The sequence below is a fragment of the Gobius niger genome (assembly GCF_951799975.1).
Source record: "Gobius niger genome assembly, chromosome: 5".
NCBI classification, from domain to species: Eukaryota; Metazoa; Chordata; class Actinopteri; order Gobiiformes; family Gobiidae; genus Gobius; species Gobius niger.
Window position 1 is genome coordinate 31,600,349 of NC_136856.1, and position 72,089 is coordinate 31,672,437.

Sequence of the window (72,089 nt, forward strand, 5' to 3'; positions counted from 1 at the left end):
GTAAAAGTGCATTTACTACAAATATTTTACTCACATAAAAGTAAAAGCCACATTTGTCAAGGTGTGAAAATAGAGCACATTTTCTCCAGTGTCAAAAATAGCAACAAAAATTAGACCAAAAAAGGGACAACAGCGCAACAAAAAAAAGGTCTCAGAAGAGCAACAGAAAAGTGACAAAAAGTGGTCCAAATGTGGGGGTTAAAAGTTTAGAAAAGTAGCAAAACACATGAACAACGTTTTAGTGTAGAAAGTATTATATTACAAGTAAAAAACCCACTGTGGAAATAAGAGAACATTGAAACCAGGCATGTTTGGTGGGCTGCCCTTCCCTGCCCTCTGCTGGGCTTATATGGAAACCCAACAACATGACTCAAAACAAAAGTGTGTGAGAGAGGGAGAGAAAGAGAGAGGGAGAGAGAGCTGCACATGTGAGGAAGTGTCGCTCAAACCACCAGATCAACGACAGAGCGAGGATGCAGCCGCCACCCAGGAAGGTACCACACATTTTACACGAAACAAATTCAACATGAGATCCTCTACTGATACGCTTCCGTTTGTTACTGTTTCCGTGAAGGACTTTAAAAGTGCATTGAGGAACTTCTTTTGTGACCTTTGTGTGACCCGGCTTGTTAGCATGGCGCCTTCATTTTTCGTTACAGAGACCTCTAGGGCGCTCAGTTGTTTTAGGGTTTCTGGTAGATTGTTTCTGTTGATTGACCCATCTCCATGGTTACGCATACATTTCATTGAACTAAAAAAAATCAAAAATCTACCTGAAACCCTATAAACGATTCCTCTCGTCCGAAATGCGTGCTTGGTCAGTGGTGGGTCTTTCTTTTTGCGTGACTGAGCGCATGCGTAAATGCCAGACAGGTACGCATCAACTCGTCTAAGCTCAGCCAAAAACATATCTCAGTATGGAAATACGGTGGCCTGCTCCTTTAACCTCTTAACTCCCACCTGAACCGAGCACATTTTCTCCAGCTTTGCCCCAGTCCAAAAGCTTCTGGAAAAAAAGGTGTGGAAATAGCAACAAAACTGAGACAAGGATGAAAATGTGAAAAAATGTACAAAAAATGTTTAAAAAAAATGGACAAAAATTTGACAAAAAAGTGAGAAAAATTTGGCGAAAAATTGGACGAAAAAGTGACAAAAAATTGACAAAAAAGTGATAAGAATTTGCCATAAAAATGCGAATAATTTGTTGAAATAGTGACAAAAAAGTCACGAAAATTTGACAAAAATGAGGTGACTGCCCAACAAAAAAAGTGATGAAAAAAAATCTGATGATGTGAGGAAAAAGATCAATTTAGTTGTGTAGGTCTTAGCTTTCAAATGAGGCGTTACACTGGCCTACAGGATTTGGGTAAAGCTGAACTGGAGAAAATGCTCTCGGTTCAGGCGGGAGTTAAGGGGTTAAGCTGTATTTTCAACACTAAACATTGTCTTTTAACTCATGAGGAGTCGTTTAAATTGAGCCCTTTTTGAATGATCCGTAACACCCTTTAGGTAGGGGGCACGGGAGTTTGCAGATTTTCGGCTCTTTTTGGTGAATCGGATCATTTGGATCGGCTCACCAAAGAGAGCCGGCCCTTTTGGCTCCCAAATGGCTCTTTATTTTTTTTCACATGCCGGTTACATTTCAGACAATTTTAGCAGAGGTTTTGAGTCCTTGCTTGTTGAATGAGCCTTCTGGCTGCTCCCAGCACAAAACAACAACTAAAATCAAGAAGGAAATGAAAATGCAGATTAATAGATGTTTTCATTGCTATTATATGGCGTATAGGGGTCTGTGTTATTGTCTTCAAGAATCAAAGTTGAATTTTTGAAGTGGTGAGACCTTTGTTTATTATAGAAGCCTAACACCCACACTTTAAAAGCTGGTGTTAGTTTCATGAAAGGCTCTCGCTGTTCACTTATAGAGCCGACTCTTTGTACCGACTCGTTCGCGACCGACCCATCACGAGTTTGCATGTTCTCCCTGTGTCTGCGTAGGTTTTCCCCCAGATACGCCGGTTTACTCTTCCACTAAAAACATGTACACTAAGCCAGAATGAATGAGAGTGTGAGTGAGTAGTTGCCTCACTTCCGTCAGTCTATGTAGTACTGCTGAGTATGGAGTGAATGAGTAATGACTACAGTGTAGCGCTTTAAGAAACTTGGTACGGTCGAGCTTTTCAAGGCTTGAAAAGCGTAATACAAGTGTAAGCTGTCATGATTATTATTACGTGGAGAACCACTGAAGGGTTCCAGGGGTCTGCCAGCCAAACAGTTTGGGAACCGTTGCTCTAAAGGCTTACATGGAGGTGCTGCAGAGGTAATCATCCTTGTAGAAGTCAGTGGGTGTATTTAGCTACTGTGGACGTTAAACACTTTAATGGAAACAAGGTCATGGCTGTACTACAGAGATGGTCATTCTGCTCTACGATGCTTTTCAACTTTGATTCCTCTGTCTTGCAAATATTTCGACTGTTGTGACCGATGTTTGCCCCAACTTCAGACTCTCTGTCTCGTGTTTGCGCATACGCAGCTCAACTTTGATCAAGCACGTATTTCAGAAGAGTGGAATTGATTCCGGAGAGTTATTGAGGCCGCCGTGATGGAAAGAAAAGGTGCCCTGCTAACTCATGCTGCTGGGTCAATCAAAATATCAAGGTTTTGTTTGTCTGGGGTAAAAAAAAGTTCCAAAATAATTAATATGAAAGAAAATAGCCCTGAGAACGTAGGCCGACAGACAAATGTGTGAGAAGTGTCTGATGATGGACATGTGGATGTGTGCGCAGGTGAAGGAGAGCCAGCAGGTCAAGCAGCTGTTCTCAGATCAGATCAGCAGACTGCAGAGCAAACAGCACCAGGACTCAGAGCTGCTGGAGGAGATCAGGTACTGCCCTTACTACTGCCCAAGTATGTACGCTGTGTTCTCCCCATGTATGGGGACAACAGGTTAAAATGGGTTCATTAACATTCAATATTCCCATCATTCAGATCAGCTATTGGAGATAGGTGGTTGCTTTTCTTCCTGAGGGCCTTAAAGTGATGTAAGTTTGCAAAGTGAGGAGAGAGTGAAATTTGACAGTAAACAATCAAATTCCTCTCCTCTTTAATCAGAAAACCCTTCTTAGTTTGTAAAATGAGGAGAGCAGGAACAGAATTTTCTAAATTCTCCTCCTGATTGTACCTGACAAGGTATTACTATACTTTACTCGTGGTACTTTTTTCGTGGTCACACCGCCTTTGCTCTGCCCAATCCCGTCAGACCTTGGATGCTAAGCAGGGAAGGGCCTGGTCGGTACTTGGATGGGAGACCGTTTGGTAACACCAGGAAGCCTAGCGAATGTAGTGAGTGAGTGAGTGAGTGGTGGTCGGAGGGGCCGATGGCGCAGACTGGTTGCCTCGCTTCCGTCAGTCTACCCCAGGGCAGCTGTGGCTACAATAGTAGCTTACCACCACCGAGTATGGAGTGAACGAATAGTGCAATGTAAAGCGTCTTTGAGTGTCCAGAAAAGCGCTATATAAAACCAATGCATTATTATTATTATTATTTACATCAAAATGCAAGACCATGTGGTCAATTTTACACATTTCATAACATTTGCAAAACATTTAGACTTCCAGACTATCACTTTATTACAGGTAGGCCTGTTACATAAACACATACACGCACATAAAAGCCGATGTCGATATGCACTGGCGATATTTTGGGCAATTAAAAAAAAAAAGTCTCATCTATAATCATGCGTATGATGCTTTTGAAAGGTACATTGTGTCAGTGTTGAACTGTGACAGCAGGGGGCGCTTTAGTAGAGGGCTGATTTATTCAGGACATCCATGTTTAGTAGGCACTTCAGAAGGAGGTTCTTTGAAAGACAAACATCAGCAGATTCCAAAACAAAAAACAGTCCCCGTGCCTGAGCTTGTGTTTCTAAATGCAGACTATAGCGTAGCCTTTAGTGTTCAGCAGGAGCGCTCCAAGACCTGGCGCATTAAGCGGGCTGTACACGGGCTGGATAGGGGGTGGGGGTGGGGGGGGTTGCAATTATAAAACAAAATCCAAGCATTCAAGGTGTATCAACTTCTTCAGTTATCAGCGACAATTGCTCATCATCATTTTATCATTAATTATATAAAACCCAAACACCTTTTAATCTTTTGTTAAAACTAGTCTTAACTCTGAAACCAAGAATGGCGCGAAAATTGCCACCTTAGAACAGCGTGTTGCCTGAAGTTCATTTGTTGGGCAGGAATTGGGACAGGCACGTGTTTCTAACGCTCACAAACAGAGTCCAAAGCATTTGTTTGACTAATTAACGTTGCAACAAACAGTGTTAACCTAAACCGTAGCACGGAGAGGAGGAGCTGCACCTCAAAAGGTTGTTAGTGATTTTCTTACCGGTCTCTCTCCCTTCCTCACACACACTCTCATTCATCCGAGCCCCAGAGAACACCCTATTGTGCATATTTTTTGTGATTGCGTGTACAAATGTGTCAGTAAGAGTGTCGTTTCTCCCGCAGGTCCTTCAGTAAGCAGCGCGCCGCCATAGAGAGAGACTACGCACAGGTACAGGTTATTCCGGGCTCTTACTGGAAGCGTTTCCCATTGATTTGTGCAGACGCTGGGCTAAAGTGGGCCGGGGCCGTGGGAAGGCTCTGTCCCACCGTGTGTTTTTTTGACCCAAAGTGCAGAATGTGAGAGCGGGGTGTGAGGAGACAGAATGGTCCTTTGCTCTTTTTTGTGTGTGTGGTTATTTTGAGAGCAGTAATGCGCTTACGGGATGGGGAGCGATCAGATACTCGAGCGCATACACTTTTGATAGTACTTGTGTCACGCCATACTTTCAAACGTGTTGGTGGTTAACCTCTTAACTCCCACCTGAACGGATCACATTTTCTCCAGTTTGGCTTTACCCTAATCAAAAAGCTTCTTGGGAAAAAAAGCACCAAAACAACCACAGAAAAATGAGAAGAAAACAAGGATGTAAACGCAACAAAAAAGTGGCAAAAATTCAACAAAAATGTGACAAAAATTCAACTTTTTTTTTTTTTTAATTAAACAAAAATCTGACAAACACTCAACAATTTTTTTTACAAAAACTCAACAAAAATGTGACAAAAAACAACAACAAGATAACAATGGATACACAGCAAACAGCACAGCAACAACGCAAGGAAAAAGATCAGTTTTGTGGGTCTTAGCTTTCAAATGAGGTGTTACACAGACCTACATAATGACCAAAGAGGACAGAATGCATTTGGTTCAGGCGGGTGGTAAGAGGTTAATATTATTTGGAAGTTTGAAGTCTGTGACAAAAAAAATAACGGGAAAAGAAAGTATGCTTGTCTAAGCTATAGGAGCTAATGGGCGGTGCCAAAGTAAAGTAAGCCCCGCCCCTGCAGACAAGCGTAAACACAGCCTACTGCTAGTCGACTGCGAGTCCACAACAGTAAAACAGCTTTTATGAAACTTGAGCTATGTTAGAAAAAAAAATACATATCTTGTTTCATTTTTTTTTTTTTTTTTGTGTAAAGATTAATTTCTTTTAAATTCATTTTTGTCTTGTGTTTTGCCTGTCCGATTGTAAAGTAAAACAAATCAGGCTTTTACGCTCAGTTTCTCAAAGAGCAACGGGCCTCATTGACCGTTCGCAACACGTTCTTACGCACAAACTTGTTCTTAAAGCAGTACTAAGTAACGTGTTTACCTTAATAAATCCTCTCCGTAGTCCCTGTGGGGGTAATACAAGTGTTTATGGGATAATTGGAGGGTCTTTCATCTCCCCCTGGTGTCTCTGGCCAGAAAACCGTGTTTGCAACTTGACTGCCACCGGTCCGGAGAAAGCAATACACACTAATGGAATTACGAAGAAGAAGCTAACATGCTAACGGGCAAAGCTAACTGCGGGCTAACGTCACTTTAAACAGTATTTACAGCCAAGTTTGAGTGAAGAAAATATTTCCATTGTATAATTGGATGTACAATATCCCTCTGTCCCTTCGCCTTTTCTGTCAGCGTAGTATTTACTCTCCAAGACAATTAATAAGTTAAAAAATCGTAACTTGCTACTACACCTGCAGTTGCGCTTATGGCCTCTAGGGGGAAGAATTACTTAGTACTGCTTTAAGGCCTTCTTAGGAATGTTTTCATTCACAAAGCTTGTTCTTAGCTAAAAACGTTCCTCTGTAAGAACAAATCCTAAGAACACTCAGGAGGACCGCACAAAAAATCTCTAGTTCTGTCAACAATACTGCTCCTGATGGAACCCAACATTCTGAGTCATATATATTTGAACATATTAAATCATGTTTAAATTAATTCCAGAATGTAAATATAATTATACAGAAATAAGTTGGTAATATCATTTGTACCAATTATACCAACGTATTATTATTGTTGGTTATTATTTTTGGATTTGTGTGTCTGTCATTCATATATATGGGTGCTTTTTTTTGTCATTATATGTGGAATGATAGGCGGTGACATATGTTTATTAACCTTCACACGCCCGCACTTCCAAGTTAGGATTCACCAAACTCAGAACGCGCGTGCAAAGTATTTTCCTGCTTAAGAACGTGCCGTGAATCTGCCGCAGTTTCCTGACACTGCCTTCGTAAGAGCGGATTTTAAATAGTTTCTTAAGAAGATGAATGAGGCATTGAGGCCCATTGAGTCATGACTCTGGCCCCTCTATCCCCCTCTGGTGGCTCTGCGTGTGATGACGCGGCTCCAGGCGCTGCAGAGGTTGGCTGGGCAGCACCAGAAGAGAGATTGGCAAAGGGGAAACTCTGACAACATCACCTCTGGGTAAGTCCTGTTACATACCTTTTTTTTCTTTCCTATTTTGACACTCGAAAACTGTGTGGAGAAATGACTGACTGAGCAAGGCCCAAAGACTTGCCCAAAAAGAGCTTACATGCTCCAAGTTGAGATAAATAATAAGTATAGCTTTCACATTCCGTTGATCTAAGATTGTGGTCAATTGATTTTAATGTCGCATGCAGCTACATCATGACAAAAACACAACAGCTCAGGGTTAGTCCTAATGTCGACCTGGTTTCTTTGTTTAGTCTTAGTTTGGACCTGGTTTAGTCCCAGATTGTCTTTTATTCATCCAAGTTTTGTTTAGTTCCAGTTTAAACCTTGTTTTTGGACTTGGTTTAGCCGCTGATAGGAATATCACACTTTCACCCTAAAGATTAGGCCTAATTCAACTGATGAGTCAAAAGTCTAAATAAATCTTGTTTGAAAGACCACCAGCCGCCACTGATGCACTTCGTACAGATTCAATTAAATTATGGATAAGTAATATTAAGGCATATCATGTCGGTCCCCCTCTGGCTGCTTTGAGCATGACCATATATGGGTGATTTAGCTTTCTTTTATATTACAAAAGAATGAAATGAAATAAATAAATAAAAAGAGTTCATGCTCATTGCCCGGTCCAATAGCATGAATGTGGCTGGTTCCTGCTGGAAGAGTGTCTTGCTCTGTTGTCCTTTCCCTCTTGCTCGTTTATTCCCATGGCCCTGGCTCTTTGTCGCAGCGGTGTGTTCGGAGTATGGCGGTCCATGGTCGACGCCACGGCTCAGACGGCCTCGGCGCGGCTCTCTGCCTCGGAGGAGTACCGCAAACTCACCCTGCAGGCCTCCAGGAGCCTGCGCACCGCCAGAGACGTCCACGCCAAGAAGGTCAGACCTGCAGGAGTGTGTGCCCCTCTGTGCACGTCTGCAGACTCCACCTTCTTCACTGAGCTTTAACCACTGGGGCTGCACTAGCTCTTATTAGGACTTGATTGGGAACAGGAGCTGGGATTGCGGAAGTAGGAGAGAGTCATTTCCAAACTGGTTTCAGCCATAAGAGCTGGCAACCCTAAGAGTGGCGCTTAATCTGCTTTCTGTTTGGATAATCATGTTGAGAACTATTAGGGGTGGGAACTTCACGATTCAACAATTTCATGCAAATTGTACCCCTTGTTCTTAGATAAATAAGTGACTCACTGAAAATGGCCAGTTGATCTGTGAGTGGCATCTCTTCATTTACTTATACATATCATTATGAACAACTGCAGATGTAAATGATTTCTATACATTTTGCAGATTAAGCCAATGTTTTACTTTTCTCAGTGTATGTATTGATAAGCACTAGTAATTTGTTTAAGGTTAGGGCTAAGGTTTGGTTTATAGTAGGCAATGAATAGGTTGTGTTCACGTGACATCACAACATTCTAAAGAGCCTTACACTTACGTGGAGGGCAGCTGAAAATGTCATTGTGGTAACTATGGTAACTGTCAAAATACAGATTGCTAGTCTTTGTTTAATGCTAATTTGTCCATAATTCCTGGGCCAATTCACATGAACCAAAAACTATCACAAAGTGATAGTGATAATGTCATCCATATCCATTCCAGCACATACAGTGCCTCTCGAAAGTATTCATACACCTTGAACTTTTGCACATTTTGTCATGTTTACAACCCTAAACATGAAGATTTTATTTTGACTTTTTTACTGAACGTTCACACACAAGCAACAGACAACTGTGAAGTGAAAGCAAAATGATACATGATTCTGTTATTTTTCAAAAAATAGAAAAGTGAAAAGTGGGGCTTGCATAAGTATTCATACAGCATTTTCTGAGTGCATTAAATTGCCTTTATAACATTCCTAATGACGGCAGAATGTTCACACCTTGGCCTAACGGTTAAACAGAGGCCACCTGTGTGTAATCTACTCTCAGTATAATTTCAGCTGTTCTTTTAGGCCCTCAGAGCTGTGGTCGGAGTGTGTTGGTCACTGAACAGCATAATGAAGGTCAAGGAGCACCAGAGAGGTCAGGGATAAAGTTGTGGAGAAGTTTAAAGCAGCATTAAGTTATACAAAGATTTCCCAAGATTTAAACATCTCCCGGAGCAACTGTTCAATCCATTGTTCGGAAATGGAAAGAGTAAAGCACCACTGCAGACTTACCAAGACACGGCTGTTCACCTAAACTAACAAACTGAACAAGGAGAGCACTGGTGAGAAATACAACCAAGTGCCCCAAGATAACTCTGGAGCAGCTGTGAAGTCCTGCCGCTGAGCTGGGGGAATCTGTACATGGGACAACTATAAGTCATACTCTACACAAATCTGGCCTTCATGGACGAGTGGAAGAAGAAAGCCATAATTGAAAGGAGGCCATAAGAAATCCCGTTTTAAGTTTGCTAGAAGTCATTTGGAGGACACAGCTCCATGTGGAAGAAGGAGCTTTGGTCAAATGAGACAAAAATTGAACTTTTTGGCCCAAATGCAAAACGTTATGTATGGAGCAAATCTGACACTGCTCATCGTCCTGTGTGCACCATCCCCAGTGTCAAATATACGGGGGGGAGCATCATGCTGTGGGGCTGCTTTTCCTCAGCGGGGACTGGGGAGATTGTAAGAATAGTTGGGAAGATGGATGGAGCCAAATACAGAGACATTTTGGAGGAAAACCTGCTGGAGTCACAAGAGAACTGAGGCTGGAGCGGAGATTCACCTTCCAGCAGGACAATGACCCTAAATACAAAGATAAATCTACAATGGAATGGTTCAATAAAAACATATTAATGTGTTAGAATGGCCCAGTCAAAGTCCTGACCTAAATCCTATTGAAAATCTGTAGAAAGATCTGAAAACTGCTGTTCACAAACGCTCTCCTTCTAATGTGACAGAGCTTGAGTTGTTTTTTAAAGATGAATGGGCTAAAATGTCAGTCTCTACATGTGCAAATCTTGTAGAGTCAAACCCAAAAGACTTGTGCTGTTATTGCAGCAAAAGGGGGTCCACAAAGTATTCATGCTGTATGAATACTTATGCACGCCCCACTTCACTTTTCTATTTTTAAAAAAATTACAGAATCATGTATCATTTTACTTTCACTTCACAGTTGTCTGTTACTTGTGTGTGAACGTTCAGTGAAAAAATAAAAATAAAATCTTTATGTTTAGGGTTGTAAACATGACAAAATGTGCAAAAGTTCAAGGTGTATGAATACTAACGAGAGGCACTGTATGAACTACAGTATGGTCTAATTATTTCCCCATAAAGACGTCCAAAAGTGGTGACAATATTCAAAAACAAGTCTGATGTGAGAGTTTCCGCCATAACCTATTTTAAGCATGATGCATTAAATGCAAAATGGTTGAAAATATTCTATCGACACAGACATTTATATTATATTTGTCTGGCGTTATAAGTGATTTGCCTCAGGTGCTTTGTGCTTGGACTGTTTTTAATGCAGGCTTGCTGTTGCCGTAGAAATGTGCTAGCCTTGGACTAGCCACGTAATTATTCAAATATAAGGACTGCATGAATTACAAAAAAAAAGATCTCCAGAAATCAACAACACTCTGGATAACTGGGAAATGAGGCCCTATGTCAAAAATCCTGAAATGTCCCTTTAAACTTCAAAAACATGAGAAGAAGTGACTAAAAACACGTGACTCATCATTTATATTGACTGCCAAAGGAACAGGGCTTTGTCCGTGTGGGAGAAGAAACATGCAGTGCAATATGGTTGAACGTGATTGAATACAATGATGGTGTGCAGGTTGTGGAGCAGCTGCAGAAGGTCCAGGCCGAGCTGCTGGACTCGGTGAGGGAGCTGCAGCGCGTGAAGAAGCGGTACCTCCAGCTCAACCTGATCGCCCACACCGCCAGGGAGAAGACGGCCGACGCACATGCCCGGTAACCAGACGCACACATTACCGGGACGAATCATGCAGGGAAAAATACTTACGTTTTACTTATACTTCACAGCATTTTAGAGCAGGTTTCTGTACTTTCTTCTCCACTACCCGCTTGAACTGGTTTATAAGATCAGCTTTTCCAAATGCGCTTGTGATGGGTGAAGACAAAGCTGCATTTTATACTTATATGCATGTAGGGTTTTCATCAGATTATTGCCAGAAAGAAACTACCCAATGGAACAAATAGTTATGTGGATATAATGAAGAGCTCTGATGCATTTTTTTATGCAGCGGGTGAATATTGAGATTTTTGGCAAGATTTCTCCCTTAAAGGAACAGGCCACTACTTTTCCATACTGAGATTTGTTCTTACCTGAGCTTAGACGAGCTGATGCTTATCTGTCTGGTCTTTGTGCGACCAAAGATGTTGTTGGCATTTAGCCTCTCCCAGTACATTCCTATAGTACTCTCTCTCTCTCTACGCTCATCCACGGGCACAAAGACCAGGCAGGTACACATCAACTCGTCTAAGCAGTAAGAAAAAACGGTGGCCTGTTTCTTTAACATTTAATTTGTGCTGTCAACGAATGAAATATTTAATCATGATTAATCTCATGAATATGGAGGACTGTGGCTGCCAAAACAATAAATATGTCTATAAATAAATATATAAATAAATTTAAAAAAAGATCAAATGTGCAAAAAAAATGCATGCATTTATTATAATATATATTATATATAATTTATGTATAATTTTAATATATATTGTTTAATATTTATTTATATGTTTATTTATTTATGTATTTATTATTTATTTATTTTTGTATTTTTTTTTCTGAATTTATTTATTTTGTTCTCATTTATTTATTTATTTATTTCTGTATTTATTTCTGTATTTCTCTTAATGTATGCAAATCATGGGGTGGGTCTTGAGGCCGCTGCTGTGAGGTCATTGGTTAATCTTTCTTGCACACAGACTGATTTCAGACGCCTTATCCAGCATAGACACTGCCAAACATGAGCTCTGCTTCAGTCTATTGACAGTGGCACAGATTGTATAGATACAGAAATAAATAAATGAATACAAAATAAATAAATTAGAGGTGGGCATAGATTAATTTTTTTAATCTAGATTAATCTAGATTAATTCTGAAATTAATCTAGATTAATCTAGGTTAATTTTGAAATTAATCTAGATTAATCTAGATTAAAATGGCTCGCTTGAATTCTGCCGAAGCCATTCAGAATATGTGTGCTACCCAAATAATGACTAAAAGTAAGTCTTTGAGAACGAGTTTCTCAAGTCAGGTGGTGCGTTAGACCAGGGGCTCATCTCCTGTTTCCAAAATGCATCACAAACTGCATGAGAACGTTCTACTATGATAATTGGTGATGAAAATAATTCATGTTCAAGAAGATGCACTTGTGTTTACTAACTGTTTATTCAGTTAAACATTAATTTTGAACTGTAGGCCGACATTAGAGGTCCTGATGAACTGTGTACAGTCAGTAGCTTTGTGCCTATCAATTTTCTGGTGACAAACTAAATCTCCTCTTCTGCAACTATGTCCTGCTACAGAAAAAAGATCCGGGACTTTAATGGTGCTCTTATCGGTGCTTTAAAAGAAAAAAGAAAAACGTTAGATAGAGGCTACTGTATATAGGCAATGTAGCCTAGGCCAATATTTTTCATTAAACTTTTTTATTACACATTTACTCTGCACTTGGACCTAATGTATTCCCAATTTGTGCAAACACTTAATATATGGGAGGTAAAATACAAGTATAGACCAAAATATAAAGTTCAATATTTTTCAAAATAATCTAGTAAGTAAACTGTGTGCGCGTTTGCGGAACATAGACTCCACTCGAATCGGGTATTTGTGACAGTGCGAGGCTCTGTTCAGTATGAAGGCGTTACGTTTCGCTTTTAACAGCGGGTCAGCAGCAGCAGCAGCTCGGGGGGGGCACACCTGTCTCACCGCGCGCACGGCTGCAGAAGGAGGCGCGGAGCGGGGCAGGTCCGACACCGCGCTCTCGTGCGGGGCTTTTAGTGCTTATTGTAGCGCGGGTGATGCGACCCCGTTAGCCCGACTGTTCTCACAGAAACAGTAAATAAACTCACTGTGGATCAGTCGTAGAACCTGCTGCTCTTCGCCTCTTTATCCGATTCTCACTCGTCTGGTCATAGCGTCCATTTGGCAAAACTTAATCCATAACAAAAGTAGCTACAGCATCCGCGTGGCAGTTGTTTTGGTTTCAGACGAATCACGTAACAGCGAGGCTGCGCGTGAGATGCATTCATGGACCGTAAGAAGTGCGGGAAAGGCGAGTTTTTCACGAATGCGCGGAAAAAACGGACAAATAATTTGCAGTCTGATACACTTTGCTTGCGCCAGAGGCCTCAAGCCGGAATACTTTAAGCCCTGCATAAAATATCACGGTGAAAGTCATCATAGCAGAGTATAGACCCAGCTCCCAACCCAGCTTTGAGAATAGATTAACGGCGATATTTTTTTTATCGCGCGATAAGAGTCTCGCGTTAACGCAGAATTTCTCTTTTCACCGTGGAAAAGTGGATAGACTTGCTTTGTGCTTTCTGTTGTACCAGCCCAGCACACACGACACCACTTCATTGCCGGATTTTGCTATAATTCTTGCGCTGAGTCTTCTCTAGTCTTGACCAGTCGAAGGCAGTCGCAGATAATGTGTGTGGGGGGCACGACTGGAAAGATGCGACTAAACCTCAGACGCAGGAAATGTTTGAACGTTAAGCCCGATTTTGGACGCACCGGAGAAGCGTGGCTGATTTTACCGTCCCAAAAGTGAACACACCGAGAGCAGCTTCCAGTGACAGAGCGGAAAAAGGACAGAAAAACACCGCCGGGCATTGAGCACATTTTGACGCCTTATTTTCACATGAAAACATAAAATGACATAAAAACATTTCTCCCTCACATTTATGTCAGTAATCTATCTTATCCTCCCTCTGGGTCTCGCCTTGTTGATAGTAGGTACCCACATGTATTACGGAAGCCGACAAAACCAGCAAAAGTAAATGTTTGGACTTTGTGTTTTCCTCCAGAGCGAGAAAGAGCGAACACGGCCTGTTCCATTTCAAATCGCAGAAGATGCTCGCGAAGGTAAGGTTGGTCTGCATCGGTAGGTTGTTCTTGAATACAGACGGATAGCTGACTGAAACGACCTGTGTGCAGCTGAGTGTGCGGCTGACGGAGTGCGAGGACCGCCTGGCCGAAGTGAGGAACGAGTATCTGCTGACGTTAGCGGCGCTCGGAGCTCACCAGCAGCACTACTACAGCCACGACCTGCCCGCCGTCATGGAGGTAACGCCGGACTCTTGACAAATCAGCTGAAACTATTGATGGAGACGGCAATCCGGCGTCGCTCCTTAATGACGTCCGCTATGTTAGAGTCAGTTATAAACGGCTTCACAGACCTGTAATAGAGCTTTTCCTCCCTGTGTGGTCTGGAGTGTCGACTATGGCGAGGTACGTTTCATGGCATTTCAATCATTTCTGAAGTTTCTCCACAATAAACAGATTATTAGATGATGTTTAGTGGCTGGTAGACATGTTCCCGACCTACAATATGCAGAACAAACTAAATATGTTTTAACATTTGGATCAGAAGCCGCTCTTACACCTTGATTTGAATTAACTATATCATGAATGACTTCTAACCAGGCTTTGACATCATCTAAATGAGGTCGATGGGTTAACAACAGCTGGAAACATCTGGATTGTTCATAATTTGCTAAAATATACTATAGGAAAATAAATTGACCAAAATACAAAATTCTCCAAGTTTCCCAGAGTAGCCGCTCGCTAACTGTTTGTACGTCATTTGTCCTTTCTGTTTTTAGTCGCATAAAGTGTTAAATGTAAAAGGAACCAAGCCTCAAAGTGGAGTCTCTTGGCATCAAAGGGGCTCTGCTCTTCTTTTACCTTGTTTTGTTTAGTCACGTGGTTCAGGACGTTGTGCCGTCTTCATCAAAGCTGCTCCCTAGAGAATAAAGCTAAAAACGAATTAAAGGAGCTATACCTGACATTTTTTCTCTTTGTAGGGTCAAATTCTTTTGGCCTCATAATAGTTTGTTGTAAAAGTAGTGAAGTTTGTGCTGTATTATGATTTGTTGATTTTGTCTGGTCACCTTGGTTTACCTTTTTTGTCACATAGTGACTCCGAAGTACGGCCATGACGGTAAAAATACCCTTTTTGTCACATTTTGACTAAAAAGGTTCAAAATTAGGTAAAGTCCTTTAAATGTTAGGTATTTCCATGACATAAACGGAAATTCATGCACTACTTACTTGTCATCTTACTTGTCATCCTCACAATCAAGAATGTTTTTAATGAAAATGTTGTATTTGCGCAAATATTGCAGTCCAGTGTTTTTTCGTAAAGTGAAATGGTTATTTGTACAGATTCTCACTGGGTTTGGACTGGTCCAAACTAATTTTAGTTCAGGAAATGTATGGAATTATGCAAGATATAGCTTAACAACTTCCCATTGGGCGCCGAGTCAAAATTGAAGCTCCTTTACAAACTTGATTGGGGAGTTTTGTAGCAAGATGAACCCCAAACAGAAATGTCTTTGGTCATGTGACTAATCACTAACCTGTGATATCGCACTCATCACATCCAAACACTTGATTCTTTCAGTTTTTGAAATTTTACTCAGTGAGACTTGTGAGTAACAAATATTTTTCACAGCCACTATTGTAATCAGAGAGCTACATTCAGTTTAGCTTCAATAGGTTGTTGACATGACGTCACAACATTGTAAACCATCCACCCATCCATTTTCTAATGCTTTATCCGGGGCTGGGTCGCGGGGGCAGCAGTCTCAGCAGAGACGCCCAAACTTCCTGATCCACACACACCTCCTCCAGCTGTTCTGGGGGGACCCCGAGGCGACACCAGGCCAGCTCGGAGACATAGTCCCAACAGCGTGCCTGGTGGGACTAGCAGGCAACCGAAACAGATGCCCCAGCCCACTTAGCTAGGGCATCTGTTTCGGAAACCGCCTATAGATTAATATGGAGTTGGTGCAACTAAGAATTCTATTGTGGTAACTATAGGTAACCGTCACAATGGATCAATGTGGCTCTGAGCCACAAATGTAAAATCTCCAAAGGTCCGTACATTCATTAATAATTTATAAGTAGGCTTTGACCTTAATGTGGTCGGTGGTTGACAACAGCTGAAAACATCTGGATCGTTCATCATTTTCGATGATTTATTGAAAAATTCTTTAAGCTGGCTAATGCTAACGGACTCTGAAAAGTGACTAGCCGACTTCCTAACTGTCCGCATACTTTAATCAATCAAACTTTATTTATAAAGTGCTTTTCATACCGAAAGGTATCACAAAGTGCTTTACAAATTACATTTAAAACAACACGCCTGGCACAACAAGTTTCTCTCTCAGGGCCGATGATCAACATTTCAGTTTTGTCCTGGTTAAGCTGGAGAAAGTTTTCTGCCATCCAGAATTTGATATCTAAAATGCAGTTAAAAAGTGCATCTATTGGCCTGGTGTCATCTGGAGACATGAAGATGTATAACTGTGCATCATCAGCATAACTGTGAAAGTTGACTCCGTGTCTCCTGATGATGTCACACCAAGAGGGAGCATAAACAGGCTAAAAAGCACTGGGCCTAAAATTGAACTCAGGGGCACTCCACATGTGATTCCATGGACCTTAGAGGAGCAGGTATCCACACTTACCATGAAAGTCCTGTCTGTGAGGATCGGACGCTGCTTCTCCTTTTTATTTCTGTGTCTGTGATGGCTGAACCTGAAACAAAAAACTGTCACAAAGCCCAGCAACTTCCAGTCACTTTTGATCAGGGAAAGCGTTTCTGTGTGAACGTTTCTTTCCAAAACTGTGTCTTTCCTACTGAGGGGTGTTGGCCACTGATTCAACTGAAATTATATGACATTATGATCTAGAAAGTCATGAACGCTTCTCTCTAAACAAGCCTTTAAAGAAATCTACTGGAAACGGAGAGACGTGATCATGCTTAGTTTGTCTGTGCAGCAGATGGACGGGAGCCTGTACGAGGAGCTGAGGGGACACTTCACTAGACTGTGCGGGACAGAGCTGGACACATGTGCCTACACTCACACCCTGCACAGCCGCGTCTGGGACACTGTCCACAAGGTTGGTATCCCTGATGAGGGCCACCTCACACCGCCCGTCTCTTGTTTACTCTTTACACTAGACATCATGGATATGAACCGTTGGTGTTGTGTCCACAGGTGACCAGAGAGAGGCACGTGCAGCAGTTCCTCCAGGATTCCACAGCCTTCAGTCCGATCCCCGAGTTCAGCTTCCAGCCCGCGCCCACCGACCAGGTGCACCCACGTCACTGCGCGGGGAAACTTTGCGGGGAAAATTTGAAAATCATTTATTTGAGCTGAAACAACCAACAGCATCAAAACGTGGATCTAAAAGAAGATTTTTTTTTGGTATCTGCTTTCAATACTTTCAATTTCTCGATACGAGTCGTGCCTAAACTTTTTTTTCCGATACCAGACTGGTACATTATTTGACCTCTTGACCCCCACCTGAACTGAGTACATTATCTCCAGTTTGACTTTACCCAAATCTAAAAGCTTCTTGAAAAAAAGTGTCAAAATAGCAACAAAAAATCCCCCAAAAATGTGACAAAAACTCTAAAGTGGCAAAAATGAGATGAAAGAGAACGCAAAAAAAAGTGACGACAGCACGGCAACAACACAAGGCAAAAGATCCGTTTAGATCAGTTTTGTAGGTCTGAGCTTTCAAATGAGGCATAAGGAGACACTGCCCAGTAGGCTGTCAGCTCCAGTCGAGAAGCTTTTAGATTTGGGTAACTGGAGAAAACGGTACCCAATAGTCGATAGACAATAAAACGTTCTGTGGCGTTTGCAGATTCGCGAGTTGCAGGACCTGGATGCCGCCCCTGATCCCAGCTGTCTGCAGCGGGAGGTGAACAAGTGGGCCTCCAAAGCAGCCAAAGACTACAAGGTCATCACTCATGGAGAGAGGGTGAGGGTTGTTTTTCTTTTCCAGTTTGAGCTGCCAAATACTGCAGTTAGTTTTCTTCGTAGCATCGCTAATGGCGGCACTGTTAGCATCATTAGCTGCAACAAACGGAGACCTGCACGAGCGCTAGACGTGAGTTGCTGTGATGATGTGCTCAGGCGGTGGAGGTGCTGGAGGGCCGTCTCAAGCTCCTGTCTGGAGAAACGTCTCTGAGCGTGGAGCAGAAGATCGCTGAGGTGCAGGACACTGTCAGGAAGGCAAAGGTAGACTCACGAAACACCATTGTGAGGCTCTGTGCACGCACTGTTTTTAGCTAGCTTCCTGTTGGCAAGTGCTAGCGTAGCGGCTTCTTCCTGTCTAGGTTTTAGCAGGTATTAAAAATAAAATAAGATGAAAAAGGACAAAAAACAGATGAACTCAAACGTCAAGCCGAGAGAAATTTGTTTCGATTGAGCTATTGTCTTTAAAAATCTTTTGTTAGGGTCAAATCAGCATTAGCCTTTAGCTTCAAGGTTAAAACAGCTACATTTATATAAGCTTACACAGAAGTAAAGGTTTTAACATGTTGTAAGTAGTTCCATAAAAAGATTAGTTCCAGGCAGTCACCCTTTGCAAAAACAAAAAATACTTGTGGCTTTAATTATTATTTTAATGAAGTTTATGAAATGACTGCCATGTTTTACCTACAATCTCAGTCCATAGTATCGCAATATTGTTTTCAAAAGAACACTTTTCATGTTTGTTTTAAAAGATATAATTAAATATCATGCATTTCAGTCCATGACCAAAAATTGGTTTGACAGCCCTTAGTCCTTTCACTAGAGAGCAACTTAGCCCCCTGACCCCACAATGTCCCTCCCTCTCAAATGTCTCTCTCTCTCCTTTCCATCACGATACTTCTGAGTCTCTGTCTCGTTGGTGTCCACAGCTGAGCCGGGTGAAGGCGGAGGCGCGTCTCCAGCTGCTGTCCCGGAGCGTGGCCGAGACAGAGGCGCGTGTGGGGGAAGCTCTGCACCGGGCGCAGGAAGAGGTGGAGAGGGACCGCAGGCTGAGCGAGCACAGGAGGTCCATCCAGCAGGACCAAGTACGAGCCATGAGGACGCCTCACAAATACTGTTCACAGTTCAAATGTGCAGCACACTTTCTGCACTCATTTTAACACTGTGTGTGATCTAATGAGCCCACACTCCTCTGGGTTACTGTGAAATGGCACAAAATACAGTGAGCTCTTTGTTGCCAGTAAAAAGTCAGAGGCCTCATTGCACTTCAGTCTGTCACAGAGCGACAGGTGAAGAAGGAAGTCATGGAGATTCTGCTTTAGACTGAACTTCAAACTTCTTATTGGTTATAAACATTAAATACGTGTTTATTTGTATCAAGTACTCGAGATAAAGAAAAAACTCCATATTTAAACAAATCAACTGATCTAGGGTCTCGTTTGTCACATTTTCTCTGAGCCATGGTGGACCATGACAGATATTGACAGGACTGTGGTAGATCTACTTTTACTTTGGAGACAATAGTTACTGTAGTTAAACTGGTGTTGTAGAAATGAACCTCATGAGCTTCTTCTGTAACATGGATCTGTCCACATCAGTCCTGCTGCACCACCACACAGAGAAACTGGGACAAACTTGACTCTACAGCAGATACAATTTGGAGTTTGTTTTGTTTTGATATAGCAAAAGTCATTTGAGTTTTAGTTTTATACTTGTTAACAACAAATACTTGATCCAGCAGACGTCTGAAGTTCTGTCTAAAGCAGAATCTCCATGACTTCCTTCTTCACCTGTCGCTCTGTGACAAACTGAAGTGCAATGAGGCCTCAGCCTTTTTTACTGGAAACAAAGAGCACATTGTATTTAGTGTCATGTTTCTGCTACTCTGGTGTCTGACCTGACGTGTAACTCTGAAGAGAGTTTATTCACAGTAACTCAGAGGAACACACAGGGTGTTAGGTAGTTTAAACAGGGTAAGAAATAAAACTCTGTGAAAACTAAGTGAAATTGAAGGCTTAAATTGGTCCAAAGTAGCCAGCCAATCTTACAATGTCGTTGACCCTGTCACAGCGGTTTATTTGTAGTGTGTCACTGAAATGCTAAAGACATTTCCTCTTAAATATCACTGTATTGTTTTAGCTTCAACAGGAGATGGCGCTGTTTCTTGATTAGTTCTGTCTGATTTCTCTGGGCTCATGTAAGCTGCCATGTTGATTGTGATACAGAAGAACCATACATTTCCCTGATTGGTTACTTTTTAATAGAAAGTGAAATATTAGGCCTTCATTTTACAGTATAGGTCAAACCTAGACCAGGCTGAAGTCACAAGAACAAAAAGCCCATACTGATATTTTTATTTGTGGTGTGTTATGGAGGAGGACGAGTTTGAGCTGTCAGACCTGGACGAGTATGAAGAGGAAGAGGACATCTTTGCAGACGGACTGTCCCCCGCCTCTCTCTGCGTCTACCCCGCGGCCTGCAGAGTCCTCTACAGCTACCAGGCAAGACACTGTTGACGACACAAACCTCGAATGACTCTCCCTGAGCTTGTGCTTGCTCCCAAAAATCCCAGCGCCTGTCGCCAATCAACTACCGTTAACTGTGCAATACTCACAAAGTATATTTTATTTGTATCAGCAAACGATATGAAGTGTTTGGGTGCGCAGGCCTGTCAGTCGGACGAACTGTCGGTGACGGAGGGGGAGGAGCTTCAGGTGGTGGAGGACGGAGACATGGAGGACTGGCTAAAGGTATGGGAAAGCAGAGGTGTGTCTTTGACTTTGACACTACAGGTTTATAGGAAAAGTAAAAAAAAAAAAAAAATGTATTGCAGATTGTATATTAATATTGTCTTCACTATTGGACGCATTAATGAGTGGCTCCTATGATGCTTCAGAATCAATTTTATTCCAGCTTTTTTAAGAGTTTCTGGTATCCATGGATAAGGTTAAATATTGTTAAGGCAAAGACTGGAAAGTGTAAAGTTCGTAGGTGGAGATACAATTGCTGGGTTGCAGGTTCTAGAATGTGATGATGTCATCGGACCCAGCGGGGGGCAGGAGCCAGTTTTTCCTATTAATAACATTACACTTTCACAAGTCGTAGCTAAAAAGAAAATATATGAATTTAAAAAATGATCTTTAATATCAGTCACTGGGTCCAAGATCTCTCTGTACAAGACCAAAAATTTCCTCAAAAACAAAATAATTTTTCCTCTATATAATAGTATAGGCCTTTAGAACGCTGTGATGTCACCTGCAACCCAGCAATATGAGAAAAATATAAAACCCGTCACATGTTGTGAAGATTCGTTTCATGGTGAAAGTGTAAATATTAAGAGATCGAACTGGCTCCAAAAACCTGAGAATTGCCTGCAGTGTCTCCCCTTACATCATCATAAAAAAGTCATCATGATTTTCTTATTAAAACAAACTAACGTCGCTTTTAACAATATGGTTCGCGCTTATCGACACAAATCACAAACGGCCGCCTTTTTGACCCGACATGAGTAGCAATTTCATTCTGTCTTAAAGTTCTTAAACATTTCTTGCACCTTATCTTGTCATCATAGAAACCTAAAAAATGCATCAAAATCTACAAAACTTCCATAGGAGTCCAGGAAATACTATATCAAAGCCAAAATTGTTGGTGAATCTTACAATTTTCTGTCATTTTGATTATTTTGTGACCCTCTCAGGTGTGTAACGCCTGTGGTCAGGTGGGCTACGTGCCGGAGCGATACGTGCAGTTCCTGTGTCTACCAGCAGAAGACGCCATCCCCCTGGACGCCTCCTTCAGCTCCATGTCCTCTATCGGCCACAGGGAGGACAGGCAGGGTCGAGGTACACAATAAGTCCATCATTTGAGTCTAAAATTCATTCAAAAACCCGTATTCGGCCAACTTGATATCATAAGATGCATATTTCACTGTACTTCTCAGGTTTGGCCAGAGCTCTGTACTCCTACCAAGCCCAGAGCGCAGAGGAGCTGTCCTTCCAGGAGGGGGCGCTCATCCACCTTATCCGCTGTAAACATAGAGAGGTAGTGCATGAGCTCGGTCTGCCTCACTGCTGCGATACATGATGATGTGCTTCTTTCACGCAGTTTAATTTGGTGGTTTCTTCTTCTAATGCAGAGGCACTCTGATCGGTCTCTCCTAGATTTTGTTGTGTGATAGAATACGCTCAGTCAAACTGCGCTGATCAAAAGTGTAAACTTAGCTGCATATTTTGGTCAATTCAAGGCCAGATGCTGAAGGTCAATAGGGAAACAAATATGTATGCATAAAATGACAAAGATAGCCAATATTTCCAGCATTGAAATCTAAATACAGTAATTGATTGAACCAAGTTAAAGTTTATACCATATTTTCCGGACTAAAAGTAAAAAATTGAAGAAAAAACAACCGGCTGAAACGGCGTATGTTGTGCTAACATAACACATTGATGGCTAGCTCCATGAAGCATAAACAACGGACTAAACAGGTGTCTTGGTATGTTAACGTTACATAAACAGTTGAGATAACTATAGCATGAAGAACATACCAAACTCTCCATCTCGCTCCAAATCACTAAATCCATTGAAATCTTCATCCTCGGTGTCACTTCTGAACAATCGTCTTGGCAACGAGCTGGACACAGAGGCGCATCTGCACCGTTGACAATCCTGTCCCGGCAGCATGTTTTTCAAGCGCTCATTTGCGAAGTCTTTCCTCTAGCTGTGGCCATCAAGCTTTTAGCCCGTGATTAGCTTTGTTTGTTTTCTTCACTGTGGTAAGAGTAACCTCCGCTTTTGGCCAGTCCCTCGCAAGTTTCTCATTCACTCCAAACTGTCTTTCTGCTGGTCGATTAGCCTGCAGTGCCCTCTAGTGGCATGAAATTATATATGTGAAGAAATAAACAAAAAGAATGTCACATATTAGTTGCTCCGGAGTACAAGACGCACCCCCAGCCAAACTATGAAAAAAAAATGCAACTTATAGTCCGGAAAATACGGTAGTTGGATCTTATTATTTTGTGAGAAAATCTGTAAACGTTCAAATTTTGCCTTTTTTCAACATTCAATAAATCAGGCTGGGACTTAGATATTAAAAAAAAATCCTACTGGAACAACAACAAAACAAATAAATAAGTAAGTGCTTTATTTGTCATTGTGTGAATTGTGTTCAGGTGTTAGTCCTGAGCCGCTGCAGCTGAGCCGCGCCACCACTGTGGGCAAACCAGCATGTTTGTGGAGGTAGAAGAAACCAGTGCACCGCTTCATGGGTTTTTCAGAGCATGGTGTCCTGCACTGGTCAGCTCCTCCACCTCCTCCTTCCGCTTCCTCCTGCGCAGCTCCCTCCGCCCCACGACAGTTTTTCACCATCTTTTGGGAAGAGCTTAGCAGATGAATATAATCCGTCGTATTTCCAGTGAACGGACATTAGCCAGAACACTAGTAGTGACATGTGTGGCTTAGCTGTGAGTCTCCTCTTCGTTTGTCTGTTTTGTTTCCTGTAAACAATCAGCTGCATCTCACAAAAAAGGCAGAGCTGTATAAAAGTATTCAGTAGGGATGGGACGAAAAAACGATTTGAATCGATACACCGATTTGCGCACGAGAGATGCGAGTGCATCGGCAGAGAAGCCACAGATCGATGCAGTTCAGAGCATAAACATTTATGCATCGGATTTTACGCGCTCATATCGGTTTAATCTAGATACGTTACAGATGTAAAGCCCCTTGGGCCACTGCGCGCCTCATCTGCGTGTGTGCACATGATACTGATACTGATCATATTAATCTGATCATAGATTAATAAAAATTGTCCCCCCAAAATTGTTGAAAAAACTAAAGAACAAACAATCTTAAGGTGGATAAACCCATAGAATATATAGGATACAAAACCAAAAAAGTTTGAATATGCAGTCTACATTAAAAAAAAAAAATGTAGTTAACTTTAGAGTTGTCTAATATCAATTAATGGCCTCAATAATTGTGAATGTGTGTCAAATCTTAATGTATTTGAGCTGGTTCTGTTGAATCATTGCATCATGCAAAGCGTGGATCACGAAACATCGAGATGCATCGTGATAATTGGCCTAAATCGAATCGTATCGGGCTGGTGGTGGTTACAGATGTGTGGATCCAGATGCATCGTGGTCTTGGTGATGATTCGAATCGCATCGCAGCTCTGGTTTGACCAAGTAATGAATCGGATCGTGGCAGGTGTATCGAGATGCGAATCGGATCGGACAGTGGCCTAAGATTCACATCCCTATAGTATCCAGTAAAACAACGTGGAGCACAGAACCTACAAATCGTTAGCCACATAGCATAATTGCCTAACTCATTTTTGTTTTGATTTTGGAAAACATGTAAAAAGACGTTTTATAGAAAACACATTGTTTTTCTCTTATTGCCATTTTAACAATACAAAATGACTTAGGCAGTTATGCTATGTGGCTAACGAAATGCAGTTCACAGAAAAAGATGAAAAAAAAACAACGCAGCTGTACCAAGAGAGGCGGAAGTTGCTGCTTGTTTACGCGCCGCAATTATTTGGTTATTCAGCTGATGTGTCTTCGCTCAGGTGGATGACGGCTTCTGGGAGGGAGAGCTGGACGGGCAGGTGGGAGTGTTCCCGTCTCTGGTGGTGGAGATCATTCAGGATGAAGCAGAGGACCAGGAGGAGGAGGAGGAGGAGGTGGGTGTCATATCATGAAGCAGCCAATCAGAGGCGCCGTGTTGCAGATCAATGTTATTTTTGTTGGAATGAACAATTGGTCACAGTTTTAGTTTATTATTTTTACTGGCTAAAACTAGTCTGAAACTGTATTTAAAGGAGCATGATGACTATAGGTTAAAATGTCCAGAATCTAAATATTTTTGTTGACTAAAAAAATAGAAAGAAAAGGGGAAAAAAATGAAACAAAAATTGTCAATTAGAGTAGTTTTATCATACGGTACTTTTTACTTCTACTTGAGTAAAATTATAATAAAGTAGCTGTACTCTTACTAAAAATAATTGTTACTTTTTCCACTGTGAGTAAATATTTAAGCGGAAGTTGCTTCATTTTAATTTATAAGATCATTATAAATCGTCTGGTTCACCTTGTCTTTGAAATTATTTGTTCTATATTTTCATGCCATTTTCTGGGAATTGTCTTTGAAAATATAAACACAATTTCCATATTATTATGTTTTGTTTCACGCAATTCAAGGCGTCATTGATCATTAATCAGACTGTTTCTCAGTTACTCACAGTACTCAAGTAACATTGTCAACAAGTACTTTTTTTTTTTAACTTTCACTGGAGTAATTGTTTGGGCCACTACTTTTTGCTTGAGTAAAATGATTTCAAAGTAACATTACTCTGTCTTGAGTAAATATTTTGGCTACTCTACCCACCTCTGCTGTTACCATGTATGAACCTTAACTAGACCAAAGGCAGGGAACAAACTACTAATAACATTAGTAACAAAGACACTGCCCCTGATGTTTTCTTTAACTATTTCGTGATTTGTGCAAGACATTGATGATCCTTAGAGAGGAAGGACCGCGACCATGAAAAAGTCTTATGCTGCATCCGAAACGAGCAGATTGGTAAGAGCTCTTACGCCAAACCGGATGTGCGTCAGCGTCTGCCATGACAAGAAGCTTCCGAATTGGGCCGTCAGTTAGGAAGTAGTTAGGAAAAGGAGCCTCGATGCTAACTATCATAGCCACTTCATAGGGATCTCTGGTGCTAAGTAGCCGGTGATTAGGAGCTATGTGCCATCCCACAAGCCAGTGGTTCCCAACGTTTTTTGTCTTTCGTTCCCCTTTGGCCTTTCAGTGGTCGACCATGTACCCCCTACCTCATGGGTGTTATAGTTGATTTTGAAAGTCATTACTTAAAAGTGGTATTTGTAAGAAAAAGGACAATGTTGCAGTCAAAATAAACCAACAATTCTCCCAAAGCAACACATTTTACTGAAAAATATAGCCTTTCCTATAAAAATGATGCTACATTTTCCCCTTTTTTTCAATCTGAAACAGTTCCAAGTACCCCCTGCTAGGTCCTCGAGTACCCCCAGGGGTCCCCGTACCCCTGGTTGGGAATCACTGCCATAAGCCACTGCGCCAAACCCCCCCACCGCCGAGTGATTCATGCGCAACCACTGTTGATTGACAGGAGCACATTTAATAATAAAAATAATAATAATAAAAAAATAAGATTCTGCACAAGCCAAACTTTATAAAAGTGACAAAATCCATGTTGTCGTCCCCACAGCTCAGTCACATGTCAGTGTTAAAGAGTAAACTCAGTAAACAGATTAAATGTTTTTGTTTTCATTTAGTAGAAACTTAAGCCACATGGATCATTTGCTACTGTAGCTTTATGAAACAGCTGTTGAAATAAAATAACACTAAAGGGAAATGTATGGATCATTTGAATTTTTTTTTTCTCCTAAATGTTTTTGTTTGGACACTATGCTGTTGTTGGACACTATACAAACTTAAACTTAAACTTTAAAGAAGAAGAAAAACAGCTGCTGGTGATGTCACTTCCCTTTCCCGTGTTTAAGGACGGACGGATTGTTCAAAATGCTGCTGAAGCTCTACCTGAGATCTATCAGTCGACCCCATGAAAGGTTAAGGAGTTCGTTGCTGCTGTTAGTGCTCAGAGGCTACAGTTTGATGGTTTCAGACGCAGCCTCTGTGTCTGTCCATTAACATATCGTTTTGTCTCGTCTCAGCCTCTTCCCACCCCTACAATGCCCTCCTTTTCACCCCCCATCCCGGACGCACTGAGCCCGCAGCCTTGTGAGGCCCCTGGTGGAGTGGAAGACGCACCGCAGGAGCCAGCCTCAGACACGCATCATGAGCAGACGAACGGTGAGTGTGTAGTGTTTTAGCCTGCAGTTGTACTGTAACTAGCAGCTTTTGTTCCCCCGCGCTTAGAAGACAGAGGCCGCAGTCCACTGAGTGTGTCCACGCCCCGATTCAGACCGGTGAGTTGGACACAAGGCTGATCAAATCCTGTATAGGTCGCGTTCACGTGGCATGATCACAACATTCGAACTTAAATGGTGGTAACTATGGTGTGGGTTACTATCGAAATGCAGATATTTGCGTCTTCTACCTCTGTCATTAAGGAGTGCACAAGTGGTGACAATATATACTGTATAAAAAGACGTGCGTGATGATGGGCCAATAGAGGACTCTCAGTCATAATGTGGGGGAAAGAGTTTGGACATTTTTGTTTTGGATATTCCCATAGAGTTGTATTTGCCCCTGCCTTACACCTGATACTATATGATATAAACGAATTCTAGAATAATTATGAAGAATTAGGTAAACAAAACAAGAAATACATTTTTTTTTTCACGCCTCAAAATGAAGATTTGTCACGCATGAGTTACTATTTGTTTTTTTACTCAAGTAAGAGACTGAAAAAAACTACTACTAAGAACAATTAATTCAAAAAGTTGCTCAAGTACATGGACTTGAGTGAATGTAGCGGAGCACTACCACCTCTGGATGTTATTCATTGCATGATGATGATGTCATAATGTCACAAGGAGAGCAGGGACCAATACAACTCTATGGCGGAGAAACAGTTCTCATTTTTGGAAAGAAATCTCCATAAAGACAATGATAGTGACAGGATTCATAAACCTTAATAAATCCTTTTCGTAGTCCCTCTGGGGGTAATACAAGTGTTAATGGGACGATTGGGGGGTCTTTCATCTGCTGCCGGACCAGAGTCACCAATACACACTAATGGAATCACGAAGAAGAAGCTAGCATGCTAACGGGCAACGCTAACTGTAGGCTAGCGCCACTTAAACAGTATTTACAGCCAAGTTTGAGTGAAAAAAATATATTTCTATCGTGTAATTGGATGTACAAAATCCCTCTCTCCCTTTGTCTTTTCTGTCAGTGTAGTATTTACTCTCACGAACAATTAATGAGGTAAAAAAAAATCACAACTTGGTACATCACCTACAATTGCGCTTATGGCCTCTACGGGCAAGAGTTACTTAGTGCTCACTGCTTTAAATATCGTCTCCAATACCAACACCTTTATGAGAGAATAATTTGACCTTTCTAGTTTATATGTGCTGGGAAAGAATACGCTGAATATTGTGATAATTTTTGTTTCATGTTGATTGTCCAAGTAATCATGGAGACATTAGCCAAAAACCAAGACCCAAAAACAAGATCAGCATTTTGATAATTTTCAACTTATCATAGATACGATCATGGAAACCTTACCTGCCTTAGTTTGAAACTCTCTTCATAATGTTGTGATGTTGCATGAACGCAACCTCTTTACAAGGTTCTATTTCTTATTCTATTGGAAATCCTGTTCTTTTTTCCCCCCAACAGTGTCGAGCTGCACCTCCGCCCCCCACGAACAACACGTCACTCTGACGCTCTGTGGACGTCCTGTTGAAAACGCAGCATGTTCATGATGTGATGATGTGTTTTCAAAGGCTCTCCATGGTAACGCAGGACAGTCAGCGCCATACTGGAGCGGACTTAAATTTGTCCGAAACTGATTGAAAGTTTCAAACATTTACCGCTATCTTCAGCGTTTCGTCTTGCATAACATTGTTAGGATGATTTTTAGTTCGTCAATCGTAATTAAAGTTACGCATTTAACAACAGACAGATCTCCATTTGAGTAGCTTAACCTCTTAACTCCCACCTGAACCGAGAGGATCTTTTTCCTCACGTCATTAGATTTTTTTTTCCATAATTTTTTTGTTGGGTATTCAACTCATTTTTGTAACTTTTTTGTCATTTTTCTGTAATTTTTTTGTCACTTTTTTGTCACTTTTTCATCAAATTTTTGTCACATTTTTGTCATTTTTTAAATCACATTTTTGGCTATTATTTGTCCATTTTTTTTGCATTTTTTTGGCAATTTTTTGTCAGTTTCATGTGACATTTTTGCCACTTTTTCATAAATTTTTTGTCACTTTTTTGTCAATGTTTTCTCACTTTTTTGTCACATTTCCATCATTGTTTTTGTCTCAGTTTTGTACAGCTTTTTTCTAGAAGCTTTTGGACTGGGGGTAAAGCCAAACTGGAGAAAATGTGCTCGGTTCAGGTGGGAGTTAAGGGGTTAATATTACAAATATTCTGAGGAACAGAGAAACACAAACTACACAGTACAGAAGATGACTCAAGAACCTTCACTGAAGATGGACAACTCCTGTACAACTGAGAGCCTACACAGCTGCTCTGACTGCATTGTGCTGCTGTCAGTGATTTCAGCCTGTCTACTAAGGAGAGATAAAGGTCACACAATGATGTTCTCCCTTTGGACAGAGTGGTTCAACGACAAACACAGCAACAACGTTTTAATTAAATGTAAATCTAAAACAAAAGACACCGAGAGTCCTTGTATTACGATGTATTGGACATGAGAATACAGTAAACTAGAGTCTAAGAGCCCTTTCTAAAACCACGTCCTTCTTTCTTAATACGGTGATCAAACTTGTAAGTGCTTTCCACAGCCAATAAAGGCAGGTCATTACAGGTCATCACCCTCTTTGTTTGGACTGGGGACAGTTGTGGATCCCAAGCTTTTGTGTCTTGCATACCCCTTCAGTCCTTCATTTCTACTTTCTAAATTCTAATGAGCAATGTAATGTTTCCAAGCACCCCCTGCTAAATGTCCCCGTACCCCAGGTTGGGAAACACTGGTTTACATGAGCTCATACATTTACACCTTTGAATTAAATGTGTATCTGAACAGTTTTGCTGCGTTTTCATTCATGTCTTGTTGCCATTTTGAGGTCTTTTACAAGAGGCTTTTAGATTTGGGTAAGGTCGAACTGTAGAGAGGCGGGTTCCCGGTATTAAATAACAAAATAATTGATGTTGTAAGTCATTGTGGACAGATGCCTTTAATATCCATGTGTCGTGTCATTGACTGGCCAGTAGAGGACGCCAGTCTTTAACTTATAGTTGAGAACAAAAGCAGCAGTACCTTCATCATTTACACGCATGTACAGCAGGTCAATAACCTTTTTCAGCCGAGGGCTGCTTCAAGAGCAGAGGTGTTCAATAGACTCCAGTTAAAAACAAATCCTACAGCCTCAACTTACAGGATATTGACACCACATTATGCATCAATAGCTTCATTTTAAACTCATACGGAGTCACAAGAACGGAAATAATTGTATTTTAAGAATCAGTCAAGGAAATGAAAGTGTTTTACACCATAGTCTCATAGGCTACTGGATATGCTCCAAAGGACACCACGATGGTGAGCCCTGCAACGGCATATGCTGTATATCAACAATACCGTTAGAAAAGTGGAAAAGCTGAACTCTTTCATAGCAGTGTGTGGCTCTTAAAAGAGCCGTTGTGTTTCCGTTGAGAAAGCGCCGCTTTACTTGGCCTTCTCGGTCTTCTTGGGCAGCAGCACGGCCTGGATGTTGGGCAGCACTCCTCCCTGAGCGATGGTCACTCCTCCCAGCAGTTTGTTGAGCTCCTCGTCGTTGCGGACGGCCAGCTGCAGGTGGCGGGGGATGATACGGCTTTTCTTGTTGTCGCGGGCGGCGTTACCGGCCAGCTCCAGGATCTCAGCGGTCAGGTACTCCAGCACGGCGGCCAGATACACGGGAGCTCCGGCGCCCACACGCTGGGCGTAGTTGCCTTTGCGGAGCAGCCTGTGCACACGGCCGACGGGGAACTGCAGCCCGGCCCTGGTGGAGCGGGTCTTGGCCTTAGCGCGGACCTTTCCTCCGGTCTTTCCTCTGCCGCTCATGGTTGTAGATGTTTCTCTGAGGATCAACTCGAAGAAAGAAATGCTGCGGACGGAGACTCTCCGCCTTTTATCTGTGAATGGGCGCGAGCGTTAGGGTGCCGCGCCAATCAGCTTCGAGAGCGACAGCCCGCCCTTTTTCTTTTGTCATTTCAATCTGTGAGTCCGAGTGATGGGACTTATGGCTCTGTGAAGGAGCTGTTCACTTTAAAGAGCTTTTTAAAGGATGGACGTTAAATGGACGTTGTTTTAACGAAAATGTCAGTATTTCTCACAATATAACATCGATATTTCCCTCTATGGAGTTTGTCATCACAAAAAACAATCACACGAACTGATGAAGCTTCTATTGCTCTCATTCGTGTAACTTTCTCTGCCCATCTCTCCCTCGCACAAGACAGAGGAGGAAACGTAAGTGAAAGAGGTCTCGCTTTAACGCGATCTCCTCTGTAACCCTTGTTTATTCTCCTTGTGGGGAGGCGGCGGTGACCGGGGTGGACTGAGGAGGAGGCGGTGATGTTTGTTTTGTTTTCACGGACCCCGCGCGCCTTTTTATAATAATAAAAGTAATAAATCAGCAAACCCACAAGCGCATGTTGTCATTTATAAGGACAACTCTGGACAGACACAATTGGCACCTTTTGAAATGGTAAAAGACCGATTTGACTTTCACTGCATATATTGTTTATCACCATAGACTCAGAGGCATGAAGTATTTGCAGCACCAGGTTATTGGCTGTATGATTCTAACAGTGTTGACCCAGTGACCGCCTGACCAGCCTCACACTCGCGACATGTTCGGTTCATTCTTTGAAGTTTGTTCTCAGTTTAGTGGGTGGCTCTTAAAAGAGCCTTTAGGTTGAGGGGCAGGAGTTCACTTGGAGCTGGTGTACTTGGTGACGGCCTTGGTGCCCTCGGACACGGCGTGCTTGGCCAGTTCTCCGGGCAGCAGGAGGCGCACGGCCGTCTGGATCTCCCTGGAGCTGATGGTGGAGCGCTTGTTGTAGTGCGCCAGGCGCGAGGCCTCGGAGGCGATGCGCTCGAAGATGTCGTTCACAAAGGAGTTCATGATGCTCATGGCCTTGGAGGAGATGCCGGTGTCGGGGTGCACCTGCTTCAGCACCTTGTACACGTAGATGGCGTAGCTCTCCTTCCTGGTCTTTCTCCTCTTCTTTCCGCCTTTGCCGGCGGTTTTGGTCACGGCTTTCTTGGAGCCCTTCTTGGGGGCGGACTTCCCTGCTTCAGGCATGTCGATCAGCAGAAGTTCAGACTTGAATACAGAGCAGGGGCTTGGAGTCTTATTTATACCCTCTCTATGCAGATGCCGGCGGGCCAGTCCTCCTCTCTGATTGGCTGCGCTCAGACTGAGCCAAGAAGAGCTGTGGGCACGAGACGACTGTACATGGGTTTCTATGGTAACTAAAGGCAAAAGTCTCGTTGCTGTCTCACATTAGTGACGGTCGATACCACTTTTATTTTTTTATCTTTTGTCATTTCTTTTTTTTCATTTCAATATCGATGCTGGTCATTTTATATGGGTGAATGCATTTCAATCATTATACATTTCTAAAACTGGCTATTTTTATGTTTTATTAACCTCTTAAACTCCGTCTTAACCCAGCAAATGTTCTCCAGTTATTATCCAGGTGTCCAGGCATTGCACAAATCTAAAACCTTCTTAAAAAAAGCGGCAAAATAGTAATGAAAACCAGACGTAAACAAAGATTTAAAAAAAAAGCATTAAAAGCCCCCCCCAAAAAATCAGTTTTGTAGGTCTTAGCTTTCAAGTATCTACAGCTATAGGCTGTAGACTCCGGTCGAGAAGCTTTTAGATTTGAGTAAAGCAGAACTGGAAAATATCTGCTTGGTTAAGGTGGGGGTTAAGAGGTTAATGTAATAATATTTTCTTGTGCCTATTTTTGCTTATTTTCATTCCAGAAAGTTTGCCGCACATGTACATAACATTGAATAACATTCTAGAAATAAAGTAAAATTAAGCCAACATTTGAATCTAAAGACAATTGTATTACGTTTCTAAATTCAGGTTCTCTTCAGCCCAGATCAAAAGAGTTCCTTTTGGTACAATCTGGTCAAACTTGGAGCGACGCTCTGGCCTACTGCAGGACACATCATGTAGATCTGGCCGTCATTGAAGATGCGTCTGACCTCACCACAGTCTCGGACCTGGTCGGCGGACACCCGGTGTGGATCGGCCTGAGCAGAGAGCCCTTTAGATTCCTGGTGTTCCCAAATGGTCTTCCAGCCAAGTAGGCAAGGCAAGGCAACTGTATTTATACTGCACAAGGCAACTCAGTGCGCCTAGCAACCGGTATCAACCAGGTCCTACCTGCTTCGCTTAGATCTGACAGGATCGGGCAGAGCAAAGGCGGTATCGTTGACAGATGTAGTGTTACGGCCCTAGGCCTCCAGTCTCCCTCCCTTTTGTTAGTATTAGGTGTGTTTAAGATGAGCGAGGCGCTGCAGGCAGCTGCAGGCGAGCGGTGCATGCCGGTCAGATTTGTGTCCAAGATGGCCCCGCCTCGCTCTGACGCCACCTGTGCGACGGTGCCCGTATTCTCGTGAGACCGAGGCGGCTGGAACGCCTTGGGCAGGCGAGCGAAGTTGCCAAGTTGCCAAGTGATACAAGAAATGTATCAATCAATCAGTAAAAGTTTATTTATATAGTACTTTACAACAACACCAGGACGACCAAAGTGCTTCACAGAAATGCTGAGTGCTTACAATAAATGGTGGGGCTGAAAGACTAAATTTGCGAATTTATAGAGTTGTTATGGAAAATGTGCTTGTGTTACTTTGTTTATGTCCAACCCAAATACACAAAATGTCACTGTCGCTTTTGTTTTGAATCGCGCTTCAAACCCGCGAATCATTTCCTGAATCAGTCACGTGGTACGGCCGCTTCCCGAGGCTTCGAACGCCGCCACACACGTGATCAACGCGCGCATCGATACACGCTTCAATAGACACTCCTCTAGATTACTCGGCACATGCTTCGAAGCCTCGACACGATCGGCACATCACTACCTTTTACATTCCTTTTATTAAATTCCAACTTTATTCATCCATTTTACATCTTGGTTTTTGTTACAATTTTTTAATCAAGCAGAGTCGGGTTGTAGCATGTAGTTCATAGAAACGCTCTGGTGGAGCGAGGGGAAGTGAGGGGAATCCCACAGCGGCCAACAGTGAGCATGTTCCACACACTGAGAAAATACTCCACACTTGGGCCTCAAGACTCTGCTCGAGCGGGGCAAGAGTCCGAATGAAGTTCAGGAAGAACCAAAACATACGTGTCCCTGCAGGCCTCAGAGCAGAAAGAGGTTGACTAAAGAGACATGCTTCTACTGTCAGTGATGTGTTGTAAAAAAAAAAAAAAAAAATGCCTGAAAACAAAATGAGAAATGGGTGAATATGTAGCTATACATATTTTTAGTTAAATTGTTGTATTTCATAGTTAAATTTATGGGAAGTCGCAATTTTCATGATTCTTTACATTTGACACACCATCTTGTCTTTCCTGGCTCCAAAACTGAGTGTTATCCAGACAAAGACTCCAAACAACCGCTGACTTGTCTGACCCTGCTGTTAGAGACCAGTTCCTAAAAGTTTCCCTTCAAGCACTTTGTGAGACGGGTCAAAGGCATGTGGTGAAACATGTATTTTATTTGTAGCTGGAAAGTTGCCTTGGCGTTGGTTTCAGGACAAGTTGGATTGTCCCACCAGAAAAAGAAGAGAAGAAGAAGAAGAAGCTAAACAATGTCTGCCCTTCAAACCTTTAGTCATCCAAATGAAAAGTATCACTATGTCAACAGAGAAATCTTACCTGTGAAACAAACAAAATAATAGGTTTCCGTGCAACTGACATCGTTCCACTGCCCATTTGTCATCTTCACGTATGCTTCGTTTGCTTTATAGAAGTTTGGCTCATATTCTTCCCAGGCCTGGAACCCTCCCAGGCCAGTCCCAGTGGCAGACCACCTCCACCTCCTTTGAATATGTCAATAGTCAACACACTGCAAAAAGTGCCCTACTAAAAACAAGGAAAAAAATCTTAAAATAAGACACTTTGTCTTGTTTTAAGGAAAAAATTCTGCGAATGGGGTCAGCATTTTTTTCTTGCTAAGAATTCTTATTTCTAGAATATTTTTCTCATCATAAAACAAGAAAGAAACACTAAACTTAAGCAAATAAATAACTATAACACAAATAATGTTCAAACAGTCTTTATTAGTAGTGGTGCAGGATTTTATTCACAAACACATATTGTGTTGTATTCAGTTCCATTGTAATATTAGATCATTTGACGTTGCTCAATTTGATATCAAGATGAGCCAGTCTTTTGAACGACTCTTTGAAATCAACAGATCCCAAAGACTCGGCAGTAAAGAGCCGTAAATCCCATCACTATGGAGTAGGTCACTTTTTTGTGATTGAATGTAAAAGTGCCCCTCCTTCCCCTAACCTTTTGCGGTCTTCGTCCAGTGGAGCCCCAAACTTGACCTTTATTTTGGCGATTTCTCAGACATCAAAAATGGCTCCTGTTTGCACAAACTAACTCGGATTACAACCAAAACTCATACACATATTGCCCCTTCACCCCCACATACATGTTTGGCGGCAGTGGACCCAACAGCGCTCCTATAATATGCATATTAATGTCATCACTTATTCACTGGATACGTGCCAGAGAGTAATGACCCTGACAGTTGCATGCGCCTTGGTCAGAGCTTTCCGAAAATGTGTAATATGTGGGTGTTGGAGCAACCGTTACAGTTATTAGGCCCGAGCACCAAACATGGCCATAGTTAGGCCCGAGCGCCATACATGGCGATAGGGACTATTGTTTCTGCAACGCAGGGGGCGCCAGGGGCCGCCTCGGTGGCACATGGAGCGCACAATAGTGACCTACGACCCCGACAGACGCACAGGCCTCGGCCAGAGCTTTCCGAAAATGTATAATGTGTCAAAACAGCTATAATGGGAAAACACCTATATTGTTTCTGAGTTTAAAAATTATAATTATTCTATCTGCACCGCCTCTTAAAACTGGATTTTGACCCCCTGAACGTGCTCGAAAACCCGGTCTGGTGAAAAATGTATTAAGATCTGGGGTCCAATGTGGGACATGCAAAACGGCACAACAGCGCCACCTGCAAAATTAAAAAAAAACTTCAGCAGTTTCAAGGACTTTCACATTTTAAAGGACTTCAGCGGTTTCAAGGATGGGGACAAAGACCCGGACCAAGTCCCGAACCAAGACCCGGAACTAGACCACGACCCGAACCAAGACCCAGACCCGAACCAAGACCCAGACCCAGACCCAGACCAAGACCAAGACCAAGACCAGAACAAAGACCCGAACCAAGACCCGACCCAAAATCCAAACCAAGACCCGGACCGAGGCCCGAACCAAAACCCAGACAAAGACCCTGACCAAGATTCAAACCAAGATCCAAACCAAGACCCAGACCACGACCCGAACCAAAACCCAGACCAAGACCCGAACCAAGACCAAGATCCAAATCAAGATCAAGACCCGAACCAAGACCCAAACCAAGACCCAGAACAAGACTCGAACCAAGACCCAGAACAAGACCCGAACCAAAACCCAGACAAACACCCAAACAAAGACCCTGACCAAGACCCAGACCAAGACCCAGACCAAGATCCAAACCAAGACCCCGACCAAGATCCGAACCAAGACCCAGACAAAGACCCAAAACAAGACTAAGACCAAGACCGAGACCTGAACCAAGACCCAGAGCAAGATCTGAAACCAAGACCCAGACCAAGATCAGGTCCAGACCAGGTTAACATAGGCACCGGAATTAAAACCATAACCAGGTCAACCACAGAAACCAGGCCAAGTCCACAACCTGTCAGTTTTCAGGAAAAAATAGAGTTCTGCAGTTTTCCAGTTTTTTTCTACGGGCTTGGGAATTCTGCCATTTATTTGTATGGGGAAGGCTCCCCATTCATTTTAATAGGATTTCTGATACAGTTAGACTGTATCAGAAATGTACAGTCTAACTGTATATTTATAGGCAGTATAATGCAACTTAATAGGGATTTTCGCATGTAAAGCAGTATAATGCAATAAATGGAGATTTTCGAAATAAAAGCACTATTATGCTATTACAAATTTTTTCATCATGTTTTGCAATTTTTGCAATTTCTGCATTAGTTGCCTACGATTCCGCAGTCAATCGCAAAATGTTCTAGTTTATAATAATACTTATGTTTTTCATTTATATATATTTTAAAAATATCTCTATTATATGCGACCACAGTTTTCAAGTAGCTGAAGAAATGATAACGAAATCAACGTGCAATTGTCTGAAACCTTCCATATATAGACGTTGCTGCGGAAAAAAAACATAATTAGGTTTAAATATACATGTCTTACATTCAGTCTCTACAGCAGGAAGAAAATTCTGAAGAAGATGCAAGAGAAAACCATATGAAACAAAACAGCAACAGAACAGAACTCTTTAAATTTTGTTTTCAGTATAATTAATGGTGCCATCACGGTAAAGGCCCAATGTCTGGCATCTGAAAGGACTTGAAGCCACAACATGAAAGGGGAAGACAGTGGATCCAATTATAACATAACGTTTGTGGATTTTCTGCTATTTTTTTGTTAAAAGTAGTGAATTGCTTATTCCAACGTTGGGCCCTGTCCTCCATCTGGAATCAAGACAGCAACTTCTAACAATGAATGAAACCTACTGTTACTTCTCTCAACAATCATTTCACAAATAGCTTTGTAGTGGGACTGAGGATGTATTTGTGACATCAGTGGGCTAGACGGAAGATGGATTTATCTAGTATTAAAAATATTTACTAAAAAGGCATGAAAACATTATGTGCTGCACTCAAAAAGGCTAATAAATCGGTTGCAGGGTTGAGTTAAGTGCGCATACAATTACTTTCAGAAATCAATAATGGAAAAATATAAGGATTTTATTGCCGTGCTTCTCAAATGTTTTATCCTGATAAATCCTAGTATCCCAGTAACCTGCAATGACCTGTCTGTGAAAATAGTTTTTGCCTATTATAGAACTATTATGTAAAACATTACATTGCCTACCACAGCCCCTTGACATGACGACATCACTCTTGCTCGAACGCACAGTCCCACTCTAAAAGAAATAAAGCTCAGGTCAACCAACTCTCACCAAATGAAAATGGAATTTGAAGAAAATATGTCTACATCGACTTCATCTGCTGAACAAAACAATGGTGTATTGATAATTTAGTTCTATTTCAAACCTATTTATCCATTTATGAAACCGCACGCACACTTTGACCTGCCAATGCTAGTGGTGCAAGAAGTAACACAAAAGATGGTAAAGACTAACACTGCTAATTTATTGTGACAAAGTAATGTAAATTTGAACAGAGGCAGACCCAAAAGGCTGAAAAGAAAATGTAGAAAATTAAACAACAATTTAGATTGGCATAAAAATTAGGATAAGGTACAAAAACAAAAAACAAAGATTCAACAAAAGGTCAGATGAAATAATAGAAGTGTCTCCACAACGATTAGCTAAGTCACACGCCAGCCAACTAAATTCATTTATTAATATATATATATCTTTCTCATTTAACAGTTCAAATCATTTCAAATGTTAAGAATTTAACAATACGAGGGCCAAAAAAAGAGGAATGGACTAGATGTGCTGTGGTCACTATTGCGTTCTTTAAGAATTAAGAATTAATTTTGACTATTCTGTTTCCAAGCTTTAATAAAAATTTGAAAATCATAATTCACTACTCATAACCCATAATGCTTTGCACCTTGGGGGGTAACTACGACCTGGAGGCCTTTGAGTGCGAGTGAAGCTACAGCCAAACAATGATGAAAAACAACTTCTGCTGTGCTCGTAATTGCTCCAACAATGAAAAACGTAATCCGGAACTACATAGCTCTGCACACGAGGTTGACCAGAGCTTTTTTTCCCGATCGACTTTTCAAAATCAATAAATAAAAAGGTACAGATTTTCTTAAGCTTTGGTTTAGTGGAATTGGATATTTTTTTTAAGGTATTTGGAAGATTAATATTAGTCTCTTCGATGACAGCTCGCAACACCACATACATAGAGCAGCAAACCCCCCCAAGGAGCAATGCATTATGGTATTGTGCAAGTAGCAAATGCGTTTCCTTCCCTTAAAACACTCTCCAAAATGAAATAAAGGAACCACTGTATTATTGGATCACTTAAAGGGCTAAGAGCGCTGCATTTTGGAGGAACTGGTCCATCAGTCCTTTGTAGCTTCATCGATTGCTTTCCCGCCTGCCTCTCCCGCCTGAGTCACTCTGCACTCTGCTATCGCCTCCATTTCCACCATTTCCTCCTTCTCATCTCCAAACGTCCACTTGACCTCAGTGCCTCCATCGTCTCGTGGTTCTTCCAGGCCGGCTTCGGAAGCTCCCTTTGGCTCCTCCACCATAGTGACCACGGAAAACAACCTCTTGCTATCCGGACTGGCCTTCACCATGGTCACACTGCTCACTCTGCCCCCCAGTGGTGAGGAAGGGGACAACTGAGGAGAATTTTGATCGAGAATCCCAAGGTTCTTCAATTCAGGCATTGACCTTTGGATAGTGGAACCTTCTAACCTCCCTGGACGCATTGAACTTTTAAAGCTAGTTTCATTGCTGGCCGTTTGTCGAGGCAGAGCATCATCTGGTAGGCTAACACTCGGAGACGATGTTGGCAACGAAGCCACACTTTTGTCGAAAGATTTTATTGGCGATCCAGTTGGTTGACTTGACAAGAGATTGGGACTCGAAGCAGGATGGGAAGAGACTTGGACTGAGGTAGGAGTTCTTACCGACGACTGCGGCGACGAACCTAAGCTAATCAGCGCCAGGCTAGCAAACGAATTGTGCTCTAGAACAGGACTTGTGCAAGGGTCTGGGGAGCTCGGAAGACCTTGTAGAATACACGCCTCGGCTGCGAATTGGCTGGTTACTTCACCGGGATCGGGCATAGGGGACAGCGGCGTGGACGTTTGCAAAGGTCCAGGACTTAGCTGGGCTCGTTGGTCAGTTTCTCTTCCAACTGCTTGAGGAGATGTTGATTTTGGAGTAGAAGCGAAGGGCATTGGAAGCGAGTTTGGTAGAGATGCTACCGGAGAAGGAGTGTTTTTGGACTTAAGATTACTTCCTTGTGTAGAACCTTCCACAGCAATGGAATTTTTGGTTTGCGTTTTGGTCCCAGATGCGTCAGAACTCGCCTTAACCCGAGATGCCGCAATTTCTAAAAACTCTCTTTTCAATTTGGAAACTTCCATACTTCCGTTTTCTCCGTTCTCGTTGTGCGGTTCCTCGAGCACGACCGGTTGGGGGATAAATCTGACCCCCTCCCTGCCTGAACTGACCACTTTGACACCGATGGGGTCGCTGCCACGCCTCAGTCCAAATATGGTCAGGCTCCTCCTGCGCTTCCCCGTGTTCGGAGCCACGTTGTTGGCGCTTTCTGAGGGGGGGCGGACGTCCTTGAACATGTTTCGCAGGTTGTAGCCGCCGTCCCGCCGCTCCTCGCTGTCCTGGGATTGGTCCAAATGGTCACCGGAGCCGACCAGCACATCCGGGACTCTGCCGCTGCCGTCTGCACTCTTCTTCTCGGTGTGTGTCACCCGGAATCTGAGAAGGGAAGAAATAATGGAGGCAACTTGTGAAATTAACAGCGACTATTCACTTGGTAGAGACGTTCGCGCACCATTTTGCGGTTCAATTCACACTGTTGGCAATGAACCTTGGCCTTTAAAGTAGTAAAGTAACAGGTTTACCTTAAAGAAACTATCCTTGATTTTTTTTATTTTCTGTTATTGGAATAAAATTAGTTTTGTCCTTTAGTATACGGTAAAAGCAGACATTTATCCAAAAACACTGGTTTTAAAGCCTTTTAAACAGTCATAAAATGTCAGGCTAGTAGGCATTTTTTACAGTGAAGTGACAGCTTTCCTCCCTGAAAGGTGTGAAACCTGGTTTAAACTCAGTCCCTGTGACGAATTGTGATGTTTTAAATGCATTAGGAAAGTTTGAGTTTGAGTTTGGACCAGAAAATAGCTATTTGAAATTTGAATGACCCTGTTTCTTTGTACAATCAGGTATAGCTCCTTTAATGAATCCTTTTCGTAGTCTCTGTGGGGGTAATACAAGTGTTTATGGGATGAGTGGAGGGTCTTTCATCTCACCCTGGTGTCTCTGGCCAGAAAACCTGCTTGCAACTTGACTGCCACCGGACCGGAGCAACCAATACACACATGCTAACGGGCAAAGCTAACTGCGGGCTAGCTTCACTTTAAACAGTATTTACAGCCAAGTTTGAGTGAAAAAATGATTTCCATTGGATGATTGGATGTACAATATCCATCCCTTCCTTCGTCGTTTCTGTCAGCGTAGTATTTACTCTCCAAGACAATTAATAAGTTAAAAAAATCGCAACTTGCTACGACACCTGCAGTGTGCGTGCGTGCACATTTACCTGCCCACAGAGAAGACAGTCTGCTCCCCGGGCTTCTGCCTGAGGCGGGGGGTCCTGCTCGGTCTGCGGGTCCTCTTGCTCCGGCTCTGGGCGCACAGGTGACAGGTGTTGTGGAGGTCGGAGGCCGAGTGGACCGTGTGCATATGAGGGGGGAGGCCGCCGATGGACTCCTTACGCAACCTGACCAACAGCACGGACAAATATAAGCTTTTACAATGTGTGGCAACAGGATAATATATCACATATATAGGGATTTGACAGTGAATACCTGTATTCACTACTTCTATAAATACCTCTATTTTGATATAAGTTTTATATGACTGGCTTTATAAAATCAAACCTTGGGTTTTTACCTCTCTTTAGACCAAAAATGTGTCAATCTTTTAAGATTACTTACAAATAGAGCCTAAAATAATTCTAAAATTCAATCCAGAAAACATCTCTGTTATGAGTCAGTTTCTAAAAAAATAGAGTTGGTACTTTGTTTTGGATTAATACCGATTAATTAATTAGATAGCCTTTATGTGATTTAAAATAATGATCACACTTTACTTTAGCGGCACAGACACTTTTTCAGTTTCCTCTTTCCTGCGAGACGTAAAGCCAAGAACGATTTACTGTCAAACTTGCTTATTCACACGGTTAAGATCATTCTCCAAAATAAATCAAACTGCTGTTGTGTTTGAATTGTTTGAAATGATCACACAGGCCTCACCTCTACACCAGAATAATTTCAAATGTAGGAAAATACAAAGAAGCATAAAAAACATACCTCGGAAAATTAGATAAAACTCCGAAATAAATGATGCCTAAATGTGATGAATTCATTACATTGGCCATAATTAACTTACCACTTCTAAAAATGTATAAAAAACACACAAAAAGTGATCATATAAAACTATAGAAGAATTGCATGAGATGTCACAGCATAGCAACAGCACGGCAACAGAAGTCAAATGAGCGTCAACTGTTCTTGTTATTTTAGGAATACTTAAGTATAATTGACACTCATTTGAATATCCTCTATATTTCTTACCCTAGAACCCTAACCATCATGTTGAAAGAAGAGTGAGGTTGGAATTCAACAGAGCAACAGAAACACTTGGTCTCTACTGCCGCCTAGTGTTTAAAACGTGGAACTTTCAACCTAAGACATTATTGAGCTCTTATTGGTTCTGTTTAGAAGCACTAAAAATGTCCTAAAAAGGGTATTCTGACTATTTATTTGTGTCATGTTAAGTCGCCCCCAGTTCCCCGCGCTCTAGTCCAGTGTTGTAAGTTTACCGGGGGTCATGGCGCACACACACGTTGCCTTTCCCCAGCATCTCGTTGAAGGCCTCCATGTTGGCTGGACACAAACACACAGTTAGACATTATTTACATGATATCTGGACTGTTCAAATCTCAAGCTAGTTGTTGTATGGAGAGATAGCCGATGTTCTAATGTTGTGTCCCTATAAAAAAAAGAATTACTTTAATTTCAAGCTAAAGGCTGCAACTATTGTTTTGCGTAAAACATTCCCTATAATAAAATATAATGGATGGACCCAGGTTTAAATGTATGGTTTTATTGTTTGTTTGTTTTATCACATAAAGCTAAAGAGGAGCCACTTGAGGACGTGTTGATGGAGTAAACTTAAAGTAAATGTTTGAGGCTTTTAGCTCCAATTCTGGTTTCTGATCAGATGAGACACAGACAGATATTCATGAAATTTACAATGTACAAAACACTACATATACAAAAACAAAGAACTACATTTTCATGTAATTTTTCCTCTGTTTCAGTCTGTGTGAATCCATTTCAATAATTGATTAGTTGTCGATTCATCGATTAGTTGTTTCAGCCCTACACATGCACCTTTCTTAAAAAAACATGGCGCTCCTGAAGCAGACGGCATCAAAACACTGCATCGGAGCCTGTTTCGGTCACAGCTGGTGACGTGACTAAAGTGTCAATTGTCTCAAAAAGTGCTTCACTCTGCGACTCGAGTGTCAGTGCGTTGCCTTGACAGCTTTGAGCGACGAGGCGCTAAACCACGGATGCTTTCAGGTCCAAATAGCAATGTAAATCCTTACTGATATATATATATATATATATATATATATATATGTGCTGCATTTCCCCCGTTTCCCATTTAACCTCTAAACCCCCACTTTAACCGAGCACATCTTCTCCAGTTACTTGTTTCTTGGGGGAAAAAACGTCAAAAATGAGACTTAGTGAGGATGAAAACACAGCAAAAAAGTTCAGTTGTGTCTATGAGAAGTCGCAATAATAAAGTTTGCCCACAAGAGGTCAGTGTTCATACAGATGAAACAGCTCTGGGACTTAAAACCTTTACGATACTGTTTTGTGCCCATCACTAATCTTTATACATCCCCACCTGAACCCAGCACATTTTCTCCAGTTTTGCCCAAATGTAAAAGCTAGGCCAGAGTAACTCCTCATTTGAAAGACCTAGAAAAACTGATGTGAACAGATCTTTTTCCTCGCATTGTTGCCGTGTTGATCTTTTCCATCTAATTATTTACCATATTTTTGCTGTTTTTTTGCTACATCTTTATCACTTTTTTGTTGCATTTTCATCCTCGTCTTCTTCTAGTTTTTGTCATTATTTGGACTTTTTTTTTTCAAGAAGCTTTTAGATTTGGGTAATGCCAAACTGCAGAAAATGTGCTCGGTTAAGGCGGGGGTTAAGAGGTTAAGCTGTAGCTATGGCCACAGCAGTCTCCCAGAAAAGGAAATGATCATATTTGGATAACAGTGAAACCTCAGTCGCCTTTTCACGTTAAACGTAAAATGTAAAGGGAAACTTGCTAAAAAATCGATGTCAGCTTCTCTCACCTTCATTCTCTATAATGCATTTGAGGATCTGCTCCACGGTGTCTTGGTTTTCTTCATTGTCATCTAAAAAACACAAACAAATATCAAGATTAGAAATATCTACTTATATATACACACAGATATTTTTTCCTGCTCTTATATACATCTGTATATCTCATTATGCAGGTAGGCAAAAGGTCTACTGTTATTGCAATGTGGTTGGAAAAATATAGTAAGATATATAGTATATAAAAATAACTGGGGTACCTGACTTTTTGTGAAAAGGATTTTTGCCACCAGAGAGTATGTTGTAAAGACAGTAAAAAATATATATTTTGGGGTGGTCCCCCCTTTTTCACTTTGCCAGTGCTCAAACCTGCACATGGACATGAGACGAGCATATAATTAACTTGCTTGAACAATTCGGGTGTGCCGGAGGGATTGTGACAGCTACAAATGAGTTTGGGCCAAAACTAAACATTTAAGTTTTTAACAGGCAAAATCAGGTACCCAGCTTTACGGCGAGACACTGCAGGGGAATATGGAAAACAAATAATGTAGAGATATTAGGGATGGGCCGAGATACAAGTCTCATGAGACGAGACGAGACACGAGATTGAGTCCACGAGATTTTAACATCATTGGTAATAATAATCTTTTGTTCTTATGTTTCCTTTGCATTGTATTGTTTGTAACAAGATTAAAGGGACTATACAGAGTTTAAAATTAAGTATTTTCCTCCCCCTACATGTTCCAGCCATGTCCTAATGTGTAGAATGAGCCCAGACCTGTTCACCACAACTGCCTCTAAAATCCTGCACTGTCACTCAAAAAGGTGTTCATTCGGGTCCAAAGTGCCGTCATGCACGAGCTTAATATAGAAGCTGCAGTTACGCATAAGGCCTGAGATGGCAGCAGTGAGCATAAAATCACAAACTTGTATCCAGCCCCTTTAAAAAGACTAATAAGGATGGGATTTGAAGATATAACCAAAATCATGTATGCTCCATTTGTGTGAGTGTAAGGAAGAATCACTCTCTGTTTCCTGTGCGTCTGACACTGACTGTTTAGATACTAGGGCTGGGACAATCCACTTTTGTCACGATCCGATACATATCACGATTCTCAGGGGCCGATCCGATACGTTTTGTGATACGGTATGTTATTAAGTAACCTTAAAATGTGTACAAATGTATGTGTCCAAAGTTGATCAACTAAATGCCATTTGACATTTACTGAAGTGTTTAGATTGACAAGGGCATTGAGTTCCTGACCGTCCTGCTCTTCCTCCAGCTCCTCCTCCTCCTTCTCCTCCTCCTCCTCGTCCTCCTCCATGGTGCAGCTGTAGCCCTTCCGCTTCAGCGTGTGGCAGAAGAGGAACCCGCACAGCCCCGTGACGAAGAACAGGAAGACCACCACGAAGATGATGTACGGAGGCTGAGTCGGGGTCTCCTCCTGCAGCGCCCCCTCCAGGTCACTCATGGTCCGGCCCAAACCTGGACACAGCACGAGAGCGGGAGAGCAGAGAGGATTGGGGCGTTTGGAGTGACTAAAACCCAGTCAGAACCAGGAATAGTCTCAAATTCGTCTCAAAGTCTTGTCATTCCTTTGTGAGTCAGTACTTACCTGACGACAAAAAAGCGGAGAAACCATCAAACCATCTTCAGTCTGAAAAGTATGAACACTCTGGTTAATATGATGCTCAAAATTACCTCGATATAATGTAGCTCCGGTCCCTTGAGTTCCTTTCACATTGTGCTTGTGGAAATATTCTTACTTTAACTATTAAACATAGCCTTGAGTTAACAGTTGTTTTTCACCCATTTGATTTTGTCACAATTCCTTCTCGAAGACAATGGTTCCCATGTAAATACTATTTCAGTAGTTCCTGCCATCCCCTCAGATGTTTTCTCTTGATGCCAATGACTTGACCCTTCTCAAACATGCTGACATCTTTTCCTCGACCACAGAGACATGCAAACATCAGGCAGCAGCTCATGGGAAAGCACGGGGGCGGGGCTGCAGCCGATACTGTCATCCTAAACCTCGGGGATCGTAAACCACAGAGCATGGAATGTGAAGTAAGGACAGCACAACCCGATGAAGAGAGCGTCAACGTACGAACAAACAGCTGCGACAGAGCCACGAAATGAAGAAACAAGCACTGGACTAACCGATACTAACCAAGTAAAGAATATAAAAAGGGACCAACGCAGAAAAGACGGTGAAAGACTGTTGTGGGGCGGGGGGAGCTGCGCAGGAGGAGGAGGAAGGAGGAGGTGGAGCTGACCAGTGCAGGACACCACGCTCGGAAACAGGGACAAACCCAGAAGGCGCTGCACCGGTTCAGAGGATCAAAAGGAGACTGAAGGCAGTACTCCGGTTTCCTCGACCTCTTAAAACATGCTGGTCAGGTTGGCCCACAGTGGCGCGGCTCAGGACCAACCCAACACCTGGATGCTATTTCGTTGTAGAATTGTACAATGACAGATGAAGCACTTTTTGAAGCTTTAGACTTAGTTTCTGTGGCTTTATAAAGTCTTCAATAATGTAGTTTACCGTGAGAGTTTCCTGCCTCAATATATCAAATTTCAGATTGTGACAGGCCTTATGTAGTTTCAACTGAAATTTAAATTATAAAGAGTGCGATACACGACAATCTGGTATCTGTGCATATGTATAATTTTATTATTATTTATTCATCTTGATTTCCTTGAGTATTTGACATTTGATTTGAGTAGGTGCGTGCAATATTATTATTATTTTAAGTGCAAAGGATTTTTACTTGGATACTTGTACTTAAAGGGACAATAGGGAGTTTAAAAATGTTAAAATTATGTATTTTCCTCCCCCATGTTCCAGCCATGTCCTAATGTGTAGAATGAGCTCAGACCTGTTCACCACAACTGCCTCTAAAATCCTGCACTGTCACTCAAAAAGGTGTCACTCCGGGTCTGAATTGCCGTCATGCACGAGCTTAATATAGAAGCTGCAGTTACACGTATGGCCTGAGGTGGCAGTAGTGAGTATAAAATGGCCAACTTGCACCCAGCCCCTTTAAAGCCACACCGTGTAAAATTTTGACCAGAACATAAAATTGAAATGGAAGCATTTATTTTATGGCAGATAGTTTCAAAATTGAAAGAATTTGAGATTCAAACATGTTTGGTTCTCGTCTAAATCCATTGTTGTCTGTGTTGAGCTGCTCATTACAGGAGCATGTTTTGTATTGATGGCAACAGTATAGTTCTAAATGTTTTGCAGTGTGAATTTAAAGATTAAATAAAACATCTACTTAATATAACAATGTTTATTTCAGTCATTGAACTCATCGAGGTACCATTTTCACAGTCTGTTATCAACACATATGAACTATTACAGTTCAGATGTTGTAAAACTTGAGCTTTTATGACAATTTTCTGCAGCAAAATGACCAAAACGTTACTCACGATTTATTGGTCGTCGAGACACGTTTAGTGAAATCCAGTGCCTACAATTGTGCCATCTGTAACTCCCAAAAGATTCCTCATTTTTTCCGTAGATCTGAAAACATCGGAGCTTTAGCAGTCCCTCTTCTGACGAGGGGGGGTTCCCTGTGGCCCCTCCCTTTATATCTAAACCAGTGAGGGGCCACGCATGCAAGGGACTATGGATAAAGAAAAATAATATTTCAGCATTGGAGCAGGAGTTTGTCAGTTCAAGCCTGGCCAATGGGTAAAAGTGTGGATCCCTGAAGCGATATTTGAGATCTGCATGTTTTCGTAGTCTGTAAACATGTAATCGTGAGCATGAGCAGTGTGGTACGAGGAGTCGGTTTACGAAGAAGCTTATCATCGCGCCCCTTCTGTGTTATCTGCTCCTCTGACGCCTCCCGCGGACTTACAGGACACTTATCGACTTCTGTGCTGTGCGTTTGGGCATGAAGACAGAGGTGGTGAAATTAGCCGTCTAAATGATGAATCAAGTACGAGTCGAAAAGTATCTGGACATGACTTGAGTATAAGAAGATAAGGAACAAGAAATACCAAATAACTAGAAAGAGTAGGCAGACTGGTTTAACTGAAGTAAGGTGAAGGTGGAAGTAAATCTTTTGAGTACTCGCGTAGTGATAGAGAGATGGTAGCGGAATATAATTAAAAACATGTAAACTACGCCTGTGTGTTCTGGCCCTACTCCAGATTTTCTGTTTACTTCATTTGCTCTGGTTTGTAAAGTTTAGATCGTTGGTTGTGTCCAAACTCACTTTTATCTTTTCTTACATATTTCTGGCATCCCAGTCCTTCACAGGGATGGGTTTATTGCACATTTCACAACTTTCAAGAACACTTAAAGCAGTACTAAGTAACGTGTTTACTTTAATAAATCCTATTAGTAGTCCCTGTGGGGGTAATACAAGTGTTTATGGGATAATTGGAGGGTCTTTCATCTCCCCCTGGTGTCTCTGGACAGAAAACCATGTTTGCAACTTGACTGCCACCGGTCCAGAGAAAGCAATACACACTATTGGAATCATGAAGAAGCTAACATGCTAACGGGCAAAGCTAACGTCACTTTAAACAGTATTTACAGCCAAGTTTGGGTGAAAAAAAATATTTCCATTGTATAATTGGATGCACAGTAACCCTCTCTCCCTTCGCCTTTCCTGTCAGCGTAGTATTTACTCTCTCTCCAAGACAATTAATAAGTTAAAAAATCGTAACTTGCTACGACACCTGCAGCTGCGCTGATGGCCTCTAGGGGGAAGAGTTACTTAGTGCTGCTTTAATGGTCACTGCTTCGATAATGCTTATATACTGTAGTTCTTGAGCAAAATTTCACAAATATCTACTTTTGCAATTTACTGACAATTTACGACCAGGAAACATATCAGATACAGGGCCTTTGCAAATGCACCAGCACATCACATGGCGCACGGTGCAAATGTGCATTGCTGAAATTTACCAATGGTGGTGGTGCAGCGGTTCGCACTCGTGCTTCAGAGCTATAGGTCCCAGGTTCAATCCCCGGCTGGACGGGAGGCTTTCTGTGTGGAGTGTGTTCTCCTTGTGTCTGTGTAGGTTTGCTTTGAGCGCTCCAGTTTCCCAATCACTAAAAATGTACTATTGGCCAGGATGAATGAAAGTGTCAGAGAGTGCGAGTGTGGGAAATTAGCCGATGGTTACAATCCGGTGTGGCGTGTTTACATGCATGAGACCCATGTATGCTCATTAACATGCACTGTCTTGACCAAATAAAACAATACATTAGAACTTCAGAACTGTCAGGGCTGCTGGTCTTTGTGGCTGTGTGTGCCATTTGTTTGTGTCACTTTTTGGGATGTTCACAGTCCATGAATGGGATTAAGTGACACTCGTTCGTCATGACTAGTGCAGTTGTTTTCTTTTGTGTACTTCAATTTTGTTGGGGTTTAGTTTACAACCTTTGTTTAATTGATTTGGTTTGCACATTTGGTTGTACATTAAGTAAAAGGCCTTAGTTGATTAGTTACTTGCTTGTCAATTTACTCTTTCACACTCCTTTTACTAAATTACAATTTTATTTGTCCATTTCACATCTTGGATTTTTTTTTACAGCTTTTATCCAAGCTGAGCTGGGTTGTAACAACAATACTTATTCTAATCATTTCATCAAGGTTCTCTGCTTCATGGAGCTTCTCCGACATGGACAAAGCCCAGACCTGCTACTTTGGCCGTGAATTTAAATATGAGGCCCTTCAAACTGTCATAGGACGTTTGGATGATTTAGTCTCTTTTAATTTTATTTAGTCATATTCTACTTGATGGATATATGGATCTGGACATTTTAGTCATAGTTTTAGTCTATGACTAAAATGTCGTTTATGAGTTTTAGTCTCATAAACGACTTTTATACTAGTTTTAGTTGAATTTTAGTCTACAAAAAGCATCTGTTTAACTAAAAATATGAAACAGTATTTAGTCGAAGAAATGAACACTGTTGTGCTCCAAATGCCCTCAAAAAAAGTGTAACTGGACTAGAATACAGCTACTCAAAAGTTTTGCAATACATGCATTTACATTACTACCCAACAATGTAAAAAAAAAAAAAAACGAGTTCCAAAGAAACATGTTACACTAACGAAACTACTTTTTACGGGAAAAAGTAGAGTAACGCGTTAGCTACCGACAATTTAGTAACGTTATGCCGTTTATTTTTTCGATCCGCCGCAACGTCACTTTTATTTACCATGGGCAGAGGAGGTTTTAACCAAACAAAGCTAATCACAGGCTAAAAGCTAGAGGGACGGATTCCCAAATGAGAGCTTGAAAAACGTGCTGTTGGAAGAGGTTTGTCAACGGTGCAGTGGTTTGTTCTTTATGCTATAATTATCTGAACTGTTCATGTGACGTCAACATACCAGACATCTATTAGTTTGTTGTTTAGCTTCATGTAGCTAACCATCAATGTTTTACGTTAGCAAACCATATACAAATATTCTGCCAATTGTTTTGTTCTTCATTGGGCATTTTTTGGCTGGTTTGTCTTATATGTTGCCTTTAGCTGTCATTTGTCACATAAAATAAAGCTCAGAAGAGAATGTGTTGTGCTGATTGAAGTATTGCTATATAGAGAGATTTTATTATTGGTTTATTATTGGATACCTTCATAATAATGTAAAGCAATGATTCCGCCCTTTTTCTGCACACACAAAAGGCCAATGTACCAGCAGAATGTATGGACTCCAGGACTGCAAAAGCTAAAGCAATAGCTATTAGCAATAGTAAAACATGGAATGACCGAACGATTTAAGCACTGAAATGCTAAGTTGTAGGTTAGCTTAGCAGTTCATACTTCAGTCGGCACTTGATCCTTCAGTTGTTAATTTCTGTCAAATCCATGCAGTGAATGGAAAAAAGGGAAAATATCAAGTATGATGGGATATAAGTTCCATCCTGGCTGCAGAAGGCCCGCCTCCGCTCCTACAGTATTAATGCGTCAAAGTCATCTATATTTAGAGTCGTAGAGTGAGCGCAGTGGAAAGTTCCCATGCACATCCGCAGGCAGAGCGGACCCACAAGTCCACAGAGGCCCCCGGTTTGAAAGGGCCAAACTTGTTGTCTTATCTCGTGATCTGGCCCTCAGCTCCACGGGCATGTGAGTCTAACCACCGCGACAAGCATCAGGCAACAGAACAGCGCTGGCTTCACTTTTTACAGTTTTTACGCACAGGCAAAACACATTATTTTCTCATTGTTCAGGTTTTGGTTTGGGGTTACAAAGAAAGTCTAATCCAGTCTAATCTAATAACTCTTCCCCCTAGAGGCCATAAGCGCAACTGCAGGTGTAGTAGCAAGTTATGATTTCTTAACTTATTAATTGTCTTGGAGAGTAAATACTACGCTGACAGGAAAGGCGAAGGGACAGAGGGTTACTGTGCATCCAATTATACAATGGAAATATTTTTTTTCATTCAAACTTGGCTGTAAATACTGTTTAAAGTGATGTTAGCCCGCAGTTAGCTTTGCCCTTTAGCCTGTTAGCTTCTTCTTCGTGATTCCATTAGTGTGTATTGGTAACTCCAGACCGGTGGCAGTCAAGTTGCAAACATGGTTTTCTGGCCAGAGACACCAGGGGGAGATGAAAGACCCTCCAATCATCCCATAAACACTTGTATTACCCCCACAGGGACTACGGAAAGGATTTATTAAGGTAAACACGTTACTTAGTACTGCTTTAACCTGAACCGAGCACATTTTCTCCAGTTTTACCCAAATCTAAAAGCTTCTTGAAAAATAGCGCCAAAATGAGCGGAGAACGAGTGACAAAAACACAGTAAAAAGTGACCAAAAACAGCTCTGAAAACAACACGGTAACAATGCAGGGGAAAAAGCTCACTTCAGATCAGTTTTGTAGGTCTTAGCTTTCAAATGAGTGGCCTATACTGTAGGCTGTAAAATTTTGGATTTGGGCAAAGCTGATCTGGAGAAATGCACTTGGTTAAGGCGGACTGTACAAGTAGACTGTGAAGAAACATGTGCAATAACCCCTTTGCAAGATTACACGCAATAATCTCTATCAGCATCACTTATTGACAACCTGCACTAGGACTGTAAACTTTGCACCTCGATGTTCTACTTTTTATAATCTGTTCTAATTTTTATCCTCTTTTTATTTATTCATATTAATAAGATTTTTGCTTTGCTTACTGTACACAAGACACCTCTTTTTTCTACAATTTAACTGTTTGCACATTTCCTGTCTATTTTGCACAACCTGAGTGATCTTGCTGAATGCCGATTGTAACAAGTGAATTTCTCCATTGTGAGATCAATAAAGGATTATTTTATCTTAAAAATATTAGAATTTTTTGTGAAAATTGTGTAAAAAATGTAGTAGAAATTTGGATAACGGAGGGGGGGATTTAGATAAATGAGAACAGGGTTTTTTCTGCTCTTTTGTAGTTAGCGCAAGTTGCTTGGTTGTTTCACCTCAAATAAATGAAGCAAAAGTAAAAGAAATGAAATAGAATGAAGAGGAAAGGTTTAAATCAACATTATTAATCTGTTTATGGTTCTGTATGGCAGATAATTTAGCATAGGTATCGGAAAAAATTATCATTCCATACTTCGTAGGGCTGCTCGATTATAGAAAAAAATTATAATCACGATTTTTATATTATTTAGGATTATTTGTTGCCTTCAATTCATTTATCAATCTAAATACCTTTTTTGGACAATTAAAATGGCCCAAATTATATTAAATATGCTCACGTTTCTATTAATCCTCTATGAGAGCACTATGTTTCATCTGCCCCCTGCTGGCCAGCCCTCACACCTGCCCAAGCAAACCAAGTGATGACATCACCACACAGCGCTGTTTGTTTATGTCGGACCAAAGCGGTAGCCTTTAGCTCGTGATATGCGAAGGGAACAAAAACAAACAACCCAGCGGCACGAAATCATACGAGTTTGCTTAGAGCTCCGTTGATATCTGCTCCGGAAGAAGAGTTTTAGACTCTGCTACACGCAACCAGCCCTGGGCAAAGGATAGAGAGGCTTCTAAACTTCGGTTCTCCTTTCAGCAAAAGGAGGGAGGGACTTTTTGTACTTTGGGTTGATTATGCAATTTTTGTAATCGTCTAGTACAGGAGAAGGCAACGTCAGGCTCGGGGGCCAAATCCGGCCCTCCGGTACAGAACCTCTGGTCCTCAAGATGATTTTGAGAAACACTTTCTTTTATTACACAAATCACAGAGTACTTTTAACATTAGTGGGGCTAAATGGGAGAAAAAGAGATAGAAATAGAAGAAGAAATAGAAATACTGTCAATACACCCAATTAGGTCATAACACTGGCATTTGAAAGAAGTACACTGGAAAAATAATTATCGTTTTAAGGAAGAAATGACATAAATTTACTTGAATTAAGAGATTAAATCTAAGGTTTGAGTAGATTTGGTCTGGTCTTGGATGAGACAAAACCTCTAGTAGTAGTTATTCTCTTAATTCAGATAATTGTGTGTCATTTCAAGTGAAAAACAATTATTTGTCTGATTCCAAGTGGGTTTTATTCTTGTTCCATTGGTGCTTTTGGAGCATTTGTATCTTGGATTAGTTCAAACCGACTCAAATTCAACATAGAAGAACTAATTAATTCAAGCATTTATCTCATGATGGTGTTTTTTCCAGTGTTGTGCTTTACCTGGGGCTAATAATCAGCAAGAAGTAATCATCAAGAAAGTCTCCCCTTCGCCAAGAAAACGTGCCTACCCCTGGTCTAGTGTAATAATCAAAATCGTAATTGAACTTCGTTTCATTGCACAGCCCTAGGTATTCGTATCGAAAACCAAGAATCATTAAAGAACCGGTCTCGTGATTCTTCCATTCCTTCACTCCTGACTCTCGTTGGGGCTGTAACTCCACACTGAATGACAGTAAATGGAGGCAGTTTAGCCCTAGCATGTTTCCAGCAGCTTTTACCGAGAGCACACATACAGTACTTCCTGTTTATGTCCTGGAGGCCAGAGGTCGGGCAGACTGGGAGCACAGATGGTCAAGCCCGTGTATGGGAAGAAATAAACCAACTATATTGGTGATATTTTGCGAGAGCTAAACCAACGCACTCACTCTGCGGGGGGGAGAAAAACATCCATAAAGTAGTAGCGCAGTGGTGTTCACTTACCCCCAGTTGCCTCGTCTTTCACTGCACCGTTAGAAGACGCTGTCGTCGACGTGGATCGTGCTGGGCTTTGGGACCTAAACAGAAAAGGAACAAAATGAACAGATACCATCAACCCGTCAATCCCCTCGGAACAGCCCCAAAGTTTGTGTTGAGAGCGACATCCTAAAATAGACTGTTTCTGGCCTGTCCCGAGTGACAGCGCTCATTTTGCTTTGGGAACGGGAGGGTAAAACAACCAAAATAACCATGACTTGTGCTGCAGTGCATCCATTAGCTAATACAATATCACTGTATGTTATAATGAAACAATACTTCTAGGTAGAATTGGATGAGTTATTAAACGCCGCTCAGGGTTGTGCCTGGGGGAAATACGAGCCGCTCTGAGTCAGATGACATCGCAGGTGCACAGCAAGAACATACAGGGCTGTGCAATCCATCGAAATTCAATACTTTAGGCTAGTTTAGTTTAATCTTTTTTTAAGGGGCAATGTACAGAGACATTAAGCTCATAGAGACGGAGATGTACTGCACCAGATTAGAGCTAAAGCTAAACTGGTCTGGATACAAATCAATGAACAAAGCACATGCCAACTATATCACAGTGCTCTCAACTCCCCCAGCATTAAACCCCACTGACACACTTACACAGCTACCAACACTTACCCATTTACTTTCTTATTCAATACTACATAAACACATTCAGATTGCTGCCCCCTTATGGCCATGAGCATATTCACATTTCCAGTAGATAATGCATTTACAGAAATAGGAGAATATGTGCCGCAAAAATCCCAAACAGTTAGTCTGCTCAAAAGGCTTTTAAGCGCCCCAAAATAAACACAATACAATTTTCAATGAACAATCAAAACAAAGGAACATAGTGCAAAGGTAACAAAACATCCATCCATCCACGACTCCTCCTGCAGGTGGTGGGTCCACAGAAGGACGGCCATGGTTCAAACCGGGCCTGTTGGTCTCTCATAAGGGGCTTCTGAAACGCTCTTTGTCTGACCCGTCTCCTAGGACCTGTTTGCCATGGGAGACCCTACCAGGGGCACGAAGACCTGACAACAGAGCTCCAAGATCATTCAGGTGCTCAAACCCCTCCACCACGTTAAAGGAACAGGCCACCATTTTTCCATACTGTGATATGTTCTTCCCTGAGCTTAGACGAGTTGATACGTGCCTGTCTGGTTTTTGTGTGTGCCCATGGAAGAGATTGGTCGCTTCCAACTTCACCCCCGTTTGGAGCTATAAGAATACATTGGGAGAGGCCAAATGCTAACAACATCTCTGGTCGTTTTGCATGATTGAGGGCACACAGTTCTTCCATACTGTGATATGTTCTTCCCTGAGCTTAGACGAGTTGATACGTACCTGTCTGGTGTTTGTGCGTGCCCGTGGAAGAGCGTGCTTGCTTCCAACTTCACCCCCGTTTGGAGCTATAGGAATACATTGGGAGAGGCCAAATGCTAGCAACATATTTGATTTGGTTGTTTTGCATGATTGAGGGCACGCACAAAGACCAGACAAATATGAATCAACTCGTCTAAGCTCAGGTAAGAACATATCTCAGTGTGGAAAAACAGTGGCCTGTTCCTTTAAGGTGGCGGTTCCAGGAGGGGGTAACAAAACAGTAATTAAGAAAAAACGGCAAAATAAAGAAACAACAGCAAAAGAATGGACTACAACACTCACAATATCTAGTCTATATCTAGTTACAAAACATCACACACAATTGGCTATTTTAACACAAACCAAACTTACGAGGCACTATTTGAACTGATCCAGTAATAAATAGAAACGACACAACAACAGCTGTCTCATGTCATGTACGATGTCTAGTACAGAGCAAGTAACTAAAGGTGATCATTAATATATTCTTTGAAATTGTTGCCAATGCCAAACATTAGTAACATTACCAAAAATCACTAGTTTTAAGTCAATAAGACACAATAATATCCATGTTATACTCAGTGATCTTGTGACTTCCCAGTTGTCATTACCATCCATAGTATGATATTAATTTATATATTTTTTATATTTCCATTAGAATAAAATGAGGAGTTCTGGACATCACTATGGCAACACCATGAACAATATGGCAACAGCCAAATGGAATTTTGTGCCAAATTATTTAAATTTTCATAAAACTAAACTTTTTACTCTCCATATAGATTGTTACAGGGAGATTTAAAACCCCGCAATAAATCCTATGAGGGGATTTCATTTTAGCAATTGAAAGCATTTAGGACTGCGACTTATAAAAAATGGACTTCATATGAAATGTTTTGTTTAGAAAAAGTCTCAAGCAACGTAACATTTGTAAAACATTATTCGGAAAACTGTTGAGCGTGCGTTGGAAATACAGGAGTAAGCTCAGAGCACACAGGGCTGCCAGTTTACTGTAAATACATGATTACACGATACACGGTTATCCCTGAATTAATCATTCAAAGATTAAGATTCGATTTTGACAGCTCTAATTGCAATACTTATGTCTATGTTTATATTAACATCATTAGCCATGTTCACAGAGATGTAATACCACATATATTGATATTGTATGTGTAGAGCAGGGGTGTCCAAACTTTTTTCATGGGGGGCCACATATTGGAGCGTACACGGGTAAAGGGCCATGGGTCGATGGTTACTTCCAACCTTCGAGTAGCAGAGGTTTAAATTGTGCCTCATGCCTTTATTTATGCTTAAAACCTTAATGCCAGCTCTGTCTCACGATAAAATGCTAGTTGTCAGGTTAGAATTGTGTAGAATTATTACATATTAAATAAAAAGGACCATCTCTGATGATGTGAACCGATTCAGCAAGCAGCCCGAGGGCCACCAAAAATTGGTCTGAGGGCCACATTTGGCCCGTGGGCCGCACTTTGGACACCCCTGGTGTAGAAAGTAAACTGGTTAATCAGCTGTCCATGTTTATATTGTCAAAGTATGTTGAATCTGTCCATCGGAAGATGTGCAGAAAAGATCCCCATATGTCCAAAAATAATAAAACAATTGTAGTTTATTTCTGATCATACAGTTGTTTTTCTAAATGGGAGAGTTATGGGCAGGTTTGGCGACCGAGACCTGGCAACCCTGGCTGACGCTGCACCTGTCCAACTACTTCACACTCAACACTTGGTCCAGATGAAGGCAGGGCGTGGGGGGTCTCAGGCAGATTTCAAGAAACAAGAAGAAAGAAAGACATTGACTCTGTATCTAAAACAGCATTTGAGACTAATGGTGTGATTGCAAAGTAAATCTCCAATTAAACCAGTTTTTCCTCAGGTTTTGTGGCTTTGGAAACCCCTGGTCCAGATACTACTTTTTGAGATCTTTTCGTGACTCAACTTTGCTTAACCAAATGGTGTCGTGATGACTTTGATGCTTCTGCACCACAGCAGTGTTTGTGTCTGCATATTACCACCTGCCTCAGCAAAATATGGACCTCTATGTTCTGTGTATGTTTCAGCCCACGTGACACTCCTTGCGAAAGCTTCTTTATGCTGACGAATGGAAATTTTGACAAACCTAAGCAATATTGTAGCAACTACTACCCAGCCAGAGCCTTTACTCTTTATGAAGTCTAATAACTACGACCATTTAATGCAACGCAGACTAAAGATCCTGTTTTGTTATTCGCAGATCATATTCTGCTGATTCACGCTTCATACCTCCCGCATCGACTGTAACTCATCCTTGTGCACTCTCTCTGCGCTCCACACGAGACTCATTCCACTAAGAGCTGGAGGCAAAGCTGCGTCTTCCCCGCTAAATGCCCTTTCAGAGCAGGCGCACGTACCTCTTCATGACGCCCGCGGGGTGAATGATGGTGCATGGCCGCAGAGAGGAGAGCGTGGCCCCGGTGTCCCGCTGCTGCTGCTGCTGCTGAGGGGCGGTGTGTGGACTGGAGGTGAGGCGCACACAGCAGCGGCACAGGCTGATGGGAGCAGGGACAGGGACGTAAACAGAGTGCGCACATGCACGAAGCACAGAGAGACACCAGAGGGCGCCAAAGCAACATTTACAATGCAAGGATTGGCCAATGCAACATCAAATCCCCTCTAGGCTTCAGCGGGGATAGCATACTCCAGGGGTAGGCAACGTCAGGCCCGAGGGCCATATCCGGCCCTTCTGCACAGAACCTCTGGCCCTCGAAATGATTTTGAGAAACATGATCACACAAATCAGAGAGTACCTTTAACATTATTAGAGTTAAAGCAGTACTAAGTAACTCTTCCCCCTAGAGGCCATGAGCGCAACTGCAGGTGTAGTAGCAAGTTACGATTTTTTAACTTATTGTCTTGGAGAGTAAATCCTACGCTGACAGGAAAGGCGAAGGGAGAGAGGGTTACTGTGCATCCAATAATACAATGGAAATATTTTTTTCACTCAAACTTGGCTGTAAATACTGTTTAAAGTGACGTTAGCCCGCAGTTAGCTTTGCCCGTCAGTATGTTAGCTTCTTCTTTGTGATTCCATTAATGTGTATTGTTGGCTCCGGACCGGTGACAGTCAAGTTGCAAACATGGTTTTCTGTCCAGAGACACCAGGGGGAGATGAAAGACCCTCCAATCATCCCATAAACACTTGTGTTACCCCCACAGGGACTACGGAAAGGATTTATTAAGGTAAACACGTTACTTAGTACTGCTTTAAATAGGAGGGGGAAAAAGGTAGAAATACTGTCAACACACCCACTTAGGTCATATATTATGTACAACGCTGGCATTTGAAGGAAGTGCACTGGAAAAAAGCATAATCGTTTTATGGAAGAAATGATATAAATCTACTTGAATTAAGAGATTAAATCTAAGGTTTGAGTAGATTTGGTTTGGTTTTAGACGAGATAAAACCTCTAGTAGTAGTTAGTCTCTTAATTCAGATAATTTTGTGTCATTTCAAGTGAAAAACAATTATTTCTTCGATTTCAAGTGGGTTTTATTCTTGTTCCATTGGCGCTATAGCATTTGTATCTTGGATTAGGTCAAACCGACTCAAATTCAACATAAAATTGCTTGAATAAAAGTTCTTGTAAGTAATTTATCTAATTTAAGATGGTCATTTTTCCAGTGTTGTGCTTTACTTTGGGTTAATCATCAGCTCCTTCGGCGCTCCGTCTATTTTCAATAAAGAAAATCACCCCTCCACCAAGAAAACCTGCCTACCCCTGGCCTACTCTATTCCATTATTTACTGGGGCAGATTACTCGACCAACTACGATCATTTGGTGACCCAAATCATCCACCATCAACTCATGAACAAAAACAAGACCCATTAGCTTTAGAGTTCAGGAATGTGATGTCATTTTGCTAAGCATTATGGGATTAGCAGCAACTGTAAACTAATGAAGATTTCAAACTTTATTGTTCACATAAAACACTTGGACACCATAGTGTGTTGCATGAATTTACCAGCAGTAACTCAGAGGCGTATGGGGTTGTTCCACAGCTTTTTTCTCCACTTTTCATACTGTTTTTAGCTAATGTTAGTCTATGGAAATGTATACCAACAGCTGCAAAGATGGCGGATCTCCATGGTAACTGTGGAGTTTCCCGAACTCTATTCACCTTATTCCGCCCCGCCCACTTTTGCCACTTTTTGCGTTGTCTCGGCACTTCCGTTGTCCTGACACTTCCGGTCAAGCGTGAAGCCCGTTCATTAAAACGGAGAACGAGGGAAAATATTCTCCGCTCAAATCTGATGTTTAGTCGATTGATTTGTGTAAAATGTCCAGTGTTCATTTGCATCAACATGTCAACACTGCCCCGTTTCTCTGTGCGGCCTGAAAACGGCTTTGTTTTTGTGTAGTAACTGATTTTATGTGGACTTCTCCCATGTTAACACATAGGAGAAAAGGGGCGGGCACAATTCATGGCGGCGAACTCACACAGCACTGTGTGGTGTGTCCACACTTAGATCCGCTGCTATCACTTTATATCACTTTATACACCTACACATCTGTAAATATAATCCCGCTGTTGTTCTATGTCAATTGTTGTCGTCAGACCATATTTCACTTTTTATTTTTTATCTTATTTATTTTAATATTCTGTATGCATTCCCCCTACAGCCTTATAGTTTAAAGTTTTTTATACCATGGTCTGGGTGAATACTCGATTCTGATTGGCTGGTGGGGGCTAACAAGCGTGCATTATTTTGGTATAACCGCACACATAGTCCGGTAGTTAAATCACTGGGATATCACTCCGCTGTGGGCATCACCATAGCAACGCATGACACAGCTGAATCAGATAAACACGTAATTAGTGACTGACAGGAACGTATGAGATGGATTTTGTTTATTTCATTTTTTTGGCCAAAACAAAACGTTTGATGAATGGGAAGTAGAGGAGAGTGAGCAGCTAGGTTAGCTACTGTTAATAAAATATGAGCTTTACATTTCTATTGAAAACGGTTAAATGTCCTATATCATGCAAAATCGACTTTTTGGAGCTTTTAGCCATGTTGTTATGCTATTTCCTTATCAAAAACACCCCCAGAGTGGTTTGTGGCTTCATTCACGCAGCTCTCAGGAATCCAGGAATCCTGCTCTCTGAGCAGCTGCTCCGCCCTCTCCTGGTGAACGACTGAGTGTTCAGTTGTGTCGTAACAGCGGAACGGAAGTGCTCGACGTCTGTAATGTAATGCCTTTCAGCGTGATTTTAATTTGTAAAACAGCTTTTTCATTATTTCTGTCGTAAGAGAGAAACAAAGAGAGAAAAAATAAATAAATAAAAATAATTAAAAAAAAAAAAAAAAGGATTTGCCCGAGGTGCTTCCAGGTCAGCTGTGGCCAAAACAAACATCCCCTGAGCGTCTGAACAGATCAGTCATGTTTGCGCTGCAGCTGTGAAGATGGAGCTTGTTGTCATCTATTCTGAACAGGCCCGCCTTAAAGGAATAGGCCACCGTTTTTACATACTAAAATATGTTCTTACCTCACTTTAGACGTGTTAATATATCCCCGTCTGGTCTTTGTCCGTGCGCTCTGTCACGCAAACGGAGCACATACGCAGCCTCTCCCACATGTCACATAGCTCCGAAAAAGCTCACGATAGAAGCTACCAAGCTCTTCCACGTGTTCCCTATTTAAATAATGTTACGTGAAGTGTTTTCATGCAAAGTATATTTGCACAGAAATGTAACGTGTCGATTTTATAAGCAAATAAAAAGGGGGACTATATTGTGAGGCGTAATGATACGAGGAGCACAGCGTCCGCGTAGTAACTCCTAAAGACTTCCCCCGCTCACTTCCGTCAATAACCTTTAGGAGTTACTGCGCGGACGCTGTGCTCCTCGTATCATTACGCCTCACAATATAGTCCCCCTTTTTATTTGCTTATAAAATCGACATGTTACATTTCTGTGTAAATATACTTCGCATGAAAACACTTCACGTAACTTTATTTAAATAGGGAACACGTGGAAGAGCTTGGTAGCTTCTATCGTGAGCTTTTTCGGAGCTATATGACATGTGGGAGAGGCTGCGTATGTGCTCCGTTTGCGTGACAGAGCGCACGGACAAAGACCAGACGGGGATATATTAACACGTCTAAAGTGAGGTAAGAACATATTTTTGTATGTAAAAACGGTGGCCTATTCCTTTAATGTACACATAGGCCCCAGGGCTTAAACAGAACTGTAAATTGATGTACCTGAACGCGTTCATTGAACGTAAGTTCGTGCGGACCTGGTAACCAGCGGGTCCGCACGGTGCCACAGCAGCCACAGGGTGAGGCTACGAAGCAAGTTTCTCTTGTGTAACGTCTGTCGCTCCAAACTGCTCCGCGGTGCGCACTCATTTGCATAAAGCCACAATGTGGAGTTTTTTAACTACAAATTAGCTCCTAAAACAATCTTATTCACATGATTAATTTACCAAATTAACACAAAATGCAATTGAATATTTGTAGCTTAATTTTCCACTAAGAATTTACCAATTAAACCTATTAAAAAATAAAAAATAAAAAATAAAATATGATTAGCAATGATATCCAAAATCCACTCTGAAAACAGTGACAGGCTGACATGAAAGAGTTTGCATAACACAGGAGTGAGGAGGCCATAATATTTTTGACTCATGGCTGAAGTCAACTTTCTCCAGCTCTCCCAAGGTTGGCAAAAATGCATCTCAAAATTCAGATTGTTGCTTTAAGATATGGAATATAAAAATATTTCCCTGAGAGAGGAAATATACTTCTCACCTATTTCACCCCTGACCCGTTTTCATGCCTGAATAATAGCTCGCAGCAAAAAGAAAAGAAAAAAAAGAACTATGAACTAGTTCATTTTTGGAACTATGAACAAACTATTAACTATAAACAATTATGAACTATGAACGAACTAGTTCATTTTGAAATTTGTGAACTGAACTTTGAACTAGTTCATGTAGAAAATGAACTTTCCCAACACTGGAACTGTAGGCCCCCATCCCCCTTCAGCGCAAACCCTAGCCCTAACGCTAACCTATAGCCCTAACCCTAAATCCCACAAAAACCCTAACCCTGCTATTGCTACATGTATCCCTCTGGGCCAGGTAGAGCGGGCCTACTCCAGGTAGGAGCGCAGCACAATGTACAGTCATGCCGTGAAAAAAAAAAAAAAAAATCAACAAATACCTTTTTTTTTCTTTAATTCTGATAGGCCCTTGCCTATGGTAGGCCCCTGGGCTCCAGCCCCTGCTAGCCCATTGGTTAAGGTGGCTCTGATTCTGAACACACCTGTTCTTTATTCTTAACTAACGATAATGTCACGGACGGAGAAAAAGAAGCGCGTTTGGCTACGAGGACGAGGAGTTTATTCAACCTTTTTCAGGAAGAGGCCACTCAGCTGTTTTTTTCTCCGGGATTCAGCGACTATCAGCCAAAATATTGTTTTTCTGTGACTGTCTCTGATGGATGTTTGGTGAACCTTCACCTGAATCAAAGTGGATTAACTTTTATAACCAACGCGAGTCCCACAATGTGATGGACCAGAGCGGTGAGTCAATCCAAGCGCGTGTTAGCATATTAGCTTGTGTGTTAGCATATTAGCATGTGTGTTAGCCATTTATGAAGCTGTGTTGCAGATGTCAACTCCTTATAACTGCATCGTGAAGTAACTTCACTTATTGCTGTTTATTTATATTACGGTAAAGTATGTGTGGAGAGAGGGGGCGGAGTTAACTGAATCGAAGCGTTGTGTCTTCCGGGTTTGAAAAATACCTCCAGAAAACACTTATATTTATCACAAAAATGAGTGCTCCATAGCGGTAGAGGTACAATCATTCATATAAATGCCTATACTTAACTTTGGAATGGCTAAAATAGCATGATATAGATCCTTTAAGGCACTATTCATAATTTTCAGGTGTACATAAAATGATCCTGCATTTAAGCATATTTGGCTGGAATGATAAGTCAATCATTAAAGTTTCAGTTCGTGGGGCCCAGGTGTGAGCGACTCCACTGCAGCTGTTTCCATAAACAGTTGAGCTCGTTGAGCTAGCTAGCTAGCTTCAGGTTAAACAGCGTAAAAGTGAAATAACTCCTGCCCACGAGTGCCGCATATCGGTGTTTACTTCCACGGAAAAGTGCCGGGTTAGTCCTGTTGTGTTGTGATTCTGTGCTGATGTTGTTTCGTTGCGCCTGACTGAGATCCTCGTAACTGCGGAGAATGACTCGCTCTGAGACGAGCCTTCAGTGACCGGCTAATAACCAACATAAAATAGTCCCGGTAGTCTGGCATATATAGTGAGTTTAGTACATGAAAAAAACATTTATTATAAATGTTACGTTTGTGGGACCATGGTATAAGCGGATTAAACAACTCGGAGCCGTGCATTAGACGGTTATAATGCACGACGCAGAGTCAAGAACACCACGACGCGCAGCGAAGTGGTGTTACTCCGCGATAACTTATTTTAATCTAAATTCTTTGTTATATGCTTTATGTTGCACGCCTGAACTGAGAAAAAAATTCTAGTTTGTGAACCTGTTGTGAAACCATGGCAATAAAAGCTATTCTGATTCTGACTCTAACGCGTCACTAAGTAGCGCATTAGCCCCAATGCTGTGTTTTTGGAGGTAGGGGAAACTGTAGCACTGCCTTCAGGCTCCTCTGATCCTCTGAAATGGTGCAGCGCCTCCTGGGTTTGTCCCTGTTTCAGAGCGTGGTGTCCTGCACTGGTCAGCTTAGCAGTTGATCTGTTTTATTCTCCAGTGAACGTCCATTAGCCAGAACAATAGAAAGCACGTGGCTTAGCTGTGAGTCTTGTCCAGATGCCTCCTGATTCCTATAGCGCCTCTTGTGACGCCTCCACTGTGCTGCAGGTGAGGGGGCTCTTGGTGCCGCTTCATTGTTTCAGACAAAGAAATGTGTAGGTTTCAAATGTCTAGCTCATAAGCTCTTGTCATACATATAAAAAGAATCTTACTTTTTTTTAATGCAACCCTTTAATTGCTAACTTTCTGATCCAAAGTTATTATGTTTCAAAACAAAAAAGAATGTTTTTAACAATTTCAAATACAAAATGGGATTTATTTATTTTATTATTTTTTTTCTGGCTGGTGCAGCAAGATATATGACCCAAAGGATTTGTTTCGAAGTTGAAATGTGTTTATGTAGTGGACATTTGGACAGTAAAAAAAAATTTTTTTTTCAATATACAGTATATTATAAACATTACTAGCTGAGACCCCGCCTTCGGCCGGGCCTCGCTAGTCTCCACATTAGATACATTTGATACAAATGTTTAAAATAATGAATGCTAAAAATAATTTCCAACAAACTGCAATTGGAGTGTTTGATTCACCCGTACTCCTGTCTTATATACTACAACGACAATATGTTTGCTAAACAGTGGAATATTTATGGATACATATTAGGGGTTCAGCTCTCACGGTTTGGTTCACGGTGCAGGACCCGTGGTTTGGTGCATCACGGTAGTGTACAATAAAAAAATAATAAGTTGGTTAGAAATGAAATAGCCTAATGGTCGTTGTTAGACAGTATTTATAACCATAGAATAAAATTGGCAAAGCTTTCAAAGCTGCTTTAGAATAAAATGTACCTCTGGGCTCACAATACGTGAAAGCAAAATAGAAAACAAATGGTACAGCAGCAAAGTAAAAAAAAAAAAATCAGCGCAGTGCAGGCCATGCGCTCGTTAAGTGGTAGTTTCATTTTCGCTTTCCGCACACGGAGGCTGAAGCTCTCGGAGCAGCGCGTGTTATTTGAAGCTCATGTTTGGTCAGTTGTTGGGCAACTTTCTGCGTGTACTTTTTTCGGAGACAAAGCTTTGGAGACGGAATATGGCCAGGATTGGATCTTACGCATTCGTCTGCGCCTCTGACATTACGCAGCACTGGATCTATAATGAACCACAGCCTCGGTCACTGCAGGAGAGACTTAAACAAAGACACGCAGATGTCATGTGTTTTGGAGGATGTCACTGTACCTGTGCGGAGTGTCTACAGCTGCAGTTTAGGGTGAGCGACGATGACACACATCGCCCTGTTTGGATGCGCACACGCACGGCAGTCAGATCTCACACTCGCGTTGTTGTGACGCCGGGTTGTCCTCGAACAGCAGCACCGCGGTCAATATGGACCCGTGGCCAATGCCCGCGGCCGGTGGGACGGGAGATTAACATGGCGGCGGCCTTAAGCCCCGCCCTACTCGCGATTGCATTTTATATTATAGATTTTATAGGCTGACCTCTTGACCTGACGATCTCTTGTCATACATATGCAACTAATATATGTATAATAATATATATGTCTTTATAAATATTTTAACCCTTTCATTGGCAACTTTTTGTAGACAAGTTACTGTGTCGCTGTTGGAGCTTTGACTCTATAGACTTACACTGTAATTACTATGTTCCAAATTGCTTCTATAAAACGGATTCAAAGTGCATCGAATTACAGACACAGAGAAAATGAATACACTCCTGAAAACACATAGACACAATATTGAAACAATAGACTAATATCGCCACAGAATTCCATTGAGGAGTTCCACATTTTCATTCATCAGTGAGGTAAACCCTCCAGAGGGGATGCATCGGAGCACGTTCTCGCCAAAGACTCTGCTGGTGTCTGAAGGAGACAGAAGCAGGGTCGGGTCACTACTTTTTTGTTTGGTTCAGGCGATGCAGTTCATGGGCATTTACATAAAGTAATCACCAAATGCATCAATTTACACCTTCACTGTAAATACAAAGGTACCGTACCACATATTTTACTCTTGAAAGTCTGTGTTGTTGTCTGTGGTGTTTAGGAGGCAAACAGCTTTGGAGTAAGTGTTAGTTTGGAACCTGAATGTTCTTGTTTTAATGCTCCATACTCATAGCCTAGACTGACAAACAGACAGGAGGGAAAAGGCAGTTAGCAGGATGAGATAGATAGTAATGTAAAAGCTTGAAGTGCAGAGTAGTACTGGAATCTGACTGCAATTCCAAATAAAGGTCTGACTGCAGATTCACAGCACCACTAATGGATCCAACTGCGGATCCAATTCCAGATCTGACAGGCAATCCGGCAGTAGGTCCATTCCTGGTCCCAGTACGGGTACAATTCCTGGTACAGCAACTTGTTTAGCTCATCATACGAGTCCTCGCCAAACTCCTCGTCCGGCTCCTCGCCAAACTCCTCGTCCGGCTCCTCGCCAAACTCCTCGTCTGTCTCAACATCGATGCCCCCTCTCCTGGAGGACTCTGTTGGTTTCTGAATTTGTAAAGTTACGGAGACTGGAACATGGTCACTTATGGAAATGTCATGTATTGTATTGTCATTATGCTCAAATGACTTATTTACCAGAAAGAAATCGATTCTGGATTGGGGTGGTCTGAAAGTGTACTGTCGGACTTCAGGGTTGTCCTCTCTCCAACAATCAATGAGGTTGTTCCCTAGCATGTAGTTTTCAATGACATTTCTTGAATTTGACCTTCTCTGAACACCAGTTGTACGGTCCATTAAAGGGTCCATGACAGTATTAAAGTCTCCGGCTATTATAATGTTTTTGGAATTTTCCAACTCCAAAAATAAATCTTGAAAAAACTTGGGGTCATCTTTGTTTGGTCCATAAATATTCACCAGTTTGAGCGGTGTATCAACATATAATCCTTCAACAATGAGATATCTACCTTCTGGATCACGTTTCCTTGCGATGAAGCTGAATTGAATTCCTTTTTTGATCAGAGTTGCAACACCACACCGCTTTTGACTGTTACACGGTGCACAGTATATCTTGTACTGAGAGAGTGGACACGACAGTAACTCTTGCTTTGTTAAATGTGTTTCTTGAATGAAATATATGTCTGCATTTAACTTACGAAGTTGACTACTAACGTTTATTCTTCTTTGCTCTCTTCTCATGCCGTTCACATTCCAGGTTAAAATCTCAAGTCTTCCATTCCTTCTGTGCTGCGCTAAAGCCTGGTCATGTGATCCTCTTGGTCCGGTCGACATGACATAGGAAAATCTCACTGGTGCAGCAGCCATCTTGTCAGGGTGTAGTCTGTAAAGGCACGTCTAAAAGAAATCAACACAATCATCTGCATGTTTTTGAAATAATTAATGAACATTTTTTTATAATATTTATACAAAGGAAAGGCAGTGTTGGATATGTTTTTGTGGCTGGTTACAAATTTAAGTGCTAATTGAAGACAGATGTTTAGGATTAGACTGATCCTATGTTATGATTATACTCAGGCTTGTTAAACTACTCTGTCAGGGGCGGATCTAGAGGGGTGGCACAGGGTGGCAGCTGCCCCCCCTGTAGAGGTCTTGCCACCCCATTGATGTCATGTGATGTCTCACATCTGCTCTAAAAGCTACTAGGGTGCTACAAAGGCTCACTCTCAGTTGGTACTTTTTTGTCAGGACAAAGAATTATAACAACTTTATTGCTAAATAAGGAGCCAGGTGCCAACTCCTGTGACTCCCAAGATGATGATTTATTTTATCTGAGTTAGAAACCCCTACTTATGTTATGGACAATGCTACTATTTTCATATAATTTTAGGAGGCTCAGGCGGCATCTAAACGTAAAAATTAACTTGCGATCAAGGAAAATTGCGTACCCCCGCTATTAACCTTTGACATTGTAAAATGTGTTGCCACCCCAGAAATTATCTCTGATCCTGCTTGCCACCCTGTGATTTCTTTTCTAGATCCGCCCCTGTACTCTGTAAACCTTGATTTATCTTGCAATACAATTTTTATGAATAGAGAAGAACTAAATATGCTGCGGTTCCACATAACATACTTGTATTCCGCATGCCTTGGTCTAAGTAACTGCCTTTTCACGTGAATACTCAGTATCTACCCAGTACACGCTAGAGTTTCCACTACATAACATACCCTAAATATCTGTTGTGGGCGGCGCAACCATGGATGCGTATGCTGGAATACACATTACTGAAGGAACAACAGAACGGCCTTAAAGGTTTTGCAAGCCACGATGAAAACAATGTGGACAAATGCTGCCTTTAGGTGGGGTTTATGCAATTATTCAGAGGTGCCAAGGCAAATACTAGAGAAAAGAAGCAGCTAAAACACAACTATAAAGCTAAGTTGCATGCTATTGTTATTCTAACAGCAGCTAGTTGTGCTAAGCGCAGTTAAATTAAATATTAAATCCGTATGACCTGCATGTTGATAGTGAGGGCTGTCTTCGCTCTCGTTTGCCGATCAGACACCAGCAGTCTGTTCACGTTACATTCTCAGTTCAGCGCGCTTAGGCCACAGCCCAAGGTCAGTCCCAGAATTTAGGCCTGGTCAGCCTGGATTAGTCCTGGCCTGGCCAGTGGAGACGCTCGCCTCAATGGGCAGACCAGACACTGGGTTGGGTAGGGCCTGCCAGTGGAAACACCCTATATGAAAAAGATAACAAAACAGAATAAAAAGTATTTTTTCCATAATAAGATTTAGTTGGCCTAGAACTGACAGCAAGTGATCCACTCACATCATTTGCAAATTAAATAAACGCTGTACTTTGATGTGTTCTCAATATCATAGTAAAACCTAGTGTCTGTTTTTATCTATTGTGAATGTTCTCATTTGTAATGGCAAACATTAGCCTTGTCCAACCAGACAGAGTTCTCTTAACATTGCAATATTTCCAAAATGTTATGAGACAGTGATGGCCTGTGCTGCTTTACTTAGGCAGTGTCTCCGTAGAGCAGGGATATCCAAACTTTTTTCACTGAGGGCCACATACAGAAAAATGTAACAACTGGGCTGCACTGAGTGTATAACTTTGCCTCTATTGTATTAAAGTTAGCAAATTCAATAAAATGTTAACTATGTATTTTAATGAAATATGCCAAAAGTAAAAAACAGCCTTCATCACAGCTTTCTATTAATGGATTTTCATTTATTTTATATATATTAAATTCTAAACAAAATAAATAAAAATCTATCATATTTTTTTAATTTACAGAGGGCCAATGTATTTACCTACAGTGAGGACTATAGTGAGGTACATTGAGGTAAAAGTGGAGGGGCACCAACAGCTGAGCACATACTGACATTACGTCTCCTCAAAACACACTTTAATACTCCAGTCACAGTGTATGGGTCTGTATGAGACAGCAAAGAAATCAACGTTTTCTGTTGTCTACCATGCGCAATGATGGCAGAAATTTGCCTTTGACTTGCTCACACATTCATTCACAATGACAGTGACATTCTTAGCATTGAGTGGCATTCATTCACTTGAATCAAGATAAGTAGTAATGTTTACCTGATTGACAGCAGCTGGTTTAATATAAAGATGAGTGTAATGCGGTACTTTTAGACCTTTGCACTAAATTATACTGTCTGTATCTGGGTCTTGTTGGGCTACCTGATTGGCTCCTGTCCACGAAATAACCATGGCCGTCCCTGCTTAGCTCCCGAGATCTGACAGGATTTGGCATTCAAAAGGGGAGCATGGCACCTTCTCGTTTGCATATAGGTGTAGGACACACCCATTGGACATTTTGGGTAGCCACAGAGCCACTGCTCTGGCAAATTAAGTCTGCCCGAAAGACCAGATTAAAATGATTTAAGCGATTGTACTGGAGCTTCCAGTACAAATAACTTGAGTATTAGAAACAATGTATACACACTGTGAATGTAGCTGGTTACTAGTTTTAAAGGGACAATTTGAAACGGACAATAATCTGATTACATCAGTATTTTCAACCAAAAAGAGATTGGGCTGCTCAAGGAATGCATTATATGGACAAACTAACATAAATAACAGGCTAATTGGAAAGTTAAATTTCAAATGGAATTGAAGGGAAATAGACAAATAAAAGTATGATGTATTGTGTCATAAATCAATGCCATGTTTTATGATGAGTCACTTTTTGAGCGATGAACAAAGGAGACAGTGGAACAGAGAGCAGGTCGTCCTGTGACCAGAGGGTCAGCGGTTCGAATCCCACAGTTGCACACTGACGTTGTGTCATTGGGCAAGACACTTCACCCACCTTGCCTCCAGTGTCTGCGTACACTGGTGTATGAATGAGAGAGTGAATGGGTGACTGATTCCTTGATGTCAAGCAGGTAGAAAGGCGCTGTATAAATGTCACCATTTACCATCTAGAGGTCATCCCAATCCAGAACAGCACATTTATTTAGTTATAAGGATATTAATAACATGGGATAACTAAGGCCTTGAATTGTGTCTAGCTTGACATCTTGAAACCTGAGGCAGTAAATCAAAAGGCCTGTCCTGACCTGAACCCAAGTCTCAAAGGTTCATCCAGGAGCCTCTTCATCCAGACAGCAGGTTCAAGGCCCCCTCCATAAACATCATCAGTCGTTCTACAGAGCAGCAGAAGAGGAGGAGCCCAATTAATAAAGGGTTGAATTTTGTGTTTGTAAATTCAGGATTACACAGTGAGATCTTACAGCTTCAGACCTTTATGTGGGCTGGACAGACACCCATGACCAGGCTGGTCAGTGTGTGGAGACGGTCAGTCTCCACAGCAGCCGAGAGCAGGACGATCCTTCAAAGGTGAGAGCGCTCCAACTGCAGAGCAACAAGCCAAGAATAAGCTCTACAAGAGACATACTTTCATGAAGAGATGCTCATGATGTGGCTTTTTCATTCTGGTTTGTTAGGTTCTGGTTAAAGAAATAAATGGAATACTATAGAATACGATATTGCCATCTAAAACAATCTGCTCATGTTCGAATGACAGGACTCCTAGGTTTAATGAAGGTCAGATTGTGTGCCTAATATTATCTATCAACTTCTTCTCCTTACGCAATCCTTCAACCTCCTACAAAATATCGCTGTATCATTATTTATTTTTTGCGACCCGCATCAATGAGGTGCACTGAAATCAACAGGAAATCAAAGAGACTGATCACACGGGACGCATCGATCACCATTTCTAGATTATTTTTTTTGGTGAGTTTATAACCACTTTAGTCTAAGTCCTGGTTTAGCCCTGGCTCAGACCTGCCCCAGACCTGCTCTCTCTAATAACCCAGGAAAACAGCAGGATTACATTGAAAAAACAAATCAAAGGCTTGTAAAAACCTTCGGTAGCTATAGCTGACTATCAGGTTTGTTTGTGTGAGCTTTGCTTTAGCGACTAAACCTGTTTTCTTACTGCACACTACGAATAACGACATCAGCGTCATGTGTTGGATGTGATTGGTGTAAACTTTGCACCAAACACATCCCTTCCCCTCAGAGCCATGTTGGTCTGTCATGTTGCCATGACAACAGGGGCGTGCTTCTGGTTCGTGTCTGTGTAAAGTCGCGGTTTGTTTTCTTTTTATACTTTTTAAATGGATAAACAAACAGCATTTATTTAGACTTCATTACGCAGGTCTAAAACTTTTCAAACTCGGATGTGTTGAATAGAGTCACACAAGGATCTCAGAGTTTGTAGAGTTACATTACCCTAAAGGTTAAAATCAGGGGACACAGAGAAGAGAACACATCACTCCTGTGCTAAAGTCTCTCCACTGGCTTCCTGTTGAGTTTAGAATCAAATTTAAAATCCTGTTCCGCAAATTTAAATCAATTTATATTATGCAAAATCGACTTTCTGGAGCTTTTAGCCATGTTGTTATGCTATTTCCTTATCAAAAACACCCCCAGAGT

General features: G+C 41.6%; 4 protein-coding genes across 4 annotated transcripts; 1 reads left to right on the forward strand and 3 right to left on the reverse strand.

Moving 5' to 3' along the window:
• Window positions 1–463: 463 nt before the first annotated feature.
• On the forward strand, window positions 464–28,204 carry LOC306963609 (F-BAR and double SH3 domains protein 1-like). Its single transcript, XM_079557185.1, has 21 exons — window positions 464–494; window positions 2,784–2,881; window positions 4,513–4,558; window positions 6,726–6,799; window positions 7,539–7,683; window positions 10,566–10,702; window positions 13,790–13,847; window positions 13,920–14,048; window positions 16,770–16,892; window positions 16,991–17,086; window positions 17,646–17,762; window positions 17,918–18,022; window positions 18,688–18,843; window positions 20,137–20,259; window positions 20,425–20,508; window positions 21,456–21,600; window positions 21,699–21,799; window positions 24,330–24,443; window positions 26,479–26,617; window positions 26,660–26,733; window positions 28,115–28,204. Exons 1-21 carry the CDS (start codon window positions 474–476, stop codon window positions 28,157–28,159), a joined length of 2,130 nt encoding a protein of 709 aa, XP_079413311.1. The 5' UTR covers window positions 464–473; the 3' UTR covers window positions 28,160–28,204.
• A 1,837-nt stretch (window positions 28,205–30,041) lies between these two features.
• Window positions 30,042–30,559, reverse strand: LOC306963305 (histone H2A-like). Its single transcript, XM_079556826.1, has one exon. The coding sequence runs from the start codon at window positions 30,507–30,509 to the stop codon at window positions 30,132–30,134; it is 378 nt and encodes a 125-aa protein (XP_079412952.1). The 5' UTR covers window positions 30,510–30,559; the 3' UTR covers window positions 30,042–30,131.
• Window positions 30,560–31,365: 806 nt separating this feature from the next.
• On the reverse strand, window positions 31,366–31,764 carry LOC306962785 (histone H2B 1/2-like). The gene has a single exon (XM_079556072.1). The coding sequence runs from the start codon at window positions 31,753–31,755 to the stop codon at window positions 31,381–31,383; it is 375 nt and encodes a 124-aa protein (XP_079412198.1). The 5' UTR covers window positions 31,756–31,764; the 3' UTR covers window positions 31,366–31,380.
• A 7,026-nt stretch (window positions 31,765–38,790) lies between these two features.
• On the reverse strand, window positions 38,791–57,932 carry rell2 (RELT like 2; the record flags this gene model as incomplete). Its single annotated transcript, XM_079557186.1, has 7 exons — window positions 57,793–57,932; window positions 53,988–54,061; window positions 45,123–45,344; window positions 43,870–43,932; window positions 42,309–42,372; window positions 41,025–41,204; window positions 38,791–40,180 (listed from the first exon to the last, which is right to left on the reverse strand). The coding sequence occupies exons 1-7, from the start codon at window positions 57,798–57,800 to the stop codon at window positions 38,791–38,793; spliced, it is 2,001 nt and encodes a 666-aa protein (XP_079413312.1). The 5' UTR covers window positions 57,801–57,932.
• Window positions 57,933–72,089: the final 14,157 nt, after the last annotated feature.

Coding starts and splice junctions, on each gene's coding strand:
- LOC306963305 (XM_079556826.1), bottom strand. CDS start 30,509: ATGAGCGGCAGAGGAAAGACCGGAGGAAAGGTCCGCGCTAAGGCCAAG.
- LOC306963609 (XM_079557185.1), top strand. CDS start 474: ATGCAGCCGCCACCCAGGAAG. Junction 4,559..6,725: donor TAGAGAGAGACTACGCACAG/GTACAGGTTATT, acceptor ACGCGGCTCCAG/GCGCTGCAGAGGTTGGCTGG. Junction 26,734..28,114: donor CCACGCCCCGATTCAGACCG/GTGAGTTGGACA, acceptor TCCCCCCAACAG/TGTCGAGCTGCACCTCCGCC.
- LOC306962785 (XM_079556072.1), bottom strand. CDS start 31,755: ATGCCTGAAGCAGGGAAGTCCGCCCCCAAGAAGGGCTCCAAGAAAGCC.